Source organism: Pyrus communis, chromosome 4 (genome assembly GCF_041283825.1).
Source record: "Pyrus communis isolate YQ-2024b chromosome 4, ASM4128382v1, whole genome shotgun sequence".
NCBI lineage: Eukaryota > Viridiplantae > Streptophyta > Magnoliopsida > Rosales > Rosaceae > Pyrus > Pyrus communis.
Window position 1 is genome coordinate 17688220 of NC_142568.1, and position 53769 is coordinate 17741988.

General features: G+C 38.3%; 7 protein-coding genes, 3 non-coding genes and 2 pseudogenes across 11 annotated transcripts; 6 read left to right on the forward strand and 6 right to left on the reverse strand.

Moving 5' to 3' along the window:
• Positions 1-8911: 8911 nt before the first annotated feature.
• On the reverse strand, positions 8912-9008 carry LOC137724034 (small nucleolar RNA snoR27). The gene has a single exon (XR_011067156.1). It is a non-coding gene; the product is annotated as a small nucleolar RNA snoR27 (small nucleolar RNA).
• Positions 9009-9055: 47 nt separating this feature from the next.
• LOC137724032 (small nucleolar RNA snoR26) lies at positions 9056-9144 on the reverse strand. The gene has a single exon (XR_011067154.1). It is a non-coding gene; the product is annotated as a small nucleolar RNA snoR26 (small nucleolar RNA).
• A 1539-nt stretch (positions 9145-10683) lies between these two features.
• Positions 10684-11644, forward strand: LOC137723477 (heme-binding-like protein At3g10130, chloroplastic). The gene has a single exon (XM_068462673.2). The coding sequence runs from the start codon at positions 10951-10953 to the stop codon at positions 11557-11559; it is 609 nt and encodes a 202-aa protein (XP_068318774.2). The 5' UTR covers positions 10684-10950; the 3' UTR covers positions 11560-11644.
• Positions 11645-13170: 1526 nt separating this feature from the next.
• LOC137723730 (protein transport protein yos1) lies at positions 13171-14343 on the reverse strand. 2 transcript variants are annotated; one of them, XM_088692703.1, is made up of 3 exons: positions 14206-14343; positions 13827-13871; positions 13171-13583 (listed from the first exon to the last, which is right to left on the reverse strand). In XM_088692703.1, exon 3 carries the CDS (start codon positions 13578-13580, stop codon positions 13347-13349), a length of 234 nt encoding a protein of 77 aa, XP_088548829.1. In that variant the 5' UTR covers positions 13581-13583; positions 13827-13871; positions 14206-14343; the 3' UTR covers positions 13171-13346. The 2 variants fall into 2 exon arrangements, with proteins under 2 accessions (XP_088548829.1, XP_068319025.1); XM_068462924.2 differs by lacking the exon at positions 13827-13871 and having other exon boundaries at positions 14206-14339.
• Positions 14334-16829, forward strand: LOC137723407 (fructokinase-like 1, chloroplastic). Its single transcript, XM_068462601.2, has 2 exons — positions 14334-15356; positions 15942-16829. Exons 1-2 carry the CDS (start codon positions 14544-14546, stop codon positions 16632-16634), a joined length of 1506 nt encoding a protein of 501 aa, XP_068318702.2. The 5' UTR covers positions 14334-14543; the 3' UTR covers positions 16635-16829.
• Positions 16830-17232: 403 nt separating this feature from the next.
• Positions 17233-21085, reverse strand: LOC137723406 (O-fucosyltransferase 19-like). The gene is made up of 8 exons (XM_068462600.2): positions 19881-21085; positions 19539-19611; positions 19380-19450; positions 19163-19251; positions 18918-19050; positions 18594-18826; positions 18030-18506; positions 17233-17920 (listed from the first exon to the last, which is right to left on the reverse strand). The coding sequence occupies exons 1-8, from the start codon at positions 20553-20555 to the stop codon at positions 17665-17667; spliced, it is 2007 nt and encodes a 668-aa protein (XP_068318701.2). The 5' UTR covers positions 20556-21085; the 3' UTR covers positions 17233-17664.
• A 7148-nt stretch (positions 21086-28233) lies between these two features.
• On the reverse strand, positions 28234-31507 carry LOC137722065 (uncharacterized; the record flags this gene model as incomplete). The annotated part of the gene is made up of 6 exons (XR_015961724.1): positions 28234-28898; positions 29257-29382; positions 29545-29686; positions 29911-30242; positions 30905-30971; positions 31270-31507. It is a non-coding gene; the product is annotated as an uncharacterized LOC137722065 (transcript).
• A 1064-nt stretch (positions 31508-32571) lies between these two features.
• LOC137721819 (large ribosomal subunit protein eL33w) lies at positions 32572-34016 on the forward strand. The gene is made up of 5 exons (XM_068460829.2): positions 32572-32719; positions 32846-32881; positions 32991-33219; positions 33323-33365; positions 33804-34016. Exons 1-4 carry the CDS (start codon positions 32688-32690, stop codon positions 33362-33364), a joined length of 339 nt encoding a protein of 112 aa, XP_068316930.2. The 5' UTR covers positions 32572-32687; the 3' UTR covers position 33365; positions 33804-34016.
• An 868-nt stretch (positions 34017-34884) lies between these two features.
• Positions 34885-40498, forward strand: LOC137722066 (neutral ceramidase 2-like; annotated as a pseudogene).
• A 2635-nt stretch (positions 40499-43133) lies between these two features.
• On the forward strand, positions 43134-45278 carry LOC137723709 (putative sugar phosphate/phosphate translocator At3g11320). Its single transcript, XM_068462903.2, has 4 exons — positions 43134-43602; positions 44221-44324; positions 44412-44640; positions 44887-45278. Exons 1-4 carry the CDS (start codon positions 43162-43164, stop codon positions 45043-45045), a joined length of 933 nt encoding a protein of 310 aa, XP_068319004.1. The 5' UTR covers positions 43134-43161; the 3' UTR covers positions 45046-45278.
• A 908-nt stretch (positions 45279-46186) lies between these two features.
• On the forward strand, positions 46187-51150 carry LOC137722067 (putative sugar phosphate/phosphate translocator At3g11320; annotated as a pseudogene).
• Positions 51151-52129: 979 nt separating this feature from the next.
• LOC137722068 (large ribosomal subunit protein eL13z) lies at positions 52130-52444 on the reverse strand. Its single transcript, XM_068461057.1, has one exon. It carries the CDS (start codon positions 52442-52444, stop codon positions 52130-52132), a length of 315 nt encoding a protein of 104 aa, XP_068317158.1.
• Between the last annotated feature and the right edge of the window lie 1325 nt (positions 52445-53769).

Consider the following 53769-nt stretch of genomic DNA (forward strand, 5'->3'; position numbering starts at 1 on the left):
TAACCTGGAGGGGCGCAAAACAGAAGGGTGAGTGGGTAAAAACAAAGCTTTAGAAAAACACATTTATTTTTATGAACATAATAACCCCTCTCCGTGAAACCTGTATAATTTCCAGGAAATAGTAATATGCACGTATATAAAAACTATGTTTAAGAGCAATGAAAACAGAATTATGCCATGTCATAACGTTCAGCACTAAAATATATAAGCCATGTGAAACGTCGATATAAGTTAGCATGCCAGCTGGAGTCACCTAACATGACCTGTACGACTGGACCTGTAGCTCATCAACATATGTCTGCACATGAGTCGGAGTCACCTAATGTGACCTGTACGACAGGTTGGGTGTAAATAAGTACGCTCAAGTGCTACAATCACGTGAAAGCTGTGCGATAGATCGCGGGTCACCTACGAGTTAGAACCACCTATTGTGGTTTGTACGACAAGCTAGCACCAAAACTTGGATCCAAGGTGAGCGTACGGTGCAGGAGGTGAACAATCACGTGAAAGCTGTGCCTTGGCCTCGGGCGGGAGCACTAACACCGTGGTGCAGCATAATAAGCTCTAAATGCATAAATGCATAGCAATATGCAATGCAACAAGACCAATCACATGCTAACTCACCTGAAGCTTACTTGAGCCTCCGCAGCATCAAATAGTATAATTCACAATTCATACTAATGCAACAATATAGTAATAAGCGGTATAGACATGGCATACAAGGCATAAATTCATTTTAAAATGTTTTTGGAAATCGTAAAGCATTTATATATATATATATATATATATATATATATAAATGCCCACTCACTGATAAGTAGCAAGATTGTAGCTCCCTAGCCTCGCTTGTCCACACTCGTCCTCGGGGTACGTCTCACCTATATGTGAAATAACTACTTTAACATTAGTTCGATAGCACATAAACAAAGCCTAGGATTAATTCCTCATACGTTGCTCAAATAGGGGGTTTGAATATACCAACGTGATCTACTTGATAGTACGAACACACACATACTTTTAGAAAAAAATTTGGACATCGGACGCGCCTTCATGCGCTGGCCACGCGCAGGCACGTGCCTTCCTTATGCCTTACGCCGTTAGAAATATTCCATCAGTTTGAAGGTCATGAAGAGTAGAACACATTCGTACCTAATAGAAGTTCAAAATCCAACCAAAAACCGTCGGAAATTCCCTTGATACTTCCGGTCAACTCTGCAACCTTCCAAACTCGTCTATACCGATGTCCACTTCATTCCAAAACTACTTCAAAGAGTTTGCAAAGTTGGGTGAATACCTTTCCAAGCCTTAAAATCTCAAAACCACGCCGGGATCGCGTCGGAGCAAACTTGACTCCTTGCCAGAGCTTCTGGTTTCTCATGTTCCTGTTGTCCGTTCGATGAGCTAAGGGTATGGCTGAGTTCAAGAGGTCGAAAGGAGAATGATGGTGGTTTCCAAAGACTCGATCCGTGAGAGTTTAATGATGATGGTGTATGTGGGTGTCATGGCGCAGAGAGAAGAGGGAAAGAGAAGGCTCAAGAAAAGGGGAGGGAATATGTACGTGCGTGTGTGTGTGTGTGTCCTCCTGATTGGGCAGAAGAAGAAAATGTTAAGCCCTGAATGGGCTACCATAAAAGAGGGAGAAAAAGGACTAATTTTGATTGGTCCAAATGATATAATAACCCAAATACTTACTTGGGTCCAAGGAAATAGGAATTATGGTGATTGGTTTCTTGTTTTGGTATGTTTACACTCTATACGTTCATAACTTCCTTTTTACAACTCCGATTTGACCCTAACTCGCTTCAACGCGCTCGTGACGTCTAGTATAATCTAATTATGATAGCGAGGAAATTAATTTAAAACTGCATATGTACATCCACATCGCTAAGCCAACAAGGACAATATTGTCACTTTACACACTAGGGGAGAAAATATATATAATACTTTGGGACGGGTCGTCACATAGTGTCTGTTTCCTGGTTCAGTCTTACATTATTTTTACATTTAGATTCAGACATTGCAATGTCCATTTCTTGGAACTGTTTTTTATATTATTTTTACATTTGGATTCAGACACTGCAATGCAATGTCCGTTTCCTGGTTCTGTTTTTCACATTTTGATTCATAATGCTGTGTCTATTTCTTTTTTTACATTTTGATTCAAACGCTGTGTTGCAGTGTTTATTTCCTCGTTCTGTTTTTTCCATCTCCTATGCTTCACACTTTGCACAACTCCTTTTACATTTAGATTCTAACACACGATGTTTCCATTTCCAAATTCTAGATTGCAAACCGAAAACTCTTTGCAAACATACCTTTAATTCAAGAGGGTTTTGATGGACAATACCCTTAAGAGAATATCTATGTCCAAAGCCTTTGGAGGCTTGCTGGATATCTATTACATCCTTTTTTTTTTCTTGTGTTTTGTTTTTGCTGCTGATAGTTGCACTTTTCTTTGGAATTCCCTTTTTTCTTTAAACATTGTGTTTGGTATTGGGAAAGTTTCAAAGCACTGGGATTAATCGAACTATTTATTCGGGTTTGACAGAGGAGACAGAAAGATAAAGAGGCAGGGGGAGGAGAGAAAAAAATGAGAGAGTGAAGAGAAAGAAGGGACGAGAGAATGAAGGAGATGAGGAATGAAATAAAGTGAAGAGATAAAGGTATAATAGTTATTTTATAACTAGCTTAAACTCATGTGACATGTTTCATTGACCTATGCATAATTATTATAAATAATTCATTGATTATGTTCAAAAATAAAATTGGTCATTGATATATGGCTAATAGTGAAGATTTTATTGACCTTTGGCCAAATATCCTTTACTAATATTTGTTTTTATTAACCTACAATTTTTTTTAAGGTTTTTATCACAAATGGTCCCTGAAATTGACCCACACCATCAAGATGGTCCCTAAAATTCAAAATCAATCAATGTAGTCCTTGAAAATAGGTGTCGCAAATCAATGTGGTATTTCCGTCACAATTCTGTTAAAAATTTCGTTAAATACTGATGTGGCACATAAATGAGCCCTACAAGATTTATGAGTTTTTATCACAAATGGTCCCTGAAATTGACCCACACCATCAATATGGTCCCTGAAATTGAAAATCAATCAATGTAGTCCTTGAAAATAGGTGTCGCAAATCAATATGATCATTCCACCATAATTCTGTAAACAAAATTGTTATGTGCTGATGTGGGTTTAATAATTAATTAAAAAAATTGTCTAAATACCTTGTTGCACAATGATTTTTTTTCTTCTTATAGTAGGGCCTACTCTGAATAGATATATTTTCTATAAATTCTCAAAGGCTCAAGGTGTGACATCCCACATCGCCCAGGGGAGTGATCCTTATATGTATATTCCCATCTTTACCTAGCACGAAGCCTTTTGGGAGCTCACTGGCTTCGGGTTCCATGGGAACTCCGAAGTTAAGCGAGTAGCGCGCGAGAGCATTCCCAGGATAGGTGACCTATTGGGAAGTTCTTGTGTGAGTTCCCAGAAACAAAACCGTGAGGGCGTGGTCGGGGACCAAAGCAGACAATATCATGCTACGGTGGTGGAGCGGACCCGGGAAGTTGTCCCTCCCAGGCCGGGATGTGACAATTTGGTATCAGAGCCTAACCCTGGCCGTGGTGTGCTGACGAGGACGTCGGGCCCCTAAGGGGGGTGGATTGTGACATCCCACATCACCCAGGGGAGTGATCCTTATATGTATATTCTCATCTCTACCTACCATGAGGCATTTTGGGAGCTCACTGGCTTCGGGTTCCATAGGAACTCCGAAGTTAAACGAGTAGCGCGCAAGAGCATTCCCAGGATGGGTAACCCATTGGAAAGTTCTCGTGTGAGTTCCTAGAAACAAAACCGTGAGGGCATGGTCGGGGCCCAAAGTGGACAATATCGTGCTACGGTGGTGGAGCAGGCCTGGGAAGTGATCCGTCCCGGGCCGGGATGTCACACAAGGCTTAACCAAGGTCTAAAAAGGGGTGTGGAAATTATTTTCAACCAATAATAGATGCATCTCGGTTATAACCTCATTATCTCAAGGCATATCTCAATGTTCTTTGCATCACTAGACCACCAGGGAAGCGCCAAACAAGCTCTCCAAGATTAAGGTTATGAGGACGTTGATCGCCTAAATGTTAACGGTGATGTCCCAGTAGTCGTTGCCAATTAGCCAAGCCGTCACCAAAGGTGGTCTCGATCTAGGTTCAATTCGGTGAAAGGTGTTGAAGTGTGTAAAAATGTGTGTATTAAGATTTTGTTTAGAGAATAGAGAGCGAATGAGGTAGAGAAATTTGGACTGTGATTTGAGGTGATTGCAGGACTGTGTTTTTGGGTTTTGACAGTTTTTTTATTAACTATTAAATTATTAAGCCTATTTGTAATTTTTTTTTTAATTTAATTAGACTTGTGTGACCCATTTATGTGTCACATCAGCACATAACATAATTTTTGATAGAATTGTGACGGAAGGACTACATTGAATTGAGACACTTACTTGCTGGACTACATTGATCAATTTTCAATTTTAGGGACCATTTTGATGTCACGAGTCAATTTCAGGGACCATTTTGATGTCGTGAGTCAATTTCAATGACCATTTGTGAGAAAAGAGAACTTATGGGGTCCATTTATGTGCCATATTAGCACTTAACAAAAATTTTAACAGAATTGTGACGGAAGGAACACATTGATTTGCAGCACCTATTTTTAGGGACTTCATTGATTGATTTTCAATTTCAGGGACCATTTGTAATAAAACTCCCTTTTTTATTTGACTCTCTCTCTCTCTCTCTCTCTCCCCGCTGTCTCTCTACCTTTCCTTTTTTTTATTTGCTTTCTCTTCTTCGCAGTCCAAAATTGCTTTAAGAAAAAAATCAACTTGGCCATCTAATCCACTTCTCAACACCTGCATATCTCCTTGCTCATCCTCACTGACAAAATTGCAAACGCCCCATCCTCAAACCACCTTTTGTGAAAAATCCAAATCAGATAATAATCTCAAATTGAATGAAACTTGAACTTTACTAGCCTTTGGTGGAGGATTCTGTGAAGTACTCATTTCCTAATTGGGTATTTGAAACTGGTGCCAAAATAAAAAATATCTAACACCATTTCCCTCTTCATCTTTAGCCTTTACAGACGCAACCCTGTGAGCCACCCCACCCTTAAATTGATTCCTTAGAGGTCAATCAAAGGATGGAGAGAGGGGGATCAGATGACGCGAGGAGTTTGTGGGTCATTTGATTCGAAACGGAACTCGTGGGTCCTCCGATTGAGGTTTGAATTTGAGGTGGTTCATGATTATGGGTTCGGAGTGAGGAGAAAAGGGAGAGAGTGGCGATGGTCTGGTGGTATGAGTAGACGAAGCAAAACAAAAGCCTTGCTAGTACCGTGGTTATTGAAGGGTCTCACTAAGACCTTTTAGTGAGGGGGCTAGTCCACACGAGTCCCTTTTAATCCTACTTAAACTTAGTTCAGCCACTTACCAAACATAAGACTACATTAATATATAGTCTAGTCCAGTCCAGTGAAACTTAACTAGACCAAACAAACGCAACCTAAAACTCAAATTGTCTCACATTATCTCGTGTCGTCAAAGTCTGTCAACAAGTGCGTTAAAAGGTTGATGTGGCATGAATTGGTACCCAATTCTTGTTAAAATGTATTCATGTGAGAAAAAAAAATGTTTGTTCATAAAATTAAATTATTTGAAGGTATTTGCGTTTGTTGCACCGAACTATCTCGGACTGAACTAGCTTTAGGGTCTAAGCTGGACTGACTGAGTGAAGTGTTTAGTAAAATGTCGGACTAAAAAGGAGAAAATTAAAAATTAAAAAAAAATCTTTTTGTTTTTTTTTAATTCTTTTTCTTTCTATTTTCTAGAACTCTTTATTGGTTTTCTTTTTCTTATTATTTTTGTTTTCTAGGACTCTCTATTTGTTTCTCCGTCTGTTTTTCTTTTTCGTTTTTTTTTTCTTTTCATTCTAGATCTTTGTATTCCCTCCCCCCTCTGTTTCTCCATCTGTATTAGCCCTCAGTTAGTCAAAGTGCACAGATTGATAATCACAAAATGGAGACATGCTTCACTTTCAATTCTCAATTCCTAATTTTTTTTTTCCCAAATTTCCAATTCCCACGAAAAACCCCAATGACTGCTCCTCCCAATTCCGTCGACAACCATGGCGAGTTTTCCCGTTCAACAACCTTTCTCTCTTTCCTTTGTTTTCCTGCATAAATCCATTCGGCCAAATCCTTCTCTCACCCAATTATGTCGGCGGCCATGGCGAATTTTCTCGTCTGGGTGGTTCTGATTTTAAGATTTTAGGGGGTTCTAGGTCGTAATTGGATTCTGGGTGGTTCTGCACTCCCTCGCAATGCAAGCTTGCGGTGGTGGGTCGAGGGGTTCTGGGAAGACAAGAGGCAATGACATTGTTCTAGCTAATACTAAGGTTTCAATCAGGACTAGTTAGCGACACTTAACGAAGTTCGGAGTCGAGCGAGTCCGACCTAGCGTCATTTAAGTTAGTCCCTTGCTATGCCAAACACAAGACTACACAGACTGTTAGTCCATTTTTGTCCAGTGAATGCTAATGATGTCAAACAAATGCTCCTTAATTCTTAATTATTACACAATTTGGTATTGAATCTAAACTTGTAACATAAATAGGAAAAGAACTTTCCTTCAACGAAATATTATTTGACATTACCTAGTTTCTTAATTAATAATGCACAACTATGTGAGAAAAAATTCAAATGCATGTCAATGTATGATTGACTTTGATATAAAACTTTCTTGCAACACTTTGATATAGCAAGTCTAGCCCAATAATACATAATTATATGAGAATATTAAAATGCGTAACACTACATAATATGTCTAGTTTTTTTTTTTTTTTTTTTTTTTAAATAAGAATTAATAACGAATATTAAACGAAGTTTATTTTCTTTTCATGAAAAGGGTGCTATTTAGACTCTCTCACAAACAATGTCAACAATTAGAGCAACTCCACCCCTACAAATTGTCCCACCTATTGGGTGACTAAATCCCCTAACCCCTCCAAAATTTGCTCAAGCTCAAGCCAATTGCCATACCTATAGGGTGGGCCCAATTCACACGAGTTGAGCAATCGGGCGATCTGACGTCAGCCACGTTGTAATTTTTTTTGGGTCAGACGTGTGACCTTTATGCTTAAGTGGGAAGAGTGAGCAACCAAAAGGTGTAGGTTAGGACCCACACTCAAGCACACTCAGTTCTTTTCAAACGTGGGCCATTGAATTTCTTAAATTCGTTTAATGAGGGGACGACGGTAACATTAAGAGCTCAAGACTTTTAGAGTTCACTAAGACCATATCCAACCGAAGGGTTTAGAGGACCAAAGGGTCGAAAATAGCTTGAAAATCATATCCAACCGAGGGCCAGGCAAAGAGCTTATGGGCCCTAGTAGACAAAAAAGGGCTAAAGGGCCAATCGGCAGGCATTTTTAGCCAGCCAACTGGCCAGCTGGCTAGCCCACTCTGTCTTTTTTGTTTTTTTTTATTTTTTTGTTCTTTTCCATTTGACTGGCCCACATTAGGGTTTAGGATTTTTTTTATCTTGGCCTACTTTTTTCTTTTCTTTTTATTTTTAAAAAAATTTCTAAGTTTTTCCTACACCATTTCTCACACATTTTTCACCATTTCATATTATTTTATCTTATTTTATTTCAATTCTTCACATTCCATACTATAGCCCTTGGCCATAGATTAGAGACGGTTTTTTGTGACAGGACTAAAACGAGCCCTATGACCTTTTGTCCCTCAGTTGATGGTAAGAAATATAATCCTACACTATTTATTAAAATAATAATTTCTTAGAGAGAACCCTCTGACCCTCTTTCGATTAGAGATGATCTAAGGCCTATGTAAATGGCTCGAGTACCCCTAGTAAGTGATCAGACCTAGGAGTGAAATTACACCACTTTGTTAGGGAGTGGTAATCCATATTATATATATATAAAGTCTTTAAGAGTAGGAATTCTATTTTTTATATTTTATTTATAAAAATGGGGACTAATTATAAAATCTACACCACCATCTATTTTTCAAGTTTCACCTCATTGACCATTCTTGCAAAATTTTAACCAAATTGAAAATATTTAAGACATCTAATTGAGTTAAAAAAAATTAACGAATACTTTTAATATATAATAAAAAATAAAATTTTATCTTGATAATTAAATAAACAAATATGTTTGGATTTCATAATCTCAAACCCATTACGAGTGGACCATACTGTTCTTTGATGATCTTTCAATTTTAAGCGTTAACAAGACTCTTTGTTAACCAAAATTTCTTAAAACTATGACAATAACCCTTCAACACACAAGTTCACTTCAATATAAACAGCTTATGACCGTGGGTAAATATGTCCAATGGAGGAAGGGGATCGACATAAGCTACAAATAAAAATAAATTTAAAAAACCGAAGAAAACCCACTTCTCCCCCAAACTCTTTGCTAATTCGTAAGGGATGAATTGAATTGCAGAGATATTGAAATTTGATTTGAAGCTATTTATTAAAATTTTCTGATATCGGAGTACAAATAGTAGATGCCCAATTCATGGTTTGAGAATAGTAAATGCCCAATTCATTTTAATTCATAAAAATTCTACAAATAGTAGATGCCCAATTCATGGTTTGAGAATAGTAAATACCCAATTCATTTTAATTCATAAAAAATCAGCACATGCTTCAGAAAATTGCAAGACAAATGAAGAATGAACCAATCTCTAAATTTGAGTAAAATATTCATACAGATTTGAATCTCCTTCTTTTTGGGTCGGCTGGGATGGGGTTCGCCTGCAAATTAAGCCAAAGATATTCGTACTATCAGATCAGAGGAGTAAAAGGGTGAAAATAAGATCTCAGTAACTTGAAATTATCTTCAAATCCCTCGAGGTCGAGAGAAGTTGCAGAAAGATAACGCAGATTTTAGTAACATCATTGATCCACAAACAGCACAAAAATATATAATTAAAATAAATACAAATTGAAAAGAAAAAGCATCTCAGATTAATATTCCCCATACTTTCTTCACAGGCAATCATAGTGCAAGGATAACGTTTCTAAGAAATCATCACCGATGCTTCTTTCCAATATATTTCAATATTATCAAAGAATTAAAAAGGGAAAGAAAAAAAAAGGAGGAGAAATTGTGTACCCAAAACAAAAAAAATTTTGCTAAATAATTGACATGAAAATGTTAAAAATAATTATCGGAAAAGATTAAATAGAAACACAAAATTTAATCAAGCTTCGATTGAAGAAGATGAAGAGAAAAGAAAAAAAAAAAAAGGATCGTTGGCGGTTTTGAAAAGACGAGATAGAGAGAAATAAGAGAGAGAGGGATTTGGGATAACATTTATAGGGGTGTGATTGGACTTAACCCTAGCAATCGTCCCTGGGCCAGGGCAGTTATCCTATCCTGGGCCTAGCCCACCCTTAAAAATAGCATGTTCTCCACAACCATCCGGCCCATCTAAATTTGTCACTTTAAGTGATTTAATTAGAAACGTTAAATTTGTATGTGCTAGTTCGCAAAGCAATGACTTACTTTTAGCTATGCTGCTTGTACTCTTTACTAAAGCTTACTTTACTCCGTATACCATTTGTATTCTTGTTACATGTCCTAATATTGCCCTATTTCGTTAATTCTATCACCTTAGTATCTAGAATGTTTTGATGGTCAAAAACTCTTTTAACCTTCTAAAATCAAAGGATAGTGCTATCAACATACTCATTTTTTACTTCTTGCACACTTCTCTCAAATTTCGACCGTTGGATTGAATGAATTTAAGAAGATCAATAGCCAAAACCAAAAGTGTGTCGTAAATTAAAACGGATGTGTAAATAACATATTTCAAAGCAAATCTCAAACATTTCTACCTCGCAATTTGCTCTTAACCTTAACTTAATTGTTGTAATAGTGACTGAACTAAAAGTTCGTGACCATCGATCATTTATATCAGCAAAACATGCAACTGTGGTCATTTTGGTCAACCCTGTTAGCATTTTCATCAAAATGAGTCAATGTGCTATGCACGTGAGGCTAAATGAAGAGGCAAATTTGAAAAACCAAATGAGTAAAATTGTAGCAATGGTATTTTAATACAATAGGAGAAATAATCCATCAATTTTAACCTAATTGGAGCAATTATCTTCAAATTTATTCCATGTATTAATGGTACTTTTTTTTTTTTTTTTTAATTTTAACAATGATACTTCCAACATGATTCATTTTGATGGAATTAACGAAAATGACTATAATTGTACGTGTTAATGAGTTAAGAAACCAATTAGCAGGGACCATCTTTCTAATAGAACTAAAATCGAGGGATGTTTTTGTCATTCAGTATTACGGTTTGATGATATTTCTTTTCACTTGCAAGTGAGAGATCTTAGGTTCAAATCTTATGGATGATGAATTTGACACAAAATTAAGTTGTTCATTGTGTTGGTTAGCCAAACTCTCTCCTCATCCTAATATAAAATATATCGTTATACACGAAACAAAAAATCGAGGGATGTTCCTATAATTTTCTCAAGCACCCATAGACCATGTCCCGTTTCAGTAGTGGACAGATTTGACACACAAAAAAAAGTGGACAGAATGTATCCACGTGTTCATCAGTAAAACCAGGCACTCGTTCAAGACTGCAGAGTGTACATTTCCAACCTTCTCCCCAACCCCAAGCAATATTTATCAAAAAATTGGAAAAAGGAAAAGAAAATCCTCCTCCCCAAGCAAAAGATAAAGAGATATATGCAACAAAGCTAGAACAATAGCAGAGCAAAACCCACATCTCCCAAAATTCACCATTTTTATAGGCCACTTCCAAGGATCAAATCCGAGTAAAGAAATCCAGAGACCACCGACTCCAATTCCTCAAAAAAATATGGGCATGGTTTTTGGGAAGATAAGCGTGGAAACCCCAAAATACAAAGTCCTCCACTCCACCGCTCTCTACGAAATCCGGCAATACGCGCCGTCTGTAGTAGCCCAGTTCACCTACGATCCTTCCGACCTCAAGGGCGACAAAGATGGCGGATTTACTGTCCTCGCCAACTACATCGGCGCATTGGGAAATCCTCAGAACACCAAGCCCGAGAAAATCGCCATGACGGCTCCGGTCATAACCAAAACCCAAAACCCGGAAAGCGAAAAGATCGCCATGACGGCTCCGGTGGTGACGAGGGAGGAGAAGGGGAAGAGGATGGTGACGATGGAGTTTTTGCTGCCGGCGAAGTATGGGAAGGCGGAGGATGCGCCGAAGCCGGTGGATGAGAGGGTGGTGATTAGGGAGGAGGGGGAGAGGAAGTATGGGGTGGTGGGATTTGCGGGCGTGGCGACGGAGGAGGTGGTGGCGGAGAAGGTAGAGAAGTTGAAGGAGAGCTTGGAGAAAGATGGGTATAAGATTATAGGGGATTATATTCTGGCGAGGTATAATCCGCCATGGACTTTGCCTCCGTTCAGGACTAACGAGGTTATGATTCCAATTGAGTGATTTTTCAGATTCTGTTTCTTGTTTGTTTGTAAGATGCTCTGTTTTTTTTAACAAGTATTAAATAAAACATGTATTTTGTACGGTATACTATTTTTTATGCTGCTTTGGGATGTCACTCATGTTCGTAATCGGCGATGACCAATTGTATAAGGAATGAAGAAGTCATGAATCGGAAAAGAGAAAATAAGAAAATAATGGATTCGTAGTTGTATAAGGAATGAAGAAGTTATGAATCGGAAAAGAGAAAGTAAGAAAATAATGGATTTGTAGTATGATTCTCCTTGTGATGGGATTCCTAATAGTTAGTACACATAAGAGTGATTCGTAATCAGAATCTAACTTCATAATTTACACACAAATAGCATTAGTGTTTTGTTAACAATGAAGGATACACATGATTACACCTTAATTTTGTTTGCATTAGTGTTTTGTTAACAATGAAGGATACAATGAAGGGAATTTTTGCTTCAAGAGAAAAAAAAAACAAGTTTTCAAGCTCAAATAGTCACGTTTTATATCAATTCACTTATATTATAACATATGAATTTATTCACAACATAACAGTCATGTCATTCACTCATATTATAACACATGAATCAGTAATATTACGTAACTTAGCGACAATATCATCATGACATCGACAAGTTTCTTTGCGAAAACTAATGTTGTATTTTATATGACAACTTTTGCACTTGAGCCCGAAATCGACCGTAGGAATGATACGAGTTGTTCGTACCCCAAAATGGATTCCTCAAATGGAATGATAAGAGTGATTCTCCATAATATTGACTCCTTTATACAAATTATAATTTGACACGTCAAACTCCAAAAATAAAACTCCATAAATATATGTCAAACTAATTAGCAGAAAATTCCGATATTCCGATCCAAAAAGCTAAGGAACCAAATAAGATCCTCTGCGATGAATACAGATAGCTCCGCGTATAGGCAATCAAATGTCTGCAATGAGAACCCAAGTCTACTACTTTGGTTTCGGTGGACTACGTACTAACTTCAATGTTTGGGGGCCTTACGTTGAAATCCTAACACCACAAACATTTGCACTCTTTGTAGGCTACACCACCATCAATTCCGCGACAGAAACTTACATGTCACCAGAGTCTATACCTCAAAAACAACTTGTATGACACAGATACACCGCCACAATGGCATCCCATGCTAATGGTACGAGGACATGTGGAGAGAAGCTAAGACACATCCATGTGTTGTTGTCATGCTTAATGTCTAGATTTGGCAAATGATATCTTATCGGGTTCTTAATAGATGACCAGATAACGACCTGACACGTTAACGAGTTTGGAACAGGTTATTCGATAACGACTCGACTCGTTGGCTGACCCAAAATCCGTTATTTTCATATCGTTCGAGGACCCAATCCACCAACTATCTGAAATGTTGGCAAACAGGGCCATAGAAGTGACCAACACTACCTTTTCCTGATCATCATGGCTTTTCCCTTTTGGTTCATGGTTCTTGTAAGAAATTGGCAGGCCTAGTTGGTATTGGACGCCCACCATAACGTGATCATCCTGTGACATGAGAGTTCTCCAACTCTACTGGTTATGTCAGTAGACTGCTCTGAATCCCATCTTTTGTGAACGATATTCAGTTAAATAACTGTGTGTAATGTAGAACAATAAAGCCATGGATCAACAACACACCCACCTACTGAATTTGTAGTTGGGACTCAAACCCAAGAACAAAACAGGATGTAACTTGCCGAAAATTCGTAACAAATTACAGACACATAATTCACACAAAGCATTTCACCCGGAGATGAGCTTCACTACAATGGTAACTAGGTTCAAAATTATGAGAGGAAATCTGAAGAATTGGCATGCATGTATAAATCCTGTGATCTGCCCCTTAAGCGTAGTTCTCCTCCCTCCTTGCAATTGCAGCAAGGTCCACCCTCTCGGACCCAAAAACCGATCTTCGTTCAGTATGGCGAATGCGTTTGCGAGCAGCAAGAAGCCTTGGAATACAGTCCACAATCCCATTTTCTGCACAACACAGGTTGACAACCTCAGCTGCTAAACATCACTGATTCACTAACTAATTAACATGAAAGGCATGTTTGGAGCTGGAGGTGCTTTTAAAATTGTTAAGGGTTGATTGGGACACCATTTGGAAGTGTTAAAAAAGCGTTTTCTGAACACATTTAGCAGAAAAACTCAGAAGAGCTTATGGGGCATAATATCTCTTTCTATAGTAGCACCCGTGCTGTTCAAGATAAAAGCACTTACAGCAAAAGTGCTTATGAGGAGAAAGAATGCAGTCCCAACTGTGCCCTGCAAGCGTTTTCAAATAATCAAACCAATTCCGACAACGCATAAAGTAAAAGCAACAGAAGTGCTTTCAAACCTTCAATTTCTTATGCGCACACAAAATTCAGTAAAAGATTTCAAAAGGGCATAATGAATATTCAAGCACAAGCCGAAACTGTGCAAATCATGAATAAATAACGAAATTTATCGATATCGTTTCAAATGTCGATATTGAACCCAAAAAAAAAAATAACAAATTCAAAAAGGAAACGGATCAGAACTGAAAAAAGACATGTTCTTTCGTATCTTAACATAATCGACTCGATTCTAGGAAGAACAGAACGACAGGAAATCTTACCGGCGATTACTTGTTCCAGACAACAAGTCGTTTCACGGTCGAAAGCCTTCGCCTTGATTTCAACAACACCGAGCCGAAACAACAGGAAAGGCCGAAAGTCATCGCAAATCAAATCAAAAGCACTTGAAGCACTAATCGAAGCCAGGTCAGAATCCTTGTTAACTTTTCATCCGACGGTCGTACATAATCCACGTATCACTTAAAGACATTCCCACTTAATTCTGACCCGACCCGGATGTTGGAGTCCAATATATAACGACGACCCGATAAAATGCACGGTGAGACTGAGCGAGGTTTTGCTGACGGACATGGATAAACCCTAACACTCAGCTCAAACCATGGCATCATTTGACCTCTCTCTCCCACTGGTAGTAAACCCCAGAAGCGTAATTTCAAAAGGGGTAGATTTAGAATCTTTAAAGTTGAAAGCTTTCAATCCACGGTTTTTGCTACTTAAGCCCCCGAAATCGAGCAATCTAAACCCACCCAGAGTTTCCATTAACGGCGAAGACAATGGCAGCATTGCACCCATCAAACCCACTCGCCGCGGCAGGAAAAAGGGCCCCACTTCATCTGCTTCAGAAGTACCCAAAAAAACCAAGCGTTCGAAGAAGTCCGAGGTCGTAAATGGCGCTGTCGAACCGGAACCTGTATCCGCAATCCAAACCGAATACCCAGAATCGGACCTCGAAGATTACGACGACGGCGTCGATTTCCAGTACGACGACCCTCCTCTGGTCTGCTGCTTCGGGGCTGCGCAGAAGGAGTTCGTCCCGACGGTCCGGGTCTCCGACAACCCATTGCACCCGGACATCTACTCGCAGTGGAAGATGCTTCAATGGGACCCGCCGGAGTTCGTGAGGGCGCCGGGCGGGTCGCCCTCCAACGTGGCCATCTCGCACGTGCGGCTCGGCGGGAGGGCGGCGTTTATGGGGAAGGTCGGGAAGGACGATTTTGGGGATGAGATGGTGCTGATGATGAACAAGGAGAGGGTTCAGACGCGCGCGGTGAAGTTCGATTCGACGGCGAAGACGGCGATGACTTACATGAAAATTAAGTTCGACGATGAGAGGATGTGGGCGGAGACGGTGAAGGAGTCCGCCGAGGACTCGTTGCTTTGCTCCGAGCTCAACCTCGCCGTGCTCAAAGAGGTATTGTATATAGTGTTTACATTGTGTTTGTTTAAGGGCCACTCTTAGCTCATAAGGCGCTTCTGCTATTAGTAGAAACACGTCGGAATTTTCATAAACAGTCGAAGAAACATTTCAAAATGCTTTCTGGATAAGCACCCAGGAAGTGCTTCTTGAATAAGCACTTGGGAAGTAGGGAGTGGTTCTTGGAATAGCGCCTAGGGAGTGTGTTTTGATTAAGCACCTAGGAAGTGCTTGGAAAAGAACTTTGGAAGTAGGAATTGCTTCTTGGAAAGAACTTTGGAAGTAGGAAGTGCTTCTTGGAAAAGCATTTAAGAAATGCATCCTCAAGAAGCACCTAGGAAGTGCTTCTCCAAAAGTGCTTTTGAATTTCTCTACAAAATGATGTTAGAAGTGCCTTTGATCTGAAAGGGCTAAAGCTTTAGTATACAATTAATTGAGAGTGCATCAATTGTTCGTTTGAGCACATCGTTTCATCACAGGGAAGTGATTTCTGCACTTTCGTATTGTTGTTTGGTATGAATTCTTATGTTGTTGAAAAGGGGTGAGATCATTAGTATAATACGTTTTGATGCCTTAATGCAGGCTAGAGTATTCCATTTCACTTCAGAAGTTTTGACATCTCCCTCAATGCGACTGACCTTATTCAGAGCAATGTCTTATTCCAAAAAGTTTGGAGGTCTTGTGTTTTTTGATGTGAATTTGTCATTGCCTCTGTGGAAATCGCGCGATGAAACGAGGAAGTACATCAACAGAGCCTGGAACGATGCTGATATAATTGAGGTTTCGAGGCAGGAATTGGAATTCCTTCTTGATGAAGACTACTACGTGGGGAAGAGGAACTACAGGCCCCAGTATTATGCTGAGGAGTTTGAGCAAACCAAGAAGCGGAGAGATTATTACCATTACACGCCTGAGGAAATAACTCCGTTATGGCATAAAGGACTTAAGTTCCTGTTTGTGACGGATGGAACTCTTCGAATTCATTACTATTCTCCTTTGTTTCATGGTGTTGTCATTGGAACAGAAGATGTGCTCATAACCCCATTCACTTGTGATAGAACTGGTTCTGGAGATGCAGTTGTAGCTGCTATCATGCGAAAGCTGACAACTCACCCCGAGATGTATGAAGACCAAGATGTTTTGGAAAGGGAACTTCGATTTGCAGTTGCAGCAGGAATTATATCGCAGTGGACGATTGGTGCTGTTCGAGGTTTTCCGACAGAAAGCGCTACTCAAAATCTGAAGGAGCAGGTTTATGTGCCTTCGATGTGGTAGTACTGTACAAAATTGTTCATTGTATCGTATGATCTCGTTAGCGTTGAAAATTTTGTCAATGTAGGAAGAATCTGTAAGAAGAAAGATTGTATCCAGTGTACACTTGTCTAGCATTTGAATTCACATTACTCGTGCAATTGTAGCAGAAACCAAAAACACATGGGCTTTAGAAATGGGAATTGCTTTTGGAGCAAATATATTCCTCATAATCCTTGTACTGTATAGCGCATCCAAGCAAAAGGAGCCCTCATCTAAACAAGGAGAAAAACTTGTGTACGGGTGCTTGGATCACGTCAATTGTGGGACAGCTCTCACAAAAGCATGAAATTTTTGTATTTTAGTCACGTGTGGCTCCTTATTGGTCGTCTCATCCAATGTGAGAGATGCGCTAGTAGAGTAACTCTATCGAGGTTTCCCTCCTAATTGAGGGACCCCAAACAATAATCACAAAGAAGGCAAGTAGTTCCACCTGCGGATCATCCCGTGCCTGACTATGAGCTTGATTTTTTGGAGAAGGGTTGGGGTGCCTTCTCCAATGTCCTAGTTAGTTTCAATAAATTGCCTGCAGGACAACGACAAGTGAAAAATCCACTTGAAATGTATGAAACTTCTTTCTATTGGAGGTTGTGTAAGAAAAATTACATTCAAATTCATCGCGGAGCTCTTTTTTTTAGACCAAATCAAAGAAAAAAATAATTGAATCAATGAATTGCTATAGCAGCTCCATTTCTGACAACGGCAAGAGATCTCTGTGCTCATCAAACTACCCGAAATTTATCCTGAAACTATACTCGAGCTCCACCTTCTCTGCAATCTCAAATTGCCTTCTCAGTCTGATTTCATCATAAACCAAAACTTGCATTGCGAATCACAACTTTTCGACCCTGTACAGCAAGCACAATCTCTGAGACCGAGCAGAAAAAGCACTTCTTTCAAAAGCCCACCAAGTCGGGCTGCCATTTTGAGCAGTGGTATTGTGTAGTATTTTCTACAGCATGAGCTAGCCACATGCATTCTCCGTCCGACTGCATCATCTTTGCGACGAAACAGTTTTACTTCGTCTCTCATCAAACTTCACCCTAGACATTTGCTCCTGCGTCTTGTTACAGATGCAACCGGGAAAGGGATTTGCATAAAAGTTCTCCTCCAACCTTGGTGACTCACCGATCTGTCTAGCATATGGTGCTCCAAGCCTGTCAGAATGCAGATTTTTAACCGCGGACGAAAGAAGTTCCCATGATATTGCTCCCTTATCCAACAGATCGACGAGTTGAACAAAATTTTGTCTGAAATGAAAATCATAACATGTCAGAAAACTAGTTCATGATATATCTTCCAACCAAAAGGTTGGGAATTTGAGGAGCCAAATACTAAATGCCTGGTATGAAAGCGAACCTGTCAGGGTTGATAGTCTTCTGGAACCCTTCAAATCTCCTATGTCCCTGCACCGCCTTGGCCATATTTCCATCATACGTATAAACAAAGGCATCACTCTCCATTGCTACAATATAATCCAAGGCTGCAAGCCGATTTTGGTAAGGCTTGAAGGGCTCTAGCTCTTCTTCTGTTGCAAGAGTGTTATGAGAGAAGACATTCGGATACTCAGTGCGAAAAGCAGCCATGCTGTTGCTACCATATATCTCGCCAGCAACAATGTAGATTGTTGTTGTGGAAGGGTATCCCATGGCTTTTAGGAACAAGGCTGCCTCTCGTGGGGAAAATGGGCATCCGCCTTGGAGCCTTCGTTCTACACTATCGATCTCCTTCTCCTTCCAATGTTTGACGCTGTACCTCATAACCCGAAGCTCCTCAGATTCCTCAGCAGTGAGGTTGTGGCTGCAGCCAGTGAAAGCGAGCATGTCTTTTTCATATCTGCAATCAAGAAGAGTTTCTTTACCTAGTTCCACTACTTCCGAAACAACACAACACCCAAATAATCAACCAAAACAACAGAAGTACCTCAAATGAAGAGCAATATACGGATTACTGTTGTTCCTCAGTCTGTCAACCAAAACTCTCCCAAGATCCTCAATCTCTTTTGCGTACTGGAGAGCCTCATAATTCGCACGGCACCTCAGCTTTTGGATGGAGGATGCTAGCCCGTTGTTAGCAAGCCGAGAATCAGTGTGCGTAAACTTTATAACCTTGTGCTTTTTCAGCAAGGGGATCATCTCGCTTCTGTAATAGCTCGCCTGCACACGAATCATCTTTAGATACAATTCGTAGAACAGAACCAATTCGAAAGTCCCTACGCATCTGAAAATTTATTAACACGGATCGCACCTTCGACCAGGAGACGGGAGCCTTCAGAACAGGCTTCACAGCTGCATATTTGGTTGGCAAATACTCGATAATATCAATATCATCTTTCAATACTTTCATGAAGTGTCTCCAGTCAAAAATGTCTTTAAAATCACTGCAAAATACATGACAGAGTTCAATTAAACATAATAAAACAAAATTAATCAGCCAGTTAGCCACTCCTAAATACAATCCGACAACCTCATCATTTGCAAAGAAAATCTTACCTTGGATCCGTCCAAAAAGATTGATGGTCCATCAGTGGAAGAACCAGGGTAGCATTCATTATCTTTGCAACGGCTACCATATCACATATCTGCACCATCAATTGGGTTGCCATGTCAGCTTCCAAAACGTGTCTAAAATTTACTTTTTTGACAAGGCGATATTGTAAACTGCTCTAAATTACGGGAAAGGAGATTCGAGCGCACGATTTGTACTTACCCCTGTTCTCATCTGATTCAATCCGCCATTGGCATGAACAAGCAGATAACCATTTGTTTTCGATCCTTTCCCTGATGGAAATGATAAAAATGTTAAGAAATTCAGGCATTAAATCACCGAAATTGACAAATTTGGATGGGGAAACAAATGTAGACGTACTTATTCGGTTCTTGGGTCGAGCTATGCATTTAACAAGATTGTCGCTGTTGGGTTTCCTCCAAATCTCTGGGGTCTGGAAAAGAAAGCAGATTAATGATCATTAATTACAGATTAGTCCCAGCATTGAATTCATAAATACAACGTTTTACCTAAACAGAAAGGGACAAGAGTAAATTGGTTAACGTAAAACGCTAATAGAAACAGAAAGACTAGCCATTGTCTCATCACTTTCCTCCATTTTCTCGGAAACCAAACAAGTAGTGAAAAATTAAAAATCCCAGAATGTTAATAATTGAAGAACTAAAAATTAAGAATTGTGGGGGAATTGATTGATTGACTCACCGGCAACCGCTCGAGAAGTCGCTTGAACATGGTGGAGGATTCGGTTTCCGACAACCTCTCCCTCTCCAAAACACGTTTAGGCATGGAATTGGACTCCTGGTTCTCGGCGACGGCCCGGTGCGCCCCCGACCAATCGTCCTTCACCGTATTCAGAATCAAAAGTCGGCCCTCCGTCCTCTGTGCCACCTCCCCGACCACCTCGACGTGGCTACTAAAAAACGACAACTTCACGAACGCGGAGATAACCGCCATCAAAAGCAGAGCCCCGAAAATATTGCGGACCACGTTCCGCCCCGATCTCAGCGACTGCAACATCGCGACCGTCCATAGAAATCCGTCCTCCATCGGGAGCAGCCACTTGTCGGGAACGCAGAAGAATAGCCGCCGACGGAGAACGAGGTACTTCATCACGGGGTGGTGCGAATAATGGTTGTGGTTGTGGTGGAGGGCGTGGTGGGGCCCGCATATAGTGCCGTCGAGGAGGCTGTCGTTTTCCACATCGTCGTCGTCGGCGAAGACAATGTTGCTGTCGGGAGGAAGAGTGCTCGTCGGGAGCCGCTCGCCGGCGTCCATGACGCCGTCAGCGACGCGTCGTCTGGTGGTCGTGGGCAGCGCGAGGAGAGCCGGTTGTTTCGAACTAATGTTGCTTGAGCAGTTCGTCCCACCGGAGGACATGGCCGACCGGCACTAACGTTGTTAAACAAATATGCACCCGCTACAACACACGATCCGATTCAATCTTTTTAATTTCCTCGAAAAATCAAACCCGAATCAAAATCCCGGGTACCATTTAATTTTCCGGGAAAACGAAAGAAAGTGAGGGAAAAGAGAAACAGAGAGAGATATCGGGTTCGATTTGGCTCGATTCTGTTCCTCAATGGGCTTCCAGAGAAAAAGGGCAGTCCGAAATCCTCGGCAACAACAAGGGGGTGTTATGTTTTTTTTATAAATCCTATGAATTTTTCGATTTGTTTTTTGTAAAGTGGGATTCGCATTCCCCACTGCTCTGTTTTTTCTTTTTCTCTCTCTCTCTCCAATGGCGGATCAGCGGGATGTTCTGAATTTTTGAGAGACCGGTTTTTATCATTGCGGAAGGTTAAGGGAGCGCTAAAATGACGAATTTGCCCCTGGTGAATCCGCAAAAGGACTGACTACGCCTACGAGTTTGTTTTTCGGTGGCATTCTGTTTTCTGTTGGTATAATACAAAAACTGTTTTAAAGCAAAATGGTTAAAACTTTTAAAAGGGCTGGTGTCTTCGTCTAAATGTGCTAAATCAATCCACCTGTTTTCTTAATATCCACAGGAAAAAAAAAATTTTAGAGAAAAAGTTTATTCACTTTTTGTTTCTTGGATTGATATGCTTCATTTTTCTTATTTTGATTTATAAACATAAGAATTCAGAATTTTTGCGTACAAAAGAAATTCAAGTTTGGGACATCCAATTCTTGACTTTATGTTCAAAAAAAAATTCTCAACTTTAAATCTATGTAATAATTGTTATTTATAAATATCTATGAATGAGAGTTTAAAATAAAAAATACAAAAAAAACTCAAGCATGAGTGGCCTCCACTAACACATGTCACCACCCACCATTCTCGTGACCATCACAACTACCGCCGTCACCACATACTCCCCGGCCATTGTCACCGCCACCACCACCCACCGTCATCAACACCGTCGTCACCACCACTGGTCCACTAGTAGCACAGTTCCTAACTATTACCTGTCATTTATATATCAATGACTCTATACACACATTAAATTTCATATTTAAATTCATTTGTTCTCTTCGCTAAGCAAAACAAGAAAATTCACAAATTCTAAAAAGTCCAATTTTGTCATTCTTATTTTCATCATTATAGAATCCCTTAGTAATTTTTATTTTTTTCATTCAAACTTACTGTTATGTGAAAGTGAAAATGACAACGGTTACAAAGACAACACAACACCCCAAGTAAAAAGTGGATTACCCTGACCTAAATTTTCTCCCTTTTTGTTAGGTGAGGTGGGTGCAGTTTTAGAGGATTTAAGGTTGGCAATTTTCGACACGATTAAAACCAGACATAATTTGGTTTTGAGTTAGCCGTTACTGGGTTCATATTTTAGAGATCGGATTAGAATTTACTAGTATTTGACATAATTGCTATCGTGAGTACTTGAAGGTGAAGCATCTTTTGTGCTTTGGTAATAGATTTAAAGAAAAGTTCATAGTACTGTTCACTTTAATGAAAAACCACATTTTTACATTAAAAAGTCAATCCTGCTACTATTCACTTTACCCTTTGTTTTGTCATTTTGGTTAAATCTTAAAGTTTTCAAGTTTTTTTCATTAGTTTTCCTTTGGTAATGATATGAATTGACATCATGACTTTCCATTTTGTTGTTGGATTGATAATATTGTGAAATAACGTATGTTATTTGTATTTGGATGAATATTACTAATTAGCCAAATTAAAACAGAAAGCACCTCAAAACATATTACCGTAAAACTTCTATAAAGTTATAAAGTTGGGACCAGACTAATTTTATAGCTTTCATCATTCACTTAGGCACCAAGTGTTTTATTTCTTGCACGGCATGCTTGAAAAGTTAGACACCTTTTGGCTTCAACAAGAAGGTCTCCATGTTGACGAAGTATTACGTACCCACAAATTCAAAGACGTGACATCAACTTTAAAAACTTATTACAATGTAGAGTTTATTCTTATACATAACTGGTCTCAAGTTAGGATCATGATTTTTTTTTTCTTTTTACTTTAAAGAGTTTATTCTCTTATAGAGTATTACTTTATCGAGAATTTACTATATCAAGAAATCTCTTACGCAGTGAGTTGTTTAGGGAATTGGATTAAGGAAAATTAATCACTTTTGCAAACTTGTTAAAACCAACTCCACAATACACGTACACACGCACTACTCATCATCTCTTATATAAACGGTTATAGCCTCCTTTTCGAACGCGGAAGGAGGGAGGTAAAGTTGAGAACTTAAAAGTTGATAATAAACAGTTTTGAGTAGCCACGGATGTTGCTAACTGAAAACATAGCCATGCCTAAAAAAGTTATAGAGTATCCTAATTTTTCTTAGGGTAAATCTCAGTTTACTACTCTCAGGTTTTGTGGTTTTTAACATTTAGTACATAAAGTTTTTTTCGTCATATAGAGTCATACTTAAAATGTTAATTTTGGGACAATCTCATACATCCGTTAATCTGGATGTTAAGTCTCCCGTCAACTGATGACGTAGCTCCCATGTGGATAATGATTGGGCGCCACGTGTCATTAAGGGGTCCACGTGAAAATTAAAAATTCAAAAAAAAATTTCTCGTCCAAATTTAAAATATTAAAATAATTAATTAAATAAAAGTATTTAAAATAAAATAAATTTTACCCAAAACCCTTTTCGTCTTCCCCACCCGACACCCTTCCCATTCCCTAATACCCACCCTTACCACCAAGCCTTTTCTCCTTCCCCAAAAACCCAGCCCCTTCCCTTCGCGTTCCTTGATACCCACCCCTGCGATTTGTTGTTTGACGCAGAGGAGAGAAGGGAGGGAGGGAATTTGGGGGAAGGGAAGGGGTTGGGTTTTTGGGGAAGGAGAAAATGCTTGGTGGTAGGGGTGGGTATCAGGGAACGGCAAGGGTGTCGGTGGGTGAGGGGTGGAGGGGATGGAGGGGTGGAGCCGTGGAGGGGGTGGAGGGGATGAAGGGGTGTTGGGTGGGGAAGATGAAGGTGGTTATGAGTTTTTTTTTTTTTTTTAAATACTTTTATTTAATTAATTATTTTCATACTTTAAATTTGGGTGAGAATTTTTTTTTTGAATTTTTAATTTCCACGTGGACCATTTAATGACACATGACACCCAATTATTGTCCACATGGGCATCATCAGTTAATGGAAGACTTAACAACCAGACTAACGGATGTATGAGACTGTCCAAAAATTAACACTTTAGGTATGACTCTGGGACGAAAAAAACTATGTACTAACCATTGAAAACCACGAAACTTGATGGTGGTAAACTGAGATTTACCCTTTTTCTTATTACGTTTGAGATCATCAAATGTTGTACCTATTTGTCTCACACTCTCCCCCTACATGGACATATCCCTATCTTTGTGGGGTACCCTAATTGATCCCTTTAGTTACCATACACATGAAGTTGGGCATGAAACCTGCCCACAACTGTGATAGATCATGAACAAGGATCCCAATTTGAGTGTTTACTCAATCATTCACACCACTCTCATCATGTAGCTTACATATGACCATCCCCTACGTTTGCGTATTTCCCATGTGAGGTAGTAGTGTGACCAAAATGCATGCTTTGTTGTGCCTTTTGATATAAGAAACCTCACTTCTTTCTAGTTTTAATGATTATGTTGTCTAGCAAGCAAGATTTGATCAGTTGCTTCTTTAGTATGATTCTTACAACAACGTTAATGTTGTTTATCTTGTAAGATGATTGACCTTATTCACATATGCATTACGATAATATTTTCAGTTAGAGTGGAAAGCTAGCAATGTAGCTTAAATATGACCATCCCTTTCGTTTGCGTTTTAGCCCATGTGATGTAGTAGTGTGACCAAAATTGCATGCCTTTTTGTGCCTTTCGATCTAAGAAAACTCACTTCTTTCTAGTTTTAATAATTATGCTGTCTAGCAAGCAAGATTTGATCAGTTGCTTCTCTGGTATATCTTACGACAACGTTAACATTGTTTTTTTTTCGAAAGGCGACTGATCTTATTCACATATACGTTACGACAATGTTTTCAGTTATAGTGAAAAGCTAGCAAGATGCATGATAGCATGTACACTTGAAATATTTATAATATGGACGGTTTTAATTTATATTTTTTGGGCATCATGCTATTTGCAAGTGATATTATTTTTGGTTAGTATGGATGTTTCCTTTAGTTATCTTTTCAAATTTAGCATCGTGGTTATCCAACACCATATTTCCGCACCAAATCATTTTGCCTTCTTTATGTTTTCAAGATTTTTGAATGTGTCTGAATATGAGGTGGTACGTTATACGTTATTATACAAGTAGAGGAAATGTTTTTTTTTTTTCTTCAAGTGTCTCTCTACTTGTATAATGATATATGGCTGATTTGCCCATATTCTATGCATCGTGAAAAATCTCTCCAAACGATGATAAGTTTCTTCTTGCTATATTTTCTAGATTGTAATTTGATATGTATGATACTAAATCTGCAAAAAATCTTATTTGTAACGTTGTTTCGTAATTTAAAAAGGAACAATCTTCAACCTATGTTTTTTTGTGCGAGCTACGTATTTCTGTAGACAACACTAAAATAACATTTAAAATTCACAAGTACAAACCAGTACTCTACGAATTACGTAATTTTGAAAACCCTAATGCTGTTTCAATTTTCTCCCATACCACCACCAGGTTTTGAAATCATGTTAATTTACTGCTACTATTTGTTTGACTGTAAGATGATCCGCCAAATTGGAACATGGGATTTATTTCTAATCTACGTAGAAGTCACACTTACACTAATAAAATCAAACTGTGTAATTGATTGTTTGTTTTGTGATACAAGACATTGATTAAAAACAAATCGAAATTAGATAACGGCTAACTTTGGTTTATACGGTGCAAGTGTGGCTTCGCCTAATTATCAAATCAAACATAACTAATCAGAAGCTTCCATTAACAAAATGGTGAAAGCTATTCATGTACTTGGTGGGTTGGGTGTTCGTCCATTTACCACGAAGGGTAGTTTGGACATTGCAAATTTGCAACACACAAGACTTTCAGCCGCTCACTTTCTGGAACGTTCCTCGATCCTCGTTTCCTAGCTGTCAGTTTGTCATCGAACACGGGATGGTGTAGACTCTGACTCCTGACATTCCCGCCTTCGTTGAACGCGACACGTGGCACTACTCACGATCCCCCAGCTCGCATACAAACGCCACACTCGTCGTCTTTTACCGTACCGTATACGGTCGGCACGTCTAAAATCTGACCGTTGTAGCAGGAGAGTGACTGCTGCTGGATTTCTAGCCGTTGGTTTTGATAGTCTGGGATTCAATCGCAGTGGTTCATTTCTTTACCGAAATGATGAGGAAAAATTTCGGCCGATGCCGGCGCGGTTTTGTGGGGGACTGCGGCACCAATCAGAGCAGATGTGAGACTGCGGGCGGAGGGACCGACGAATGAAACTTCAACGCGGAAAGAATTATTTTGTTTTTGCATAAACGAAAGCTAAGCACGATCTGTATTTTTGGATGAATTTAATCATTTTTTCTATTTTGCTCTCATCTAAAACTAAAATAATAAGAAAATAAATACAGAATAATTATCGTAAAATCAAACAGAATACTACAACCATCACGAGGTGATTCAGTGGTTAAAAATGAATTTCAAATCCGTATTCCATACGTGTTCAATTTCTGGCGCTGGTAAATCGCACAAAAGTTGCTAGGCGGAGGTTGAAATGTCCCAGTCTTCCCGAACCACGTAAAAGTGGAGCACATTGGCAAAACCACCAACTAATCCCTTTTTAGGAAAAAAATTGAATTTGTGGGGGAAAATATAAAATTTCATAATTCATTTTTTATTTTTCTGTGCTAAGTGGCAAAAGTTGTCGATGAAATTATCGTATAAAATATGGGTGGAAGTCTTAGGAGTTAGGGGTGTCAATTGAAAGAGAGATTCCAAGTGGAATTTTGTTGGTGAAGAAATTTAGTGAAAGCTAACAATGCATAAGGACTAATCATTATGACTTTTGACATGGGTTCTATACCATATGTTTTATCTTCGTGACCTCACACTTATGGTGCCCAACAAAATGCAAGTCAAAATTGATTTATTAAACCTAACTACACGATAGAAACTTGCTTATAATGATCAACAAAATGCAAGTCAAAATAGATTTATTAAACCTAACTACACGATAGAAACTTGCTTATAATGATGATTTTACTGCGTTGGTTTCTCAAGCTAGTTACACACTAATATGTTTTTCAACTGTTTTATGCGACAATGCGTTATTAGCTTTGAATACCGTCCTAATGTCATTGACATTCATGTTGCATGAGACTTCTTGTAACATGTAATATAAGATACCTTACGTTACTATTTTATTTATTAAACCAAACTATAGATACAATGAGGATGTCACTGTGATGGTGACTCAAGTTAATTATACATTATGCGTTTCAACTTTTTCGTATAATAGTGTGTGAATCGTTTAAAATACCGTTGCAGTGACATTCATGGAGCATAATTTTTATATGCATGTGTTTTTTTAGCTTGTATTTTTCAAAGTCAAGAAACCCAAAGTATTTATTTTGACTAACTTAAATTTGGGTTAAGGACTTAAGAAGCAAGCAAAGATATGAGCTTGAGAAGTGGTGTAATCCAATTTCCAATCATAACAGAATCGAACACCAGATGGTAGTGAGGGGGGTCCACACGCCACGCCTAACAAATACAGTTTTTGGTGGGTCCGCATTTCCAGTTTCCACTAATAAAATAATAATTCTTGTTCATCTTGTTTGGCCAATTAGCCGACTTGAGGTGTGCGGTGGTGCGGAAGGAACAAGGATCCTCTCTCCGGATTTCATTTGTATAAATTTCTGAATTCTTCAATTACATTTATTTATCATATATTGTCTTCCTATAAATTATTATAAATTTTTTTATTTAAAATTAAATATAAATAATACTTAATAAAAAATGATCACACAATTTATAATAAACAGATGTAATTAAAAAATCTTCACAAAAAAAATTTAAAGAGAACCCTAATTCGTACGGAAGTGGGAACCTCCGAATTTTAAGTCGGGAGGGAAGGGCATGGATATTTGGACCATGCGAATGACCCTCTATCCACTAGCCCTAAAATCCTAAGCATGGTTGGTGGTGGGAGAATTGGACACTTGGACACTTGGACTTTCAAGTGCTACATTGTCACCAAGTCTTCCATGCTCCACACTCCAAACTCATGATTTTCCGCCGCCTGTCTGATAGGTTATGTTTGCGTTAGATGTTTAGGCAAGCTTTCAAGGGGAGAGATTTTTATTTTTTTCAAAAATAAAGATTAGTTGTTGGATTCAATTTATATCGAACTTTAATGATCTAAACCGTCTATTTTGTAAGTCCCGATTCTCATACCATCTTTGCAAAAATTCAATTAAATTCAAAATTATTTGTCTATTTAATCATCACAAAAATGTATAGTTGTTCAAGCGCTCCGAACTCCTACTTCTGCACCACACACGTTGGAATTGAAATTGGCACAAAATTTCACAAAAAGAGTTTGGCCAACTTTCGTTTCCAAAAGCATTCAAGAACTTGACAAAACCTCATCAACATTATAAACCACAATAAAATTATTCACTTCATTTTTCTTATATAACAAATGATATAAATATATTTGTAAACATACTTTTACAATGGAGCGATAACTCGTCCACAACAAATCACAACGGAGCAAAACTTGGTCTCATACCCTTTACAACAATATATCGTCGTTGCAATTGTGTGAATCGAATCTAAGGCCTTTCTTTGACCAAAGGCTACCGGCCGCCACTATATACTCGTGTGCACAAAATATTGTAACTGTTTCACTCTTGAAGATGACAATCTTCCACTTTACAACTTCAACCACTCCAAGCAAGGGCACAACCCCCAGCAAAACCTGGATGGATAGTAGTCCCTTAAGTACACCTCCCTGCTAAACCAGATGATATAGAAGCTGAACAACTGATTGCAATGAGCCATGGTGATGCATGTCACCGGCACAACAGAGATGGTATGCCTCTCACTAATCACCCTTGCAGTGAGAGGTACATGACCTCTGTCTGCAATGACTTCGGAGGAGAACTGGTTAAGAAAGAAAGAGTCGGCAAAGAAGGCTGGACTGCACTGGTATGCCTGAGTGTTGCACAACCGGACTCCTTTCGCTCTGTGGAAAACATCATCTGGCACAGATGCTGCTCCGCTTGTCGCGCTCACCTTTCTGGTTGAAAGTGTCTTCCTGAAACAGAATTAAGAGTTCTACTTCATAATACATTTTCATACAGGATGATTTACATAAGCAGAAGATGGAGAAAAATAAAACTTGAAAGGTGCAGTACAAATGTGAGAGTGAGGATGCTTTTTTGTCCACGCACCCAGCATTCAGACGAATGCATGTTCGAGTGCACGTGTGCACGCGCCTGTCTGAAATTCGTACAATTTACATCATCTGCCAACCACAAACCATTTCAAAAGACACGTATGAGAAATTTCTCAAAATGGTAAGAGAAATGATGGTAACTTGAAAAATGAGAAGTGGTAATCTGGCTTTTATGCCACGTCATATGGAAATATTATCGCCAAACTAACATACATACCATTTAACAACGGCAACTTTGTGTGTCAAAAGAGAACCACTCCCTTGGCATGTCAAACATCTTATCAAACCACGAGATCCACAACTTGCACAGGGGATCTTTCCCTTACCATTGCAACTCCCACATCTGCATAGACACATACATATATATAAGTGAGATACAGTAAAAATCTAAATCTGTGAATGATGCATAAGAAAGTGATATTGGATAGTCCTCATATTATAGCTTGAAACCAGATTAGAGCACGATTTTATTTATAACTAGACGGGGAAAACATAAGCATCTCACATTGAATCAGATCCATCTTTATGAGCAATTAAACCCCTTCAATAACAAGCAGAACACTCAGCCATCTGATTTTCTTTGTAGAATCCAGGTTCTTGATTTGCATTGCATTTAGGACACACAATATCTCCTCTTCCTCCACAACCTGCAATTCCTTTTGAACATTTTGTCAGACTTCAATAACAATAGATTCTATCATTAAAGGTATGGGAATGATTTTCTGTCGAGAAGAAACTCATAAATTACCACACAAGAAATATATCAAAAAATAAGAAGGTACTTACAAAATAATCTCAGAGAATTATACAAATACAAGGTGAAACAATTATTAAGTCCAAAGTTCAAACTCCACAATTCCAAAAGTCTTGCCTGAACATTTTTCAATGGACTCAGAATGCAGAATTATTGCCCATGATTCATGATGGGGTATGAATATAACAGGAAACTGAGACTTCAAATCCAATTCCCAGATTCCAAGTTCTGGTCCCTTATCTTTTCCATCAATACTGCCACCAAGATATGGCTGTGTTTCTCTTATGGTTTCCCTTTCTTCAATGAAAGTATCTAGTGTTCCCACATAAACATTGCAATCTTCTACTTTTTTGATCTTCCAGGTCCGTGCAGGACGTCTTCCCCAACAGCATCTATGGCCAACATGATCAATAAGCAACTCTCGTATCTCCACTTCATTTGGTATTAGCCTATACGTAAACATTCAGTTTAACAGAATATTTTTGACACAACAATGTTGAACTTGAGGAAAATACCATAACAGATTACCGCAGACTATATGCAGAGGGTAAAATGCTAAATATAGATTTTTATGCATGTATGTAGGAAAAAAAGAATATGCGAAAATCTTCTAAGAGAGCAAGAGAGAAGAGGTTAGGGCAAGACTAGTTAAAGTAAACCTGTTTGACAAAATGACAAGGAGCAATCCACGTAGAAAAAAGGTTATAGAATGACAATGTCTGAACCTGGCACATATTACTCGAAAAGCTCCTGTGATCCTCAACATGTTTTTAAATTTCCCTTTTATACAATGACAAGAATCTAGTACCTATCACTTTAAGAAGAGCCCCCTTGAACCCAAATCATATTTTTGTATTTACTTTGATACAATGAAAAGATCTAATCTAGTATCCATCACATTTTCACCCGCAATTTACTTGGCTCGTGGTCTGAACCTCAATATCATAAACAGGCATTTTGTTCATTAGTTTCAAAAAGATAATTGAACCAATATGAACAATAAGTAAGCAGGAAGTGGTTAATGTGTGCCCCATTCAACCGGCCAATTTAAAAACACGATCAGTTCAAATGACAGCGTCTCTTAAAAACAGGTGCATTACATGAACCATACCTATGGAGCTCACTTGTGGTGCCACCATAACCTCCTCCATATCCACCTTTATAAGTAACAGCTTGCTCTGCAAGTTTATAACCATCACAATACATCCGATGACAGAGCAATGGCAAACAGCAGAGATTCATAACTAGAAAGTAAGTCCAACTTTGTAATCCTCCTTTTGCCAACAAGATAATAAAACCGAAAAGGAAAATGTAGTCAACCCAACACTTTATGTAATGAACTCAGCCGTATAGTTCTAGAGGAAATCTCTACCCCCAATTTCTCAGCAGCCAAAATTTTTTCAACTAAGCTCACCTAAATGTCACAAATGACGCAAAACCCATATCGAAAACATCACAAAACACAAATTTGCATACCAGAAGGATCAGGCTCCTGCGGACTAACCAAAGCAGCATGAAGAGAAGGCGGGTAGTGGTCAGAATAAGTAGCCGCCGACCGTATCTCCTCCACGCTGACTTCAGTCCCGGCCAACGCCGCCGTTGGAATCACCGACCCAGCTCTTCCCACGTACTGGTACGAGCTCCATTTCTCACTCCCCTTCTCTCCCAATTCACCGTTTCTCTCTTCACCAAATGACCAAAAAAACAAAACCCATTACCAAAAACGAAATCCAAACGCAACACAATCAGTCAATCATTTGATGAGTTGAAAGTGTTTTTATAAAAAATGAATATAAAAAAAGGCTTAGCTAAAAAATGTGTGCGGTGAACATTTAAAAACAGTTTATTTTTACCATTTTAGATAAAAAAAGCTTAAAACGTAAAACAGTAAAAATAAGCTTATTCTTATAGCATAAACAGTTTTTTTTTTTTCTTTTTCAAAGCACATTAATACCAAACCAATACTGATGCTTAATTTTTAGCATGCCACAAATTTGGGTTAGAATTAAGTGTTTTTTTTAGTACAATTGTTATTCTACATTAATCTATAGTAAGACGAGGGTGGAGAGAACTTGAAAACAACAAAAAAGTTAACTTTTTATGTCAACCATTGTTGGAAATGCATTCAAATTATTTAGACTATACACACTTTCAATTCCATGTTTGGGATTATTTTTGTACAGCTAAGAAAATATTTTGGCTCTGTTTGACAGGGTTACTTAAAAGCGTGTTTTATTCATAAAAATGACTTATAAAAATACGCTTGTTAAATGCTACTTCAGGAAACACTCTAAATATTTTCGCCGAAGTCACTTGAATTTGTAATAAATTTTGTGAATTATTTGTCAAAGCAGAGTGTATATGATTAGAAGTGTTTTCTCAAGCAACAAAATCCGAAAGATTAAGAGTTTGTTTGAATATGTTTTTAAAACGACTGAAAACTTTTGGTGTAAATATTTTTTGAAACAATCCTTAGTAAAAATGTTAGTAAATCCTGGAAAAACACTTAAAGTGCTTCCTGAAAGAAGTATATAACTGATGTTTCTTGTAGAAAACACTTAAAGTGCTTTTGGAACCCAAAACCAATTTTTTTCTAAAAATGCTTTCAGTTATTTTAAAAGCACATCTAAACGAGCACTAAATTAAGTCAAACTAAATTTTTCAGTGCAGAAACAAAATATATACACCAGTAGTGGGTTTGTCTTCGGCCCATGACCAATAGGCCCAAGTATAACAGTAGCCAAGCTTACGAATCAAACAGTCCACGCACTCACACCATGTAACTCCTCCTGCCCTATATAAGCCTCTCACTCATCGTCCTCGCCTTTCTGCTAGGGTTTCCGTCTTCTCAACACAGCAGCAGCTACCAGAGACACACAGAGCTCCATTCGAAAATGGTGAAGGGACGCCAAGGAGAGCGCATCAGGTCCCCAAAAACCCCATCTTTCAAACCAATGCCTTGTTAATTTCTCCAACCATTTTATAACTTTATAATATCAAAATTTCCATCATTATTTTTTTTCTGATTTTTTAATATTATTTTTTTTCGCAGACTGTATGTCCGAGGAACCGTCCTGGGATACAAGAGGTAATAAAAATGGAGGTTTTCTGATATGGGTTTTGGAGCTAAGGGAGTGTTTGGCAATGGGTTTTGTTGACATGGGGTTTTTGGTTTTGGGTTTTTTTTTTTCCTTCAGGTCCAAGTCGAATCAGTACCCGAGCACGTCGCTGATTCAGATCGAGAATGTGAACACCAAGGAGGATGTGGCGTGGTACGCCGGGAAGCGGCTGGCGTACATCTACAAGGCCAAGGTGAAGACGAACGGCAGCCACTACCGTTGCATTTGGGGAAAGGTCTCCAGGCCTCATGGGAACAGCGGCGTCGTTCGCGCCAAGTTTACATCCAATCTTCCCCCGAAATCCATGGTAAAGTTTTCAATTTGTTGATGTTTTCATTTGATATTGTTGCTTAAGCTCGATTTGATTAGAGTTTAATTTATTGATTACGTTGTTTTGTCTAATTAAACAGGGAGCTAGAGTCAGGGTTTTCATGTACCCCAGCAACATTTGAGGTACTAATATTTAATATTTATGTGTTATTTTTCTGGTTGAGAAGGTTAATTGGTGTTTATAAATATGCAATGAGAATTTTAGCAGCATTATGATTTCAATTGTTATCCTTACTCGAGTTGGTATTCTCGCTTAGAAGAACTTGGATGTAACAATCACCCATTAATATAGTTATTGATGGTAGGAATATAGTCCTCACTTGGTTTACTGGTCGAAAATCTCTGTTCGTCTGATCTTTAATACAATGGTCGCAATTTAAAAAGTATTTCGGATCATTATTTGTTATCATGATAAAGCTATGCAAAAATTAATGCATTCTGGGGTGTTTGAACCTCAGCCGACTGTCAAACCACCAGGCATTGCTGTTGTTTATAGTTTTTTTTATCCGCATATATGTTTCGTGTGGTGATAGTTGTTTCGTCTATTCTTCTATTTTGCAGGTACGTGGCTAATGTAGATGATGGAATGCATTGGAGGTGGAGCATTTGAAGTTTTGGTTTAACTCTATCTAGAATCGTGTTTAGACTTTCAAAATCTTCTTGTTCTCGTGAATGTAAGACGTTTACTAAGATGCTTGTTACTAGTTTTGAATATGCCTCTTGTTAAACTCTATGTTTATTTGCGTTCCATGTGAATTATTTGCAAGTTATTCACATCGCTTTTAGTAGAAAACAAAAAGATTTTAGGATCTACGAAGGTTATATTGTTGGAAAGTATTATGTGTGGAGCTCTCTCTGTTTAATGCAACTCCTTGGCTGTGTCTTGACTACTGTGGTTTGGAGAAATTGTGAGTTTAGATTCAGTTATTTCATTCCATTCTGATGCCGGCACTGTGATATTTGGGGGGTGGGGGCCGCTAGGCGGGCACCTCAACAGGTTTGGGCTTCCTTTCCTAATTTTCAAACGCCTAGGTATTAATCGGGGCGATGGCTAGCTGCCTAACAGTTAGGCGATGCTAAGCAGGGATTTTTAAAACAGTGGTATTTTTTGTTTTCAGATGTCACTTTTCACAGAGAGAATTGTAGAGTAACATTATGATTTAGTGTAGTGTTATCCACACCTAATTTTGCCTCACACGCTCATGTTAATCTTTTGGCATTGGTTTTTATGAATTCATTTAATTCGACGGTCGAAATTGAGGTGTATAAGAAGTAAAAATGCGTGGGTGAATATAGTACTACCCTAAAACACAATATTACTCTTCGGTTCTGTGTCGGATGGTGTGTTTAGAGAAGCCATGAGTTTTGATTCAGTTGAATATCTCATTTCTTGGTTGGTCTCACTGCCTAAAGCCTTTGTAGGGATGATGAGCACAGAGATCAGCCTAACAAACAAATGTTTGACCGATGATTGTTCGAAAAGGATGTTTATGTTTGTACCAACGATGTTTTTGAGGTTAGAACAAGAAAGAGTTTAGTTAGAACCCATGTTGTCTCGAATCAATGTTGTAAACTGAGGAGGCTCCTACAGAAGCAAACAAGTGTAATTTAAACGGGGTCTTAACTCTCAAGGTTGTGGGGAATGGTTGGTAAGCTCAGTGGCTCGGTTCATCACTTCCCCCACCAACGTTACGCATTCACATTAATCTCTCAGATTCATCGCGTCTTTGCAATCATGTCCTCTACCACAAACAAATCCAGCACAAATTTTTTCAATCTTTTCATTCACTCATTTTCAGAAAATCGACCACGACGACGTGTAACCGTAAAAAATAAGCGATTATTAACATGATGGGATACACAAATGACGAGCGGATTGCATCTGGAATTCAGTTCAGGCTCCAAGCTCGTGAGTTTATCTTGGCGGAACAACGTCAGGGGAATCGCGTGGTGTTTGTGAATCTTGATGCATGCATGCATGGGTTCACAAATTGTCACGATTAAATAGCTTGAGAGATTGAAAGCAAGGTACACAAACAGAACCCTTCTTCTAGAGGTTTTTCATATTCGTTTAAAGGTTTGAGTTGTCCTACTAGGAAATGAGTTTGTTTGGGACTTTTTAGAAGAGTTAAATGCACAAATAATGCTTTTGAATACGTTTAGAATAAAGCTAAATGCTTTACGGCCATAGAAGCGTTTTTAGTAGACCAAGTTCTCTTTTAGAAAGTACTTTCATGAATTTCTTCTAAAAGTTTCGACGTATCTGTAATAAAAACACTTCTAGCATAAACGCTTATGAACATAAAAATGGGCCCTAAGAAGTCCATAAATGACACTAAAGTGTGGTTTACAAACAACTGATTGCCTGCTCTATGATGCTCAAGTTCTATTGGTGTGTACGTTGCCTCTATTTTGTTTATTTATTTATTTCATTTTGTCCATTCTAAGGTATGGAGACCTTTACACAGAAGAATGTGGCAATTAGCGGGATTGCCACTCTGTGCCCGGGGGCTACCTTCACTATGTAATGTATATTGTGACATCTCTTGGGTCTGTAAGACAATCATTTTATGTTCTTGTTGATGGCATTGAGAAAACCATAATTCAAGCTGACGAAAATCTTCTTCCCGGCTCGTTTTTGGTGAACAAAGGTAAGGAATTTCGCTCATTTTATGTATTGTTGCTTACCATTTTGTGATTTGTAGGCAACAAATCAATAAACCAGAAAGTAATCCCACCTTTACTCTTGATCTTCCCACAAGCAGAATTTCGAATACTGATTAACTTCCCTAGTTGATGCTATTTTTAAATCTTTTGTCATGGTAGATGCTGGTGTTAACCGCAGTCCAAGCGGTTATCTCAACAATCCTGCTGAAGAGTCTCAAGGAACTTTCATGAGTCGAACAAACTCAATAACAAAGGAGCTGCAGCACGATTCATGGACGACTGGTTTGAACAGAAAGGTGTTAAAGGTTTTGATGACCTATTTGCCAATTGATCAGATACTGGCAGAATCCCAGAAGAGTCTCAAGCCTAGTTCTTAACGATGATGCGAATGGTAAGTGAGCTATTTTTGTGTCCATGATTTAGTGTAGACTGTTCAGCTTTCTAATAACAAATAGTATGCATGTAAGGCAGCGAGTTGATGACAATCACTGCCCCCTTTCAATCTTCTCAAGGACCAGCTGTGACAAGGCTTTCGAATTCTGCAAGACTGGCAAGGAATGCCTTGAGGAAGGCGGAAAGGCCTGAATTTTTGTCTGCATTCTGTGAATCGAATTGTGGCGATGTAAGCCCGAATGTTCTTGGTGTAAGCCCGAATTGAAGCATTCTGCACAGACACGGAACTACCGTGTGCAACATAAAAAATCAATTGTGCTTTGGCCGGGGACCAGGGTACACGTTTCTACAATCTCCATAGGTAAAAATGCACCCATCATATGGAGAGGTAAAAATCAATTGTGCTACGGCCGGGGCCAGGGACCACGCTGATATATCCTACCTACGCGGTTTTGAACTATTTTTTTTATTTGGCAGTTCCGATGAATTTGAGAGTACTTGCATAATTGGCGAAGGGCAATTCATAAAAGCTAGAGACAACTGAGAAGCTAAAGGGAAGGTTCATCCCGACATGCATGCATAGATTTTTCCAGCCTTGAGGTCTCAGTTCAGAAAGTTTGAGGGCCTGAGGTAGTTGTAAAAACATGCCCCGATGCCCTGGGTATTGTCTTTGCTGCAGGAACCACTAATGGAGCTGGAGCTTTCGGTTTCAAGCAGGGTGATGACCCGGTAAGAATTTTCTGGAGCAAGTTTATGCCTTCTTTACGTAAATCTTGATTAGTTAAACAACTCAACTTTGCAATGATTGTTTTCTTTTGTGCTTTTGTAGGGTAATGCTTTCTGGAGATTGGTAAGGAACGTGCTGAAAGCAGCGGATCAGCAGCAGGTCAAACGCCAGCGTCCGAAGCCTATTCTGCTCGATACTGGGGAGATGAAGGAACCATATGATTGGGCAGTAAGTATGTAACCTTTCTACTGGATACATGCCAGATTTGTGACGCTGTTAGCGGCGAATAAATTATGGTACAAGGCATTGCAATTTGAATAATTTCTAGGGAGTAATATCTGAAGTTCAATTTTCTGTATCTAACTACTACTTCTGCAGCCCTCAATACTACCTATTAAAAATTTTACGAATTGGACAGCTCGTCATTCCCTGTGTACCTGGATCTAAAACCTTACCTATTGTATCGTGTTTACACCCATCGCGTCAATATTCTCCATGATGCCGTCAAGGGGATCCTTACCTCTGGAGGTAGGATAGAGTTTGACATCAATGCCCATATAGTCATTGCAGAGCTAACAAATCTTCACAATATGTTACCACCTTCGAAGAGTACGAAGTGCAGACTTACTGTTGCCGTGAGTAGTAATTAAAGGGTATGTAAATATGTTGTAAATATTAGAAATCCTTTAGTAGGAAGGATATATGTGTGTGTCCTTTATTGTTTATTGTTTCCTTATAGAACAAGAATTGTATCTTGTATATTCAGTTAGGCAATACAATGAAAATTAAGCCGTAAAATTCAATTTGGCATCAGAGCCAACCGTAACCCTAAGGCTCCACCGTACCGCTGCTACCGTGAAACCAAGAAAAAAAATTCAAAAATATTCGGCAAGTCTGTGGTCTCTGCCGCATCCTGCAGCAAGCCAAGATTGCTGCCCGTGTGTGCTGTATCATTACTGTCGAAGGGGAACAAAACTCACAGCAGGTCTTCAGTTGGTGTCTCTGCATCCCTGCAGCAAACCTGATTGCGGGCTGTGTACGTGTGTGTAATGTGCTGTGCCGAGAAGGGTAACTGCTGGTATCATCGTGCCGTGCTCTGCTGCTTATTGCAGCGCTGTTAATTGTGCTATTTAGCACTATATTCGTGCTATGTTGATCAAAAGAGAAATAAAAGGGACAAAAGGATTTGCTGCTAGTGTTGATAATAAAAAAAAAGGGAAAAAAAAAAAAGTGGATTGGCTGCTGCTTGAATTGCAGCGTGCAGTCCAATTTTTTTTTTTTTTTTGGTCTTTGAAGTGCTGCTGCTTGTTTTTTTCTTGTAGCGTGTGGTTCTGTAATTGGTGTGGTGTTGTGATTGCCGTGTATTAGTGTCTTGTGAGTTATTACAATGGTGAATGTAAGTTGGATTTTGGATTCCGGTGTAACAGATTATATGACGTATGATAAAATCGTATTTCAATCTATGACACGTCCTCATAGAAAGTATGTGGCAACTACTAATGGTTCTACTGCTGCTGTTGTTGGAGCGGGAACAATGTCTCTTACACCTTCTCTTCCCTTACATAATTGTTTATTGGTTCCATCATTGTCCCATCACTTATTGTCTGTACCTCAAGTCACTGAACAATTGGATTGTGTTGTATTAATGTATCCTTCATTTTGCTTGCTTCAAGATATTCAGACAAAGGAGTTCATTGGGCGTGGCACTAAGAGAAAGGGGCTATGTTATGTGGATGACGTGGTTCCTAGAAGAGCTAATTTAGTTCATGCGTCACATAATAGTAATCTACAAAAGGTATTGTTATTGCATCGTCATTTGGGGCATGCATCGTTTGGTTATTTGAAACATATATTACCTGATTTGTTCAATGGTATTGAAGACTCAGAATTGAAATGTGAAGTCTGTATTTTAGCCAAAAGTCATTGTGCTTCATTCCCTCCAAGTATGAATAAAACATCTTCTCCATTTGCGCTAGTACACTCTGATGTGTGGGGGCCTTCCCCTATTAGTACTACTTCAGGAATTAAATGGTTTATTACGTTTGTTGATGATTGCACTCGTATGACATGGGTTTATCTGTTGAAACATAAAAGTGATGTTAATATGATTATTCGGTCTTTCTTTCAGATGGTGGCTACACAATACTCCTCAGTTATTAAGGTTCTTTGTATTGATAATGAGGGAGAATATGTTAATTCTGAGCTATCTGATTTTTTCCGTGATCAAGTAATTCTTCATGAGACAACGTGGTCGTATACCCCACAACAAAATCGGGTAGCTGAGAGAAAAAACCGTCATATTTTGGAAATTGCTTGTGCATTGCTTATTGGTGGGTTTGTGCCCAAGAGTTTTTGGCCATACACCATCACCTATGCCGTGTATGTTATAAATCGCATGCCATCCCAAGTTGAAGAATTTCGTACTCCACTCCAAGTGTTGACGGAACATGTTCCGGTTGTTTCTACCAATACTCTCACTCCTTGAGTGTTTGGATGCGTTGCTTATGTTCATATTCACAAGATTCATTGTAGTAAATTGGATCCTTGTGCTCTTTGGTGTGTCTTTATGGGTTTTGCATCCCACCATAAAGGTTACAAGTGTTACCACCTTGCAACTCGCCACATGTATATAACCATGGATGTGACTTTCTCTGAGTCAGAATATTTTTATGCTCCTGTATCACCACTCTTCGATCACAAGGGGGAGAATTCAAGTTGTGATCTTGATGGTGTTTTTGAATAGTTGGATGTACAAGAGGTAACGGTTTCAGGGAGAGTGCACGATGTTGTGCCGAGTGATGCAGTTGATGCTCAGTCTCTTCCCGCCGAGCCTGTTGTGAGTGGTCAGTAGTTTTTCATCGAACCTACTACAAGTGGTCAGCAGCTTTTCACCAAAGAAGAGGCTGCCAGTCCGTGTGTTGGTGCTGCCGAAGAGGAGTGCACTGATGGTCATCCAGCTGTTGCGGAAGCTTCTTCTCCTCTCTCTAGCTTAACAGTGCCGCTGTCCAATACATCTTTTCTGGATATCCCTGAGGTAAGCACTAGTGATACTCATGTAACTAATGATGTTATAAGTACATATAAATTGCCACCAATGCAAAATCGTGGTGTAGCTCCTGACAGGTTTTCTCCGAAGGAAAAAGTGAAGTATCCCATAGCCAATTATGTGTCCTATAGAAACCTTTCATCCGAACGTCAAGCTTGGGTGAATAATGTGGATTCAATTCAAGTACCAACTTCAGTAGAAGAAGCTTTGAAGAGTCGAGAATGGACCAAAGCAATGGATGAAGAGATGAGGGCATTGCAGAAAAATAATACATGGGAAGTAGTTGAGCTGCTGAAAGGGAAAAAGCCAGTTGGGTGCCGATGGGTTTTTACAATTAAATACAAGGCTGACGGATCACTCGACAAGTATAAAGCAAGGTTGGTGGCGAAAGGGTATACTCAAACATACAGAGTTGATTATTAGGAAACTTTCTCTCCCGTGGCTAAGATGAATACGGTACGAGTCCTTATCTCATTAGCGGCAAATTTGAACTGGCCACTGAAACAGTTTGATGTAAAAAATGCGTTTCTTCATGGACATGTAGAGGAAGAAGTGTATATAGATTTCCCTCAAGGGTATAGTAATGGAGAAAAATCGAGAGTCTGTCGATTGCGAAAGTCACTTTATGAGCTTAAGCAGTCACCTCGTGCATGGTTTGGGGGGTTCACCCAGGCCATGAGAAAGAATGGGTATTATCAAAGTCATTCTGATCATACTTTATTTGTGAAGCGGAGAAATGGTAAAGTAACAGCCTTGATTATTTATGTAGATGATATAATAATAATAGGTGATGATTCAAATGAGATTGTCAAACTGGAGAAGAATCCTTATGCCGAGTTTGAGATGAAGACTTTAGGTGACTTAAAGTTTTTTCTTGGAGTTGAAGTTGCTCGTTCATCCAAAGGTATTTTCTTGTCTCAACGAAAATATGTTCTGGATTTATTGAAGGAAACATGTATGCTTGGGTGTAAACCCATGGATACTCCCATTGTGGAGAAACATTACTTGGGAATTTATCCGAATCAAGAACCAGTAGATAAAGGCATCTCAAAGGCTGGTATGAAGACTAATTTATTTAGCTCATACCTGTCCAGATATAGCCTATGCAGTGAGTGTAGTGAGTCAGTTTATGCACTCACCGAGTGTGGATCATATGACAGCTGTTATGCGGATTTTAGCTTATCTGAAGTCAGCTCCGGGAAAAGGAATTTGGTATAAAAATTTCGGTCATCTTAGGATTGAAGGATTTACTGATGCTGATTGGGCATGTGATGTGACTGATAGGCGCTCTACTTCTGGATACTTTAAGTTTGTTGGTGGAAATCTAGTTACTTGGAGGAGCAAGAAGCAAAATGTGGTGTCAAGATCTTCAGTTGAGGCCGAATTCAGAGGTATGGCACATGGAGTATGTGAAGTTCTTTGGTTACGTAAGTTACTTTGGGGTCTAGGTTTCAAAGCAAAAGAGGCCATAAGCTTGTATTGTGATAATAAATCCGCACGGGAGATTGCAGAGAACCCGGTACAACATGACAGAACAAAGCATGTGGAGGTTGATCGTCATTTTATTAAGGAAAAGCTTGAGAAGAAGATTGTGTCAATACCGTTTGTGAACTCAAAAGAGCAGCTTGCAGATATCCTCACTCATGCTGTGTAGTAGATCTTTTGGTGATTCAGTTGTCAAGTTGGGCATGTGTGATATCTACGCTCCAACTTGAGAGGGAGTGTTGCCGTGAGTAGTAATTAAAGGGTATGTAACTATGTTGTAACTATTAGGAATCCTTTATTAGGAAGGATATATGTGTGTGTCCTTTATTGTTTATTGTTTCCTTATAGAACAAAGATTGTATCTTGTATATATATTTCAGTTATGCAATACAATGAAAATTAAGCTGTAAAATTCAATTCTTACAAGGTTCGATCAAAACTGAAGTACCTTTAAATTCCACCTTCAATAGAGGCAACACGGTTCCAGTCACCTTTTGGTCTGCTTACCCAAGGAATGACCTCCTGACAGAAGGCATATTTGCATTGGCTGAGATTATGCCGAAGGACATAAAGACATGGGTTCCGGCCTATGATGACGATGATTTTTGCTTGAAGTTTAAGTCATCACGGCCTAAAAAACTTAGCCCTCGGAGCTACGCAACTATTAAATGGACGATCCCAGAAAGTGCATCTTTCGGTGTCTACAGGATTAGCCATTTTGGTGCCTTAAAGAGTTTATTCGGTTCATTCGCCATTTCACATGTTCTTCTAGTGTTTTTGTATTAAGGAAAACTAATAAAAAGAGTTTGAAAACTTTGAGTTTTAATGATAAGGACAAAATAAAGGGTAAAGTGAATAGTACTAGGATTGACTTTTTAGTGTAAAAATGTGGTTTTTCGTTAAAGTGAACAGTATCGTGGGTTTTTCGTTAAAACTCCCTTTGTATTACCACAGGCTGTTGGACATGCTGCCGGAAGGCACACTTTCACCACTTTAGATTATGTATAAAGGGAGCGCCAATGCCATTGACGTTCCCTCAAGGCTTCCTTGTATTGTTATACTCTGCACAGAGTTAGCAGTACATTGAAGCAGCGGGAATACTACTCCGCGATATCTAATGTCTTAGTCAATGGAGAAATTACAATTTTACAGTTTCAAATTTCCCTTTTTTGTTATATGCATTTTAGCCAAATATAGCACAAAGTTTGGAGCAAATTGGTGAAGATAAACTAACTAACGACGCCTTGCCTAACAGTAACCACCAAACGACACAATTCCGAATCGAAAACCAAATCAAAAGTTGCCGGCTCAACGTTTTCTTTACGGAATATCCGAGGCGGCCAGTCGACATCTTTAATCACAATCACGAGTTAATTACAATGTGATTAACACCGACCGTCCGATTGAAAGAAACAGAAAAAACACCAACAGCAAACGGTCCCACCAATTGTGGGCCCCGACAAACCATGAAACCGGCATGACCCGTTTACCGTTACGACAACGTACGAGTCCCGAAGCACTCGCATTACATCCCTTCGCGTCTTTCAATTATATTCAATTCGATCCGATTCGATTACGAAAAACGTAGCACGCAAAAACCGATGTCGGCGGCGATCCAATGGACGACGGTCGGGATGGTCGCCGCCTGGTACGGCTCCAACATCGGTGTCCTGCTTCTGAACAAGTACCTGCTCACGAACTACGGCTTCCGGTTTCCGATTTTTCTGACGCTCTGCCACATGACGGCTTGTTCGGTGCTCAGCTACGTCGCCATAGCTGTGATGAAGGTGGCCCCACTGCAGAGCGTGAAGTCAAAGGTTCAGTTCGCCAAGATCTCCGGGCTCAGTGTCGTTTTCTGCTTCTCCGTCGTTTGCGGTAACGTGTCGCTCAAGTACCTTCCCGTGTCGTTTAATCAGGCCGTCGGCGCCACCACCCCCTTTTTTACCGCCGTTTTCTCGTTTTTGATCATCAAGAAAAGGGAGGCGACGCTTACTTATGCCGCACTCATTCCTGTTGTTGCAGGTGTCATCGTTGCTAGTGGGGTAATCTAATTTTTTTTTCCTCCTTTTTTTCATCTATGTTCTTTTCTGATAATTTGATGAAAAATGTCGTTTTGTTAGACTTTCTAACAAATATGTTAGGTTGTTCAACTGTTAATATGATATGCGAATAGAAATCTTATAATTCAACAATATAACATGTTAGACTATTTGACAGTATAATTACGTAATGTTAGGTTGCTTATAAAATATCATATCATTACATATGATGAAAAATTGAGAATGCGCCCTTTTTTTCTTCTTCTTTTGTGTAGTTAGGAGACTATTTGTGTTCTATTCTTAAGGCAATGTTTGGAACTGATTTTAGAATAAAATTATAAGTGATTTAAGATCATCGAGAAAACTAGTGTTACCGTTTAACTAGAGAAAAGTTAAAAATGCTTATGAATTGGAAAAACATATGCGACAGTATTTCTAAAATAAGCACATGCTTTCAGGAATGTCTTAGTTTACATTTTTTGACACGTTTCTAATCTAGTAGAAGCATTTATGAGCCTAAGTGGTTTCTATAGGAAATATTATAATTCCTAACAGGCTACCACAATTGGATTTTGTTTGAAGAGTTATCATCTGTTTCACACAAACTGTTATTGGTTGCAGGGAGAACCAAGCTTCCATCTTTTCGGGTTTGTTATGTGTATTACAGCTACAGCTGCAAGGGCATTCAAATCGGTGCTTCAAGAAATTTTGCTTTCCTCTGACGGGTAACTATTTCTTCCATTCATTTTTTTCTCTGTCAAATTTGCATGGTATATAAGAAGACTTGAGATTCAAACTATTTGTTTTTCCAGTGAAAAACTGAACTCTATGAACCTGCTGTTGTACATGGCGCCAATAGCAGTGGCGTTCTTGCTTCCTGCAACCCTGTTGATGGAGCAAAATGTGGTCGGAATCACAATCGAACTTGCTCGGAAAGATATCAAACTTATTTGGTACCTCCTTTTCAATTCTTCCTTGGCGTATTTCGTCAACTTGACCAATTTCTTGGTCACCAAGCATACAAGTGCTTTGACCCTTCAGGTAATAATTTCTTAGTACCTCTCCTTCTGCACAAGACGAGAAAAACTTACACGCAAATAGAATTGTCAAAGTGATGGTATTCCATTATCATGTGATGTTGTGTGCCTTAACTTGCTCACTTGGTAACACATTATTGATTTAGGATACTGTCATTTTAACATCTCAGTTGCATGTAAGATATTCCCCTCATTTTGACACCTAGGGTTTTAAGCTTATAACTTTATAATTGGTCGTTTTTAAAAACAGGTGCTAGGGAATGCAAAAGGGGCAGTTGCTGTGGTGGTTTCAATTTTGATATTTAAAAATCCAGTGTCATTCATAGGGATGGTGGGTTATGCACTCACTGTCCTTGGAGTTATTTTGTACAGTGAAGCCAAGAAGAGGTATACTTCAATCCATCTCTAGGGCAAATGTTTAGGGCCAATGCCCCCATTTTTGCCCATTTTTATTTTATTTTTGTCTACCCCCTAATGCGTGTGGGGTGATTCGAATTTAGAAACATAGAATTTCTTTCAACGTTTGAAACAGAAGCACCATTGTAATTACAATGGACATTTTCCAAGAAAAACAAAATAGCTCGGTTGTAGTTCATCAGCAGCAATATACAGGTGGTGTGAAAAACCATTGATTTTCACTGATTTTGGGACAGAGTTTGCATTTTTTTTTTCTAGGAGTCGAGTTGGGTATAGCAAAGTGCAATTTTCTGAGGGAAGCAAAAGATGTATGTGTGAATAATTCTTTTCTAATTACAATGGTAAGAATAATGAATCTTGACCGTCGGAATTCCTCAAATAAGCCTTGTGTTGGATTATCTAGTGCGATTTGCACCCTCACAAATTTTATTTGTGTACCACTACATTATGCATTCCACATGCAGAGTGCAACAATACACAAAGGTAGTGTGAAGTGCACTCTTAGATATTTATTATTCTGTACTATTCAATGGAGACATTACCATTCTACAGTTTCTGACTACAACCAACCCAAGCCAATAAGGCTCCTCGTAGGGATCGGTGGGGAGCATCTACTGTAGCAGCCTTACCCTTAGTTTGGTATGCAGTAAAGGGATGAATCTGGTAATTGTGTCGATAGCTTGTTGTGTTTTTGTATACTTCATTCTCTCACTTTTGGCTGGAAAAAACAATTTCAAATTACTGGCATTGTAGCCAAATACAGCAAATTGGTGCACGCTCACTAATCAAGTACCATCCATTTGCCCTAACACTAAACACCAAATGAAAAACAAGTCCTAATCGGAAAACCAAACCAAAGTTTCCAGCTTAACGTTGTCTTTAAGAAATATCCGAGGCCAGTAATCCACGTCTTAAATTCTTAATAATAATTAGAAGTTAATTACAATGTTAACATCCTCTCTGCTTGCTTAAAGAGTGCAAGTTCCTCCCCACAAAGTACAAGCCAAAATGTTGTGAAAAACGGTGCGTATTCAGTCTCCCACCATATTTCAACAGTTCAAGCTAACACTCACCTGAAAAAACATAAAAAGCATCAATCTACATGATTAACACGTCGCAACATCAACCGTCCGATGACAGAAAAACAACCATCAACCATCCCATGGACGACGGTCGGGATGGTCGCTGCATGGTACGGCTCCAACATCGGCGTCCTTCTTCTCAACAAGTACTTGCTTACGAATTACGGCTTTTAGTTTCCAATTTTCCTCACCCTCTGCCACATGGCGGCGTGCACTGTGCTCAGCTACGCCGTCATAGTTCTGATGGAGGTGGTCCCACTGCAGAGGGTGACGTCCAAGGTTCAGCTCGCCAAGATCTCCGGGCTCAGTGTCGTTTTCTGCTTCTGCGTCGTTTGCGGGAATGTGTCGTTGAAGTACCTCCCTGTGTCGTTTAATGAATCCGTCGGCGCCACCACCACCTTCTTTACCGCCGTTTTCACATTATCGATCATGAAGAAGAGGGAGGCTTTGCTTACTTACACCGCCCTCATTCCTGTTGTTGCAGGAGTCATCATTGCTAGTGGGGTAATCCAAATTTATATGAGAATTATTGGTTAAATAAATTACAAGTCCTTTTTGCTAATTTTGGAAAATGAACACGACAAACATGATCAACACAAATTTTGATACGAGAGTTTCAAATGTCCATGCATATATACCGCTTAAGATTAACAAAATCGACGACCTTCAATTCAACACCTTCGATCATTTTGTTACACATGTTATGCTTTGTCACGGTCGTGTTGATTTTCTTATTTCAGCAAAAGAGATTTGTGATTGTTTTATATATTGGCCAATTTTACAATTTACTCTTATTTTCATCATCACTTTTATTTTATTTTATTTTTGATAAATTGATGAAAATGTCTTTATTTTGGACAATTGAGCAAAAAATGTTATGTTGTCATATTATTAATTAGAATAATGAAATAAGTACGACCACATAATATAATACATTATCTATGTTGCATTCTTCGACATGTACGAAATATTACAAAATCAGATGAAAATAAAATGAGATTTTGTATGAAGATTTAAATACTGACTGCCATGTTGTTATCTTCAACATCATATAAACTGTTATTTGGTTGCAGGGTGAACCAAGCTTCCATATTTTTGGGTTTATTATGTGTATAACAGCTACTGGTGCAAGGGCATTCAAATCAGTGCTTCAGGAAATTTTGCTTTCCTCCGAAGGGTAGCATTTCATTTTCTTCCTTTTTGTGCTATCTCATTTGTTTTGGGGTGTGCTATCCATACCCTCCTTTTTACTTCTCACACACTTCTTGTTAATTTATGTCCTTTGATTTCTTTACTTCAGTCGATCCAATGTCCGCAAATTAAAAGGCTGTGTATCCACACACCCCTTTGTTTTTTGGCTTTTCACTAGCAAGTGTCATAACACTTTAATTGATAAAGTTGTTAATATGTGACCAACATAGCGTCGTTATTTGATTTTGATTAGTCCAATAGTTAAAATTTGTAAAATCGTCATTTCAACTAATTTCTCAAAAGAGTAAATTGTCATTTGACCTCTTGAACTATTACTTCAATTGAAATTGACCCATGAACTATTTGTTTTGATAAATTAACACATTGACCTATTTAAATTAGTCAATCAACCCCTCATCGTCAGATTCGATGAAATTTCATCAACTTTTCCATCAACACTAACACGACTTTACACTCAAAAGTGAATCACAAGATGGTAACATACCAGTATTTGATGGTACAATGGATGAAATTCTATCTAATGTGGCGGTGAGAGGTTAATTGACTAATTTCAAATAGTTTAAGGGGTTAATTTACGAAAAAAATAGTTCATGTGGTCAATTTCAACTAGGATAATAATTCAGGGAAGCCGAACGACATTTCACTTGTTCTGGAAAAAAAAAAGGGTTCTTTAGATATAAACCCTTGCAACTCTTATTTCCTATATAAAAACCCACCTAATTATAAGCATCCAAATAAAACCCAAATTTAAAAGTGATTGCCATGTAGGAAAGTAATTGACATATTAATACAAAATATTTACAACTTGTACCACAATATTCAAAATAAATTAATAAATATTATTGCTCACCTTAATTACAATGAACAAATAATTTATTGCATATTATTACCCCTAACACACACATATATATACATATATACGTTCAAATGTATACAGTACTACCATAAGCTCAATATATATATATATATATATATAGTACTACTATGCGTTCAAATATATGTATGTATGCACAGTACTACATATATGATCAAACATATTATACTAATTAATCTACCTATATGTAAATTTATGATGAGCAAATAACATATATTTTGTAGGTATTTTATCTTGTATGCATCATCATATATATTGGGCACATTTTATTATTATATGTACAAAATAATGGGTAAAATAATATTGAATAAAATAATAATATATTTTTTTTATTTAGGTACATTATTTTGTATACATTGGGTTTGCTTTATTATGTAGGTAAATTATTTTGCATGTATTTTACATATAGTGGCGAAATTATTTTGATTTTTTTTAAGCAATCTAACATTTTAAAATTCGAATAGTAGGTGCACTGAATTAAATAACATTTTCTGTAGGTAAATTATTTTGCGTGAATTTTTACGTATACCAGCCATGTTTTTTTTTTTTTTTGTTATATATATGTGTGTGAAATCATTTACCTACATTTATATGTAAAATATAATTTGTTGACTTAACTAAGCATGTATTATTACATATATTAGGCATGTTTTGTTGCTATTATATATTAGGCAATAAATTTATTGTTTTTTTATTTTCGTAAAACCATTAATTCTCCCTTACAATCTGTATGGAACTAATTGTGTACATAAAACATTCAAATAGGGGTGTTTTGGGCATCAAAAATTTTTAAATGTGTAAAGTCAAATATAATTAATGAATTTGCTGATGTAGAATCTAGTTAATGAGTTTTATTTGAGTAAAAAACTTATGACAGGTTTTATGTAAAGAAAATTAAATTTCAAGGGTTAAAGTCATATTTTTAGAAGAAAAAACCCTGACGAATTTTCAATGTAATAAGAACAGAAAAATTTAATTCAAATTCAATACTTTAAATAAACAAAAAATTGGAATGGAAATGTGCGAGAGATGGTTGTGGCTTTGCTTGCTCTGTACGTTTATATATGTAAAACCCTAATTCTATGAGCCGTCTCCTGTTGGGCTTCGACCCACAAAGAACTCATACAAAGAATTTTCTATGATACGTTTTACCAATTTACAATTGATTTCCAGGGAAAAACTCGACTCGATGAACCTGCTGTTGTACCTGGCACCGATAGCAGTGACATTGTTACTTCCTGCAAACCCTGTTGATGGAGAAAAACGTGATCGAAATCACAATGGAACTTGCTCGGAAAGATATCCGACTCATTTGGTACCTCATCTTCGATTCTTCTCTCGCATATTTTGTGAACTTGACCAATTTCTTGATCACCAAGCATACAAGCGCTTTGACCGTTCAGGTGAAAAAAAAAAAACAAAAAAAAAAAAAAACATATTTCAGTTATCTACTTCTCGGAAAATTCTTCTGTACGGACTGTGGTAAGGTGCAGTCGCACAAGGCCCCGAATTTGAAGGGGCCCCCAAAATTTTTGTCATCTAATCTAATATTTATATGTAATAATGTTCTATATTTAAAAATTTCTTTTGTTATGTAATAATGTTCTATATTCTATATTTAAAAATTGCTTTTGTTATGTAATAATGTTCTATATTTAAAAATTGTTTTTGTTAACACTTTAAAATTTCATTGTGCACTCCTTATAAGCGTATTTTTTTCCTTTCTAACACCTTAAAAATGGTATTCTTTTTTTTATTTTATTATATAATAATGTTATATATTCAAGTGAAACTTTGAAGTTAGAAATTTTGAAGTTTTTTTTCTTTCCTTGTTTGATTGTTTAAGATTGAACTGCTTTTAATTATTTAGTGAACGTTATATGTAACATCCCACATCGCCCAGGGGAGTGATCCTTATATGTATATTCCCATCCTTACCTAGCACGAGGCCTTTTGGGAGCTCACTGGCTTCGGGTTCCGTAGGAACTCCGAAGTTAAGCGAGAAGGGGGCTAGAGCAATCCCATGATGGGTGACCCACTGGGAAGTTGCTCGTGAGTTCCCAAAAACAAAACCGTGAGGGAATGGTAAGCCCAAAGCGGACAATATCGTGCTACGGTCGTGAGTTCCCAAAAACAAAACCGTGAGGGAATGGTAAGCCCAAAGCGGACAATATCGTGCTACGGTAGTAGAGTGGGCCCGGGAAGTGATTCACCCCGGGCCGGGATGTGACATTATATTTGTTGCTCTTTTAACTTATTATTAACTTTGAAGTTAGAAATTTTGAAGTTTTTTTTCTAACACCTTAAAAATGGTATTCTTTTTTCAATTTTATTATATAATAATGTTATATATTCAAGTGAAACTTTGAAGTTAGAAATTTTGAAGTTTTTTTCTTTCGTTGTTTGATTGTTTAAGATTGAACTGCTTTTGATTATTTAGTGAACGTTATATTTATAGCTCTTTTTACTTATTATTAATGAAATTTTTAAGTGATTTTTTTCTAACATCAATACATTGTCCTACCTTTTTTAAAATTATCTTAAGAAGGGACCCTTTCATAAATTTCGTACAGGGCCTCCAAAATCTTAGAGACGACCCTAAGGTAGGTCACACCCCTTGTGTGTGCGTTACTGTATACAACAGTCCATACAGAAGAATTTCTCCTACTTATGACAATTTAGGGTTTTAACTTTCAAAGTTTAACTGTATAATTGGTATTTATATTTATTTAAAAAAAAAAAAAAAAAAAAAAAAAAAAAAAAACAGGTGCTGGGGAATGCAAAAGGGGCAGTTGCTGTGGTGGTTTCAATTTTGGTATTTAAAAATCCAGTGTCGTCCATGAGGATGGTCGGCTATGCACTCACCGCTCTTGGAGTTACTTTGTACTGTAAAGCCAAGAAGAGGTATAGTTGGCTTGATTTCGATTAATATTATACAGCGATTAAGTGATCATACAATCAATGGAAACAAAAGATGTATGCCTAAATATGGTTTTGCTCCCGATTACAACGGTAAGAACAACGAAATCTTCGTCAGAATTAGGCAAATAACCCTTCTAATAACCAATGTTCTAAAAATTGGTCTAAGTGGTGAAGGCCCGCCCCGATTTTGAGCAAATCGTTTAGAAAAATCGGTCTGGAGCTAGGCGGCACCTATGCGGTTTTTGTTATATATATTTTTATTAAGTGTGTACTTTTTTCTTTTTTGGTTTCATGGTGGTATACTTAGGTACCATTTGGTACGCAGACGGGATAAGATGGGATGGGACAAGACAGGACGGAATGGAGGTTCCGTGTTATGTTTGATACGCGCAAGATGGAACGGGACAATTGTTTCGTTTTGTGTTTGGTAAGCCCATGATGGAATGGAACCAAAAGATTAAATGACTAACGTATCCTTGTTTCATCTGTTGTTTGGTATAATGTTTATGCTTGGGACGGGACGGTACATTTTTTTTTTTTTTTTGTTCTTTATTTATTTATTTTAACTTGTTCATATTTGAACACATATATGCTTATCTATGATATATTTTTTACACTAGCACATGATTGAAGATATGTTATGCCATGAATTCCATCTTGCTGACCTCAAGATCATGGATAATTGCTTGAAGGTTACTAAGAATGTTGAACCATTTGATCTTGATGTGAATAAACAATTCAAGGGGACTTGGATCCAAATGCTTTTAATCCACATCATTCGAAATCAAATGCAAGCACAAATAACAAAACCCCAATATGGTATCAGAAATAAACAGCAATGAAAGCATCTCTTTAACTTGGATTGCTTAAGTTTACAAACTCTAAAATTGATGGGTACAAGAAACAAATCCCGCAGTTAGCAGATGAAAATCTAAAACAAAAATCCTTCCAAAATGAAACCCGACACCAAGTGCACATCAAGCTCTCTATTTCTTCTCTTCCTTTTCTGCCTTTGCTGCCTTCTTGAGCCTAGCACCAATATGGCGTGTGTTCATCTTCTCCACACGAAGTTTGTCGTATGCCTTGAATGATTTCAACTCATTGGTAACCTTCACAAGCTCAACTGTGGGCTTCTCACGTGCAATTGGAAGGTAGGGGCCTTGGAGCTGGGTGGCATTGGCAATTTCCTTTGCAAGAGAATCATCAGCCTGTAGCTTGAAGACCCTCGAGAGAACGATTCTTCCTACGATGATCAACATAAATTCCAATGGTTGGTTCAAGTTTCTTTGGAATCCCAGCATATTGGTAAGTAAACAAGGTAAACAACTTGTTAAAATCATCACATAAAAGCTCATGTGTTAAACCAGACGCAAAATAAAACACAAAAACTAATCTAAGAATTCCAAATTTAGGATCATGTTTATATTTTTATGGAATTTGGCGATTTGCAAATGTTTCGAAACTGAAAAACAATGTGTATTTTATTTATTCTTGTAACACTTCATCTTGTAATCAACTTCAATAAACTCGTACAATAAAAGATGGATCAAATCCAACACAAACAGACCACTTATCAAATACAATTCCCAAGCACAAGTTAGACCAGTGAAACCAAGAAAACTAATTTATTTTCTCTATTCCCATTCGAACGTAACTACTTACACATTTAAAGTTCATCGAACCAAAATTTAATAAAAATCCTTAAAACCAAGTCCCCAAATTTCCCAAACCAAATAAAGCATAAACACTATTTGAAAAAAGGCTAGCATTTGTTACACCAATTTACAGAATAAAGGCATGCATGGCTGTACCCGCTCAACCATCATGCCATGAAGTGAGTAACTAGCTTGCCTAACCACCAAGTCGCCCCTGCACAAATTCTTAATAAAAGGGTAGCCCTACGAAGGGTTGAGATTAATCTTAAGACTGGCACTAGATTGCTGAAGGGTGTAGAGATGGGAGAATAATTAATATAGAGATGAAAAAAAAGCTAGCTTTTGGATAGAGGTGGCTTAACTTAAGATGAGAAAGCAGAATCAAAGCTAAACTCAAATCTTTTCATTGCCACCTCAGGAAAGGCAGAAGTTAAACCAGAGAAACCAAACCACAAACATACCATTACTGTCACGCCCCGATCCCGACATACGTCTAGGATCGACACGTGACGTCACTCAAATACTCGTATATCTCACATACCCCGTCTCAGAAATATGGCAAATTACAATTCGAGAATCAAATTGCAAAGAAATTTTTCGTTTACCTTATGGCTGCATCTAACCTCCTCGTTAGACTGCCTACATACCCTCAATAGGGATCAAGCCATTCGTAGTTCACTTACACAAAATCAGACGTTATTCCACTAAATTCAAGTAGAAAAACATAGCATTCCTCAATCATTTATTATAACATGACAACATGTAGTTCCTGCACTCAGGCTACATAATCAATCCCCATGAAAACATGATTTTTCTCCCAGCCAACATAAAAATCATTAAGTCTCATCATGATATCGCAATTCACAACACACATCATATTTAAGAGCCGACTAACACAAAACCTCCTCTAGCCACATTAATTAATTAAATAATGAGATCAAAGTAAAACAATCATTCTCATATCTTCTAAA

Excerpts from the sequence above, each read along its gene's own strand:
- LOC137723406 (XM_068462600.2), bottom strand. The coding sequence starts at position 20,555 with ATGTCCTCCGGTGGGACGAACTGCTCAAGCAACATTAGTTCGAAACAA. Across the intron at positions 19,252-19,379 it reads TGAATCAGATGAGAACAGGG|ATATGTGATATGGTAGCCGT; the intron begins GTAAGTACAAAT and ends TTGATGGTGCAG. Across the intron at positions 19,051-19,162 it reads TCTTTTTGGACGGATCCAAG|TGATTTTAAAGACATTTTTG; the intron begins GTAAGATTTTCT and ends TGTATTTTGCAG.
- LOC137723730 (XM_088692703.1), bottom strand. The coding sequence starts at position 13,580 with ATGGGATTGTGGACTGTATTCCAAGGCTTCTTGCTGCTCGCAAACGCA.
- LOC137723407 (XM_068462601.2), top strand. The coding sequence starts at position 14,544 with ATGGCATCATTTGACCTCTCTCTCCCACTGGTAGTAAACCCCAGAAGC. Across the intron at positions 15,357-15,941 it reads ACCTCGCCGTGCTCAAAGAG|GCTAGAGTATTCCATTTCAC; the intron begins GTATTGTATATA and ends GCCTTAATGCAG.
- LOC137722068 (XM_068461057.1), bottom strand. The coding sequence starts at position 52,444 with ATGCTGGGATTCCAAAGAAACTTGAACCAACCATTGGAATTTATGTTG.
- LOC137723477 (XM_068462673.2), top strand. The coding sequence starts at position 10,951 with ATGGGCATGGTTTTTGGGAAGATAAGCGTGGAAACCCCAAAATACAAA.
- LOC137721819 (XM_068460829.2), top strand. The coding sequence starts at position 32,688 with ATGGTGAAGGGACGCCAAGGAGAGCGCATCAG. Across the intron at positions 32,720-32,845 it reads CGCCAAGGAGAGCGCATCAG|ACTGTATGTCCGAGGAACCG; the intron begins GTCCCCAAAAAC and ends TTTTTTTCGCAG. Across the intron at positions 32,882-32,990 it reads ACCGTCCTGGGATACAAGAG|GTCCAAGTCGAATCAGTACC; the intron begins GTAATAAAAATG and ends TTTTTCCTTCAG.
- LOC137723709 (XM_068462903.2), top strand. The coding sequence starts at position 43,162 with ATGTCGGCGGCGATCCAATGGACGACGGTCGGGATGGTCGCCGCCTGG. Across the intron at positions 44,325-44,411 it reads ATTTTGCTTTCCTCTGACGG|TGAAAAACTGAACTCTATGA; the intron begins GTAACTATTTCT and ends TTGTTTTTCCAG. Across the intron at positions 44,641-44,886 it reads CAAGTGCTTTGACCCTTCAG|GTGCTAGGGAATGCAAAAGG; the intron begins GTAATAATTTCT and ends TTTTAAAAACAG.